The sequence below is a fragment of the Pipistrellus kuhlii genome, unplaced genomic scaffold, assembly GCF_014108245.1.
Source record: "Pipistrellus kuhlii isolate mPipKuh1 unplaced genomic scaffold, mPipKuh1.p scaffold_m20_p_85, whole genome shotgun sequence".
NCBI classification, from domain to species: Eukaryota; Metazoa; Chordata; class Mammalia; order Chiroptera; family Vespertilionidae; genus Pipistrellus; species Pipistrellus kuhlii.
This window is the reverse complement of record NW_023425590.1, coordinates 542,722-612,936: the sequence shown is the minus strand read 5'-3', so window position 1 is coordinate 612,936 and position 70,215 is coordinate 542,722. Positions and strand designations below refer to the sequence as shown.

Below are 70,215 nucleotides of genomic sequence, written 5' to 3'. Positions count from 1 at the left end.
TCCGATTACCATTTGTTTCGTTCTTTGCAAAACTTTCTTCTTGGAAAAAAATTTAATAATGAAGAATGCCTCAAAAATGCATTGACCGAATTTTTTGCATCAAAATCACAAGAATTTTACAACAGGGATTAAAATGCTTCCTGAGCGTTGGGCACAAGTAGTAGAAAACGGCAACTATATTGTTGATTAAATTTTGTTGTATTATTTAAATAAATTCGATTTAAAAAAAAGTATTAGAAAACGACATTAATTATTACTAGACCTAATATTATTTTTAGGGGTGAGGAACGGAGAAGGAAGGACCCGTCACGAACTAAAGAGTGTGGAGCTTGGCTGGTGTGACTCAGTGGTTGTCAGCCCATGAACCAAGACATCCCTGGTTCGATTCCAGGTCAGGGCACATGCCCGGGTTTTGGGCTTGATCCCCAGTAGGGGGCGTGCAGGAGGAAGTTGATCTATGATTCTCTCATCAATGTTTCTATCTCTCTCTCCCTCTCCATTCCTTTCTCTCTAAAATTAATAAACACATATTTTCTAACAGGACGTAGACACTGAGACCCAAGAAGGTTCTGTGACATTCTCAAGGTCATCCGAACAATTGTGGCCAAGCCAGACCAAAACCCAGTTCCCTGACTCTGAGCCGGGACAGGAAGCAGGAGGGCCTGGGGTCCCGAGGCAGAAGGCTGACGCCTGTGAGACTCAGGGGAGCTCCCTGGGTCACCATCGATGGCCCAGAAGTTACTTGGTCCCAGCTGGTAGCGATGGAGCCAGGATATGGACCTGAGTCTTCAGATTTCCAGTCAGAGGGCCCAGCCACTTACTATCCCTGAAGTTGGCATATAAGCTCCCCCACGCAACTGTCAGCTCATCCCGAGGGAGTATTCCCGCTAAATCAAAGTTCTGAGTAGATGGTGTAGGGGACCCTGGTCCTATAAGCCAATGTGTAAGCACACTTTTCCTGTATTTGCAGTACTAATTGCCATATTTTGAGGCTATTTGCCAAGTAGAAGCCAGAAGCCAGACGTTAATTTCCTAGCTATTATTATTATTTTAAAATAATGGCTAGCACTTGCTTTTATTTATTTATTTATTTATTTGTTTGTTTGTTTATTTTTCATCCTCACTCAAGGATATTTTTTCCATTGATTTTCAGAGAGAGTGGGAGAGAGGAAAAGACAGAGAAATATCAATGTGGTCCAGGCAGGGGAGGAGTCTGCAACCAAGGAACGTGCCCTTGACTGGAATCAAACTGGGACCCTGTGGTTCACAGGCCAACGCTCTATCAAATTGGCTAGGGCCCCGCCTATTCTTGAAGCTAAGAATGTTGCCTAGAACGGAGGCATCCATCCAAAGTTGGAAGAAGAAGCCTAGGAAACAGACCCACATGGAATCCTTTCCTGGTGAGGATGGCGAAGGGGAGGGAGGGGTAGAGGGAGCATCCGGCTCTCAGAGCCAGCAGAGCCCAAGGACACAGCAGCTGCGTCCTGCTTGCAACATCTGCCAGGCCTGCCCCAGTGGCCATGCGGCCCCAGTGCGGGGCGAGGATTTGGATCCTGTTCCTGGACATGTGGCCTCCAGACCCAGGCCCTGGCTCTCTGAGCTCCCAGCAGCTCCTCATGGTCTAGAACACATGTGTCAAACACAAGGCCCGCGGGCCAAATCCGTCCTGCCAGGCCTTGCAATGTGGCCCGCACCGCGCTGTCATCACTGCACTCCACTGCGTTTCCATCACAATGACAGTTTATGACTGTTCAGTAAACCATTCGGCCCGCGATTTAGGCTGGATTTTAGATTTTGGCCCCTTCTCTGATTGAGTTCGACACCCCTAGTCTAGAAGCTCCACTCCCACTGACTGGACAGAGTGGGCCTTCGGGTGTATAACTGAGGGTCCTAACCAGCTCAGTTATCATCATCATCATCATCATCAAATAACTTGAGAAAAAAACTGTCCTGGTATCTTTTCAAAAATATATTTATATGACATTGTTGACCCAGAAACCGCTAGCTATGCAGGCCTAGTAGGTGTTCATCAGCAATTTGCTGGCTGCTGGCTCATGGGTAGAGAGAGGGATGAAATTCCCATGACAAATCTTAGCACAAGCCACTCACCCGTTCTGGGTGGGTGTTCTCATTAACACATTTCAGGTGCCTATGACAGAGGACCCCATCCGAGTGGCTTACACAAAAAACAATGGCTGTAAACTCCTCAAATCTTGGGAAGGATGTGGACATTTAAATACTTTCAGCTCAAAGGCCCCCAAGTAAGGCCAACCCCAAGAAGATGACCTTGGGTCTATGGTCCTCAGATTGTCAAAAGGCCAAATGCACCCGGCAGAGGAGTGTGTAGAGGCAGAAGGTCATCTCACATAACCAGACGTTAGAGTGGAGCCGGACCTAGGAGTCAGCCTTGCTGAAGTGGGAGGCTCTGACACCCTCGGCTCCTTTCCCTCTTTCTCCCCCAGCGTCTGCTCCATCATCTTTGCTGGGTTGTTCTCGCGTGAAACCCCCGTCCATGGTCACAAGATGGCTGAGCACTCAGACATTGCAGAAAAGACATCAGCACCCAGTCACACAAACACCTCTGCCTCCACACACTCCCGCTGCGGAGTGCACTTGGCCTTTTGACAATCTGAGGATCATAGATCCAAGGTCATCTTCTTGGGGTTGGCCTTGCTTGGGGGCCTTTGAGCTGAAGGAACTTCAATGTCCACATCCCTCCCAAGATATGAGGAATTTACAGTCATTATTTTTTTTTTTTAAAGCTTTTTAAAAAAATCCTCACCGGAGGATATTTTTCCATTGATTTTTAGGGAGAGTAGAAGAGAGAGAGAAAGACAGAGAGAAATATCAATGTGAGAGAAACAGGGACTGGTTGCCTCCTGCACGTGTCCTGACCAGGGCCTGGACCAGGGAGGAGCCTGTAGCCTTGACCAGAATCGAACCCAGGAACTTTGGGTCCTCAGTCTGACACTCTATCCACTGAGCCAAACCAGCCAGGGCCGTTATTTCATTAAAGAAGCTCTGTTCCTTTCTCCCATCTCCTCTGGGAGTCCCAGAACGTGTATTAATTGGCTCATTTGTTGGTGTCCCACAGGTTCCATATGCTTTCTTCACTCTCTCTCATTGCCAAGAGTTCAGTTGACTCAGCATCCACTTTGTTCGGCCAAGGGCTGTGGGCCTTTAAACGGACACTGGCCCCTCGTGTGAGCACAGGTCCTAGAAAACAGCCTGCAGAACCACATGCAAATGACGTGACTTCCCAACAGCCCTGTGGTGAGCAGTCCCCCTGCTCCCCAGCATCTTCCCCCTGCATGCCCTTAGCTAACACCCTATGGCATTGACTCAAATCTGCTCTTTTTGGTTTGAATTGACTGATCTGAACTTAGCATAGGACCTCCCCATCCCCGACACCACCACCAAGAAAAAACAAACAAAAAACTCCACCCACAGACCCTAATAAAGGCTTGTGCTCTCTCTCTGGCTGAACCCTGCCTTGACCTTGACCTTTCTGTGCGGCCCTGTGAGAGGTCCCATGTATTTCCCTGGGATCTGTGAGCAATGAACTTCTTTACCTCAGTTTCCCTTGTGGTCTTTTGTTGAACTGTGGCTCCCCGTCCGGCATCATGGGTTCCTCTCAATAAATGTCACTTTAACAGAGTTATAGCCAATTACTCTAACTGGCTCTTTTCAGATGGCTTGTCTTTGAGTTCTCTGATTCTTTCTTCTGCCTGTTTAAGTCTGCTGTTGAAGCTCTCTGTTGAATGTATTATAGTTCTGTCATTGTGTTCTTCAGTATCAGGATATCTCCCCTCCCCTCCCTTTCCCTTCCCATCCCCTTCTCTCCCCTCCCCCGCCTCCTCATTTCTATTTCTTTGTTAAATTTCTCCTTTTGTTCATGCATTGTTTCCTTGATTGCATTTCATTGTCTATTTATGATCTCTTGCATCTCATTGGGCTCCTTTATTATTTTGAATTCTTTGTCAGGCTGTTTGTAGATCTCCTTTTCTTTGGGGTTGGCTGCTGTAGCTCTGTTAGTTTCCTTTGCTGTGTTGTGTTTGCCTGATTCTTCACCATCCATGTAGGCTTGTGTCATTGTTTATGCACTTGAGGATCAACTACCTCTTCCAATCTTTATAGATGGATTTTGGCAGGTAAAGCCCTCTCCTGTCAGGGCCCCCAGCTGCTGGATTGTCTCCAGGATTGCGGTGGCGAGGCTGGAGCTGGGTCACAGTGGGACCCTGATTGGTGGGTGTGTCTCCTGCTTGGCCACTGAGTGGACAGGTCTGGTGAGTTACAGGGGATGGAGCCAGGCCATGGCTGCTTTAGGGGCCACAGTGGGAACTGAGGTCAGCAGACTCGTTCCACGGGGCACAGGTGGGCGTGACTCCTGTAGGATCCTTTGTGGGATGATGTGAATTGCAGAACCAGGGCCCAAGGGTGCTGTCGCTGAGTCCGCAAGGGGATGAGTTGTTTCTAGGTCTGTAGTCAGGACCATGGTCAGCAATGCTGCTGCCCAGGCAAGCATCTACCTTTCAACAGGACTCTCCTTGATCTCTGGCCCACCTGGCTTTCACAGCCTCCCGCTGGACCCCACAGCTCCTGCAGAGGCACTGCTGTCATGGGTGGCTGCCAATGATTGTGGCTGAGAGGCACATAGGCGGGGGACCCCTTTGCACCATCTTGCTGATATCACCCCCTAAAGTATCCCTTTTGGAGGTGAGGTTATCTTTCCCTCTGTTTCCCTCATCCTATGCTCTTTCCTGAATCAGTCACAGAAGGGAATGGGATGACCAGGGTGATGGGTCCCAATCAGGAGTCGCGTCTGGGCTGGGAAGACGGGGCCTTCTCTTATCTACGGCCACCAGAGCCCCGGAGCGGGCCGCGGAGAGGAAGCGGGGACGACTTTGGGTGGCCTCCAGCGTGTTCTTGCAGTCACCAAAGCCTCTCCCCCTTTTCTTGAACTTGAAGCCCGGAGAGTGGAACAGGCCACACGGCCGGCTGCTGGGAGAGCTGGGATTTGCCTGTGATTCCAAGTCAGCAACCTCCCAGGTCCCTGTGGGGGAAAGCGCTCTGCCTCAGCTTCACGGTTTACGCAGAAGCTTTGCTAAAGCGAGAAAAATCCCTCCGTGTTGACATCGCTCATTGCAGGAGGCGGGAGGGAAGTGGGGGGAAGGAAGCCTACCCTCACGGGAGCTGACCGCATGTTACAATAACCTGTGTAAGGGAGAGAAGCAGCTTCCCGGGACCGGGGAGAGCCTGGCTCTGTGCTGCTGAAATGTTTACTCTCCCGTCTCTGCTGGCTGGGCCGCTGCTGCGAGGAGGGAGGGAGGAAGGGAGAGATTCAGTGGGACTTCCTCCGGCAGGAACGCCTGTCTGTGGTTCGCTAATGGGCTCCTTGGTGTGCTCGTAGGCGATGTATTTCTGGCAGAATTAATTCCTGTTTAGAGGAGAGACTATCAGCTGCCTCTTCTGGAGGGAGGCGGGTAGATCTTGCGAACCTTAATTCTGTGTGGCTGGGAGAGGTCCCCCAGGCCCAGGGATGAGCTGGCAAAGAGCTTTGGGCTTTCAGAAAGTTTTGTTTCTGACTCAGTAAGTTCCGTTCACTTCAGCTCCCACATACGGCGGGCGTCCTGGGCCGGCGCTCTCGGGGAGGCCTGTCTGTCCCGAGGGCTCCCCCGTCAGCCGAGGGAAGGTGCGGACAGCCCAGACACATGTGGTCCAGCACAGCATGGCGGTGGGGCCGTGGTGTCCTCAGAGGTCACCACTCCTACCCGGAGGTCTAGGGGCATGGAAGGAAGGCTTCCTAGAAGAGGAAGTGTGGGGAAGGGTGTTTCAGGATGAGGGAACAGGAACAAAAAGCACAAAAGCCTAAGCTAGGGTCTGGGGTCGGTCTCCCTGGGACTCCATGTCGCCATTGCCCTCCCTCACCTTGGCATTTCTGAGTAACTTTCAGCATCCTGGCCTGCATTCTTCCCAAGAGTTGGGGGTGGGGAAGATGAGGGTCCCTGACAGACTCTCTGTTGTGTTTCCATGGTGCCTGGCTGCCACAGAGTAGGCACTCAATGGATACTTCATTGAACAACTAACATGGAACGTGTGATGGATTTTTCTGAGCAACAGAGAACGACATACATACACATCATCTCCATCCTTCTCCTTGAGGACTGCAGGGGCTCTCACCTTCCCGCTCAGAGTCCATTCTCCTGACTCTCCTGTCTCCTTTCCCCATTGTCCACTGAGCCCCTAGTACTTGTCAGGTACCTTAAAAAAAAATCAATTACATATATATATATATATATATATATATATATATATATATATATATATATTATTGATTTTCTTTACAGAGAGGAAGGGAGAAGAATAGAGAGTTAGAAACATGAATGAGAGAGAAACATTGACCAGCTGCCTCCTGTACACCCCTCACTGGGGATGTGCCCACAACCAAGGTACATGCCTTGACCAGAATTGAACCTGGGACCCTTCAGTCTGCAGGCTGACGTTCTATCCACTGAGCCAAACCTGTTAGGGGCTCAGGCACCTTTTTAGCACCTTGTACACATGAGCTCATTACATCCCTCCAGCAATTCTCTGAAGTAGGCACTAACATGAGCATCGCCTTCATCTTACAGGGGAGCAGAGGAGGCACAGGAAGGTTAAGGGGCCAGGGCAAGGTCATCCATCCTCTGTATCAGCCAGGGTTCTGCTGGGAGGTAACAGACACAAGCTGGTAAATGAAATCACAGTTTGTCAGGTTCAAACATGTGAGATTGCCGACATTTGATCATTGTTGGCCTTCACAATGGCCATTTTACAAGATTAAACCGAATACAAATGTAAGGACAGAGAGTTCAGGGAAAGCAATTGGCGATGACGCATTGAGTGCCGCGGGGCGAGTAGCTGAGGGAGCTGTGGCCACCGCTGAGGCAGAGGAGGGAGTAGGTACCTGAGCCCGCGGGTCAGCTGGGCATCGGAGAGATGTGGCCTTTGGATGAGCCCATCGCGGTCCATCAGGGGGGGACCCGGGGTCTGGGTAAACTCCTCACCCTGCCTGTCCACTCCCTCCATCTCTCCCGGGGCTCCCCATTAGCTGAGCCCAGCTGGACATGAGAAGTCAGGGTACCTGTGGCCATGGCCCACAGTGTTCAGCCGTTTGGAGCACAGAGTCGAGTGGGGAAGGAGAGAGATCTGAGAGACAGCCAGCCATTCAGCAAGTGATGGACTGCAGGCAGCGCCCGACAGCCTGGCTCCGGGGCCCGTGCTGGGAGCCAGCCCCTCTCGCTGGGACCTGGGTGGAAGAGCATGGTCTACAGAGTGCCTGGTGCACCTAACGTTCCTCTCAGCTTCTGAGACCTTGGGCTCATCTGCGAATTACTAGCCGCTCTTATTCCTATTTGGTTTTTAATGAAAGAGCTGGTATTAAGTGTGCCCTGGGCTGCAGCCCGCTTTTGGCAGTCTGTTCTGTGGAAGTTTAATATTTCAGAGGACATACAAGGGCCCATGCCATGGGTCATAAATATTGTAGAAGCTGAGGCTGGCTGTCGGGATGATGCTACATCTATGAACGCCGATGGCATCCAACCAATTGAGGGACTTCACTCAGACCACAGGATGTTGACCCTGCAAAGAATCATGGGGCCAGGAATCGAAAAGCCCGCACTTGGAGGAAACTTTCAGATTAAAAACACCAGGTTCTGGGCCAACCCAGAGTCATTAGGCAGTGGCAGAGAGAGGGGAGTGTGTGTGACGGCGGTGTGTCTCCTGACCGCCTGTCCTCACAGATGGAGGGGACCCCCCAGCCCCCCACTGTCACAACCCTCTCTGGAGCTCTGACCTCCCACATGGCCTGGAACCCAGGAGGCACTGCGCACGTGCTGAATGAATGAATAACTGAGTCCACAGACCCTACTTTTCGGAGGAAGGGCTCACTGGAGGTCTGGAAGCTTCCACTGAACACTGCTGTGTCCGTTCTGTGGTGCAGTGAGGGGGTAGGGAGTGGGGCGCCAGCTGGAATTCTGCGGCCTGAGGATGGCAAGCAGGAATGGGAGAGGATTGTGCGCTGGGCCCCCAGGTCCCATGTGTGATTGTAGTCTCCTGAGGCCAGTCTACCCCCTTTTCCGTCCCAGGGGTCAGCTGCTGGGATTCCCTAGCAACACGACGCCAACATCCAAAGCCTTTGGTGTCGGACCATCTTGGTTCGGGTCCCAGCTTTGTCACTCACTGGGCAAACGACTGACCCTCGATGTGCCTCAGTGTCCTTGTCTCTGGGATGAAGCAACTGAACGTTTCCAGAGATACTATGTTCAGCTTGCTGGGCACGTCTTCAGTGAGGAATAGTGTCCCTCTCTCCCGCGTCAGGCTCTCTGACCTAAATCAAGCTCAAGTGCAGAACTCTGCGTGCCGTTGCCGCGCAGACGAGAGCTTGGCCTCTGTCTGTTACCACAGCTAGCATCACCTACCCTAGCCAGCAGGCCAGAGCCGGGAAGAGCCGAGTTTGAACTCTGGCTCTGCTACTGCTCAGTGATAGCAACTCTGGGCAGGCTGCAGGGCCTCTCCTTCTCCCCCTCTGTGGGCCGGGGGCAGGGGAGGGGGTGCAGGGCGACGGAGCACCCACCTCCCAGGCAGCTTGCAGTTCTGAATGAGAGCCCCTCGCGGTGCCTCCGGTGCTGAGCTGCCCGGGGTGTGCTCATGGGCTCCGCTACAGGAGAAGGGAAGTAAGGGCGAGCTCGGGCTGCTGACTGAGGGCCTCTGGTCCAGCCCATGGATGTAGACAATCCGAAGAACCGTCGCGGAGCCGCCCTGACCACTGCAGAACACCCCCCCCTCAGTCACTGTAACCTGAGCACCCTGGTCAGGCCCCGGGGTCCTGCAGCCTAAGGGAGAGTCTCCACTCGACAGTGGCATGCAGGCGTTCCTTTAAAAATGCAGCTACACAAAGGAGTGGGACCGAAGCACGAAGACAGACACCACGAGGCTGAAGAAAAGGGCACCGAGGCGGTTTCCATGGCACCTTTATTGTTCGCTCTGCCACTGGCCAGCATTTCCATACAGTTTTCAGAGCCACACAGACCGGCAGAGCGGCCCCCCCCCCCCCCGACACCACGTTCCAGCCAAGCCCAGCCTCTCCCCGCGTCCTCACGTGGGCGCTCCGCGCTGTGTCCTCTCACGGGGAGCGGAGGGGGGAGGTGTGCAGAGCTGGCCCTCAGCAAAGCCATCCTGACCCCAGGCCGTTTCCTGAAACGTCCCCCATCCCCCTCCTCGTCTCCCCAGCAGCCTCCAGCCCCACCGGCTAAGGCATCAGGCCAGCCGAGGCTTGTGTCCTGGCTCCCTGCTGGGAGCCTCGTGACCTCAGGGACCTCTTCCTGACCTCGCAGAGCCTCCCTCTTCTCCAGGGTCCCTGCAGGAACGCAGCGACTTCAGGACCATGGAGGGTCAGGCTGCCGCGTGCCCTGGGCCCCAGCTTCCTTCCTTCCTTCCTTCCTTCCTTCCTTCCTTCCTTCCTTCCTCCTTCCTTCCTTCCTCCCTCCTTCCTTCCTCTTTCCTCCCTTCCTCCTTCCTTCCTCCTTCCTTCCTCCTCCCTTCCTTCCTTCCTTCCTTCCTCCCTCCCTCCCTCCCTCCTTCCTTCCTCTTTCCTCCCTTCCTTCCTCCTTCCTTCCTCCTTCCTTCCTTCCTTCCTCCTTCCTTCCTCCTCCCTTCCTTCCTTCCTCCCTCCTTCCTTCCTCTTTCCTTCCCTCCCTCCCTCCCTTCCTTCCTTCCTTCCTTCCTTCCTTCCTTCCTTCCTTCCTTCTTCCTTCCTTTCTCCCACGGGGACACCTGGTGAGTCGCCCTCAGGGCCAGGGGCACAGGGGCCTTTGCTTATAAAGGAGTCTGTCCCCTTAAAAGAGCCCAAGCGATGACTCTCGGAGAGCGGGGCCTCAGCCCGCACACACGGCAGGGACACCCCTGGTGGCAGACCTCTGGGCACCCCTCGAACTGAGGCAGGCGGCTGCTGCTTTCGCCCACGGGAAGGCTGGTGCTGGCCAACCCTCTTGCCAGGCCACGTGGCTGCGGCCGGGCCAGGCTGCCTCGGGGAGAACAGGGAACTTTCCCGTACTCAGCCCCCCTGCCAGGGGGAAGCCCTTCACGTGGGTGTCACCTGGAACGTTCAGACGCCCAGCGCCGTGTCCAGGCGTGTCCTCACAGCTGGAAGTGAGCTCTCACGGGGAGTCGGGGGTCACTTACCCCCCACCTACTCTGAAAAGGACCCAGGCGGCTCGCTAAGGAAGGGGCCACCCACCTACCGCTGAGCACCCCTGCTCTGTCCACCTCTCACGGCACCCGGCCGCTAAAATCACAATCTCGTCCCGAAGGGTCTCGGGATCGGAACCAGGCGCTGCCAGCTGCGCCTCCCCCAGAGTCCTTCGCCAGCTGCTCGGGGTCTCTCCCTCAGCTGTGCCCCTGCGTGAATCCCGGGAAGGATATGGTGCCTCCACGGTCTGCATGCTCACGGTCACGTCTAACTCCAAGCAAACACAGCCGCTCCACGGGCAGTCTTAGACATGCACCGGCAAGGCGCGGCCGGCATTATGGGAAATGTCCGAGAGAGAGAGAGAGAGAGAGAGAGAGGGAGGGAGAGAGAGAGGAGGTGGAAGACTCAAGGTCAGAGGAACAGGACGGGAATGACTACACAACAGGACGTCCGCACCCCAGGGGTCAAAGCGGACAAAACCAAAGGAAGCGTGAGGAACCGGGAGGGCCTCTCCACGTCTGGTTCATGCTAAAAACGGCACATTTATTAAAAATAGATATTTATAAACCTCGATATGAACAGATGCGCATGGCAAGCCGACGGAAAGGAGCAGAGCCCGGTGTCTCCCCGCAGCCCGGGGACACTGACGGCGGCTGCCTGCCCACGGCCCTGGGGCTCTTCCTACTCGGCAGCCGTGGAGCGAAGACAGAACTCGGGTCCCGGGAGACCCACCGTGCACTGCGGCCCACGGCCCTGCTCCTCGCTCTGAGGACAGGGGATCGGTCAGCCATCTGGGCGTCGGGTTTTGGCGCCCATCCGCTCACCGACGGTGCCAGAGGCCGGTCTCCTGTCCCTCCGGGCGCCCTGCCGCAGACCCGGAGTTCCTTGCTGTGGGCCGGAGTGATTTGGGGTTCATTGTGCTTTAGTGGCCGCTCCTGGCAGCAGGACGGGCTCAGTTTGGTGACCTTCTACCAAGTTCGAAGGTGCATCTGGTCGAGTGGCAGGTGTGGTCCAGTGCGAGGCGTGTAGGTCAGGCCTGCTTATGTGCTCGGCGTCCGCTCACCGGTGTGTCCGCACGCCGGGGCCCCGTCTCCGGGCCATCCCGGCACGCTCACAGCGTGGTGTATATGTACACGAAGATAATCACGACCAGGTTGAGGATGGTCCCGATGATCCCCAGCATCGCCAAGACGCTCTCCTCTTTGCTCTCTTTCTCGTGGCCCCCCCTGTCCTCGTCGCCGCCGCTCGTGAGGACCATCTTGGTTGCCAGTGTCTTTATCTTCCTCCCCAGGCTAACCTGCAGCGGGAAAGAGGCAGCAGAAGGGTTACCGCCGGGCCGATCGGTGGGCGTGGGGAGTTCATGCCCAGGGTCTAGGTCACGGGTGGGAGGGACAATCAGTCACCTAGGGATCCAACCTTGGGACTCGCTGCTCTTGGCTTAGCCCTGGCGTCCGGCCTGGGTTCCGCCCACTCTATGGAGAGCTGGCTCACCCCTCTTCCTTGGAGCCGAAAGGGAGACAGCCGCGTGGCCATCCCACTGGCACATGGCAGTGGGGTTTGCCCACGCCACGCACTGGACCACCCCTGTGCGCACCCAGTGGGTAAGGGGCATCCCTGTCGCGCCCCTCTGAGCGCTGGCTGCCATGTGGGCAGGCGTGGGTGGGCCCTGCGGAAGGCAACTTACTGAGACCGGATTGGACAGTCAGGGGAGAGGAGCATACATCGGTACGACCATTCTGGAAGGTTCCTTGGCATGGCCTGGGAAAGTGAAGAGCATGTTCTACAACAGGGCTGGGCACCTGTTCTCCTGGGTGTGCCCCTGGAGACAGGCACAGGGGTGCTCTATGAGCTGTGACAGCCGAGGACAGGAAGCTCCCAACGTGTACCACGTGTGCACAGAGGGACACATGTGGCCCAGACAATGGCCATGGCCACACGGTGGCGCAGTGTGCTGCAGGGAGGGGAGGGACTATTTCCCTGCCGGGCACTGCGTTGCTTCCGGTGTGAGGCCATTGTTCTGCTGTGACCATTCCTGTCCACGTCCACTGGCAAGCATACGTGTGATCCCCCAGCCCCGTGACCCGTTTTATAGGACTTTTTTTACAGCAAAGTTGAAAATACTTTACAGGGATCACCCAGACACTCCATCTAGTTTCCGCAATTAACACGCCCACTACACTTGCTTTGCCGGCTTCCTGCCGGTGTGTCTGTCTGTCCATCTTTCGCTCGGGTGTATTTAAAGGGAAACTGCACATGTTATCGCTTCCCCTTACACACCGAGCACGCGCCTATCGGCTGGGTCCTGCATCTGTTTGCAATGTGTGTCTTTTGAAGTAGAATTTATACGGGGTGATGGCCCATGGGCTACCTGCCCGAGAGGGCCGGCCGGGGGCAGGGGCCAGGTGCGGTCACATGTGGGCCTCAGTGGGTTCTGTAAGCAGCTTTCCCACGTGGCGGCGTCTGCTTCCTTGTTTGTGAGCCTTAGATCCACTCCCTCTTTCCCTGGGGTGACGCCAGGGCCCAGGTTTGCACGAAGTCACCGGGAGGAGAAAGCACATAAGAAAGCCACTCCCTGCTCTGCTCTGGACAGATGTCTCCCCCCAGGCACACCCTCCCTCTCTCTCTTTACAATCCTCACCCGAAAAGATGTTTTCATTGACTTTTAGAGAGAGTGGACAGGAGAGGGAGAGACAGAAACGTCGATATGAGAGAAATACATCGATTGGTTGCCTCCTGCAGGCACCCTGAGCAGGACCCAGGCCGGGGAGGAGCTTGCAACCAAGGTACATGCCCTTGACCGGAATAGAACCCGGGACCCTTGGGTCGGCAGGCCAACGCTCTATCCTCTGAACCACACCAGCCAGGGCCGCTTAGCTCTTGAACGGGTGTCTTGTTTCTTGTTCTCTTTCCTTAGCTAGACTTTGAGCCCAGAGGGGGCAAGCTTTTGGTACCTCCAAGCAGGTACCCAGCATGGACCACACGCTCAGGGGAGGCGGGCGAGGAGTGGCCAGACTGTGGAGTGAAGTGGCATTGCCCAGGGCTGCGGGGCCGGGCACAGACGGCCCAGGTCGGTCTGAGAGAGGCAGTGATGCTGCCCTTAGAGCAGAAGACCGCCGCTGCGGACTCTCAGGTGGACAGAGCGCCCGCCCGCCGGAGGCTGCGGCTCCCGGACCTAATTAGCCTCCTCCCCGGGGTGACCGAGGCAGCGCCCCTCGGGAGGAAGAGGAGGAGCAGGAATAAGCAGGTCAGCTCTGGCGCTCTCCGGGGACTCTGCGGGCCCAGCAGAGGACTTCGCCTACGCACCGACGAGCTGCCTTCCAAAAGGGAGTTTCTCAGGGGCGGGAGGCGACCAGAGCTTCTCCACAGAAACCATGCGGCTGCGGAACTGCGGGGCGGCTTCCCTGTCCAGCGGGGCCAGGAGAGCCGTGGGGGCATGTGGTTGTCTTTGGGGAAAAGGGTCTGGCCAGGGTGTGGAGGACGAAGAGCAGGGAGGAGAAGGAAGGAGGCTGGGGTGCTGGCATGAAAAACAGTAATAGGAACAGGAGGGGAGCAACACCCAACACAAATCAGAGAAGCTGAGGCCGGTGGGCAATGCAGGAATGTGCCTTCCCCCACTCACTCACTCACTTACTCGCTCATCCCTTCTTGCCCAGGGTGAGGAATGACTGCTGGCAGCCACCGGGCTCTCAGGGGGTGATCAAGTTTAGGTTTCGGTGATGGCCATGCGACTCTGTGCTCTGCTGAGCACTTTAAAGCAGGTGAATTGTGTGGTATGTAGGTTGTATCTCAACAAAGATAACTTACTTCACAAGACAGCCTTCGCAATAGTCTCTGAATATAAAGTGCAGTACATCTAGCAAAAGTGTGTAAAAGCTCGAGGAAGACTATTGGAAAACTTGACTAGCAGACAGAAGGGGAGGCCTGCGTAGAGAGGGAGATGGCCCACCTTCGTGGAGTGCCCGATTCAGTAACCTAAAGGCCCAGCTCTTCCTGGTCTGGTGAGTGGCTGCGGTCCCAGTCACGGTGTCCCAGGCTGATTCTAACGTGTACACCTGGGAGTCATTTAATTTTAGGAGAAACTTGTTTCTCAAAAGAATGCCAGTCCTGGAACGAAACCTGGGCCCCTGAGTGTGCTGAGGGTACCACACGGTCACCCAGTGCCCAAAGCCAGACACAGAGGCTCCCCCATTCTCTCCACCACTCGCTGGCTCTGGAGCTGCTGAGGCTCGGGGTAATTCCAGGGCTTGGGCGAGGAAGTTCATTCTGACCGTATGTGCAAGGATGCGCTCCCACCTGGACATTCCGACACGCCAGGAGCCACACGCGTGGACAATGGCGGTCGCTCCCTGGAGAGGAGGCTCCGCGTTGGCCTGAAACACAGTGTCCCCAGGGACCGAGGGAGGCCTGGGCTCCAGTGCACACCCCACACCCCGAGGCACCCTGAGCTGAGCCCTGCTGAGCAGGAGCAGACAAGGCCTTCGGTCCTCAACCACCTCAGGACCTAGCAAAGGGAAAAGGCAAACGGGTCACTATGGTGATGTGAGCCCAGGGCATTGTGGGAGTCTGGACCTGCCTGAGGGGCCAGCCATCCCTGGAGGAGGGGGGGGACACGATGTAAGCTGAGACCTCTAGGCCAGCTGATGTGACAGCGGAAGGGCACCCTGCCTGGGTAACAGGTGCGGAGGCAGCGAGTGCGCAGAAGGCAGCCCTGGCCAGGAAGCAGCGGTGAGTGTGGGAAGCGCTGAGGCTGCAGGCGAGGAGGAGACCAGAGCAGGGGCTCATGGGAACCAGGCAAAGGGATTCTGGGATTTATTCAGAAGAGGCAACGGGGATGCAGGTGTTCGTTTTGTATTTACTTCTCCAACTGTGCACACACGCTGTGTATACTCTTCTACGCGCGAGGTACTTCCTCTGACATTTAAAAACCACGTCACTCCTAAAATCAACCCAGTGAGGGAGGGCTGGGACAGGCTGCCCCCGCTCTGCCGCGTCCCACAGGGAGGCTCAGGGAGCCCGCGGGGGCTCTCTCCCGGGGACAGGCCCCCGGCGCCCAGGAGGGCTCCAGGGGACAAACTCCTCCACGCGTCCCCGCCCCGCCCAGTGGCCACAAGGGCGATGGCAGCCAGGGCACCGCTGGGCCTGGAGCTTCCTCCCAGAGCCTCTGAGAGAGAACACCAGGGAGCAGCCTGCTCGACAGAGGTTATTATTATCAACAACAAGCAGCTGTGTCTCGTCATCGCCGCCCTGTGCTGCACGTGGCTCCGCACACGCCTGTGGGCACGTGCCCAGGAGCGACTTTCCCAGCGACACCTGCGGGCACCACCCGCAGCTCAGCAGCAGCGCAGCATGTGGCCCAGCCGGCAGCGCCCGCCAGCCCGCCGCCGAGTTCCCCATCACCGAGCGCCTCCTGTGGGAACGCCCGGCCACTGCCGGCCCCGCAGCAGCACACACACACACACACACACACACACACAGAAGTAAGTGCTATTTCCGTTCCGGGGACAAGGCATTGAGACTCAGATAATTACCGCACACCCACACGCACCAGCACCCACACCAACACCCACAGGCGCCAGGGATAGAGCGGTGGCTAGAACCGAGGACTCATCGAAAACTGGGTCAGGACGGAACCCAGCAGCCGGTTCTGCTCGCTGACGATGCTGGTCTGGCCATTGCCGTCGGATGAGGGCCTCCTTTCCACGTTTGCACGATTTACATCCACAGACACAGCCCCAGCACGCGGGCTCCCGACCGCTCCGAGGCCATCCACACCCACGCCGGGCAGAGGCCTGTGGAGGGGGCGGAAGGCGCCTCCGCGGAGAGGGCCTCGAGGCTCCCCATCTGACCTCTCAGCCAGGGAACACGCCATCCCGCCGCCGACCACAACGTGGCCAACGTGGCCGCCGCATCTCCACGGGCGCCTGCAGGAACCCCCACCTCCCACCAGGCACCGCTCTGGTCAGCGCCCACGGTGGGAAGTTCTCACTTCACTGCTAAGCCCGTGCCTCCGGAGCTAGTTCCCGGGTCGCCTCCTGCCTGGCTCCTCATGTTAAACGTAAAGGACAGAACCCATCAACCGTCTCTGGGGATCAAGAGCAAAGGAAACGATGACTGAAGACGCTGGCGGAGAAGGCCCCGAGAAGGAATGCCAGGCGTCTCTACCGGCTCCCGCCCGGGAGCGTGCTCATCCCAGCCGCCGAGCATGCACGCAGCACAGCCCACAGGGCCGCAGGTCCTGCCTGCTTTCCTAACGGTGCGCCTACTGCGCGCCTGGCCTCTGCCGGCGGCGCCTGGGCCGTCCAGCCCTCTCCTGGGAGCACTCAGCAGCTCGGGGATCAGGGCCACATGCAGGGCTGAGGACGAACGGGACCCTCAGCGCTGTAAGGAGTTAGCCCAGGATGGCCTTCCCTGCTGGCCCTGGGCCACTCCCAATTCTTCTTTGCAGGAATCTTTCCTTAAAGGGCCAGAGAACTTAATATTTTCCGACGTGCCAGCCCCCACGCCACCCATTTTGCGCCAGGCTCTGTCTCCTAAGATCCTGACTCCCATTCCTCCCAGGATGCCTTCTGTGCTAGAACAGGACAGACTGCCCTGTCCACGCCCTCGCCGCCTCCTGCCCTCCCTCTGTCCCCGGACCTCGGGTCTCCCCCAGCCCTTGGCAGAAGGCCGTGACAGAACTCCCTAGAGGGCCCCTGCGCCCCTCCCTGGCCCCCCCGCAGGGGCCACCGTCCGCAGACTTCCCGCTGACCCCGAACGCCTCTTCCTGCGGTCACGTTCGTGCAGCACGTTTCCCCGGGGGCCCCTTCCTGGCCCACCCCTGCCGCCTTTCCGAGGAGCCGCTCCCCCCGCGGCCCGAGAGCCAGGCTCCGTCTGTCACGATGGTCCGTTCTGGAGCCAAGCCCACCGCCTCCTCCGGAGCCGTCTCCCAGACTGCAAGAGAAATACCCGGGCATTTCTCGAGTGCCCGGGGTAACTCATCCACACGACCTCCCCTCCCTCGCGGCCCTGCGGGATGCTCAGAAAGCGAGGACACTCGCCCGGGCATCGCGGAGTCGCCACGCACCGGCCATGTGGCAGCAGCCGCGTCTCCATGCACTGGAGACCCCGCTGCCTGGAGGCAGGACAGAGGCGGCCAGAGGCCCCTGCCCGGAGGTGCCCGCGATGTGGACGGGACAAGAACAAGGTGAGCTCACGTGTCTGAGCTCTGTGCCGCCTCACTGAGCACAGCTGCCCTGGGGGTCCTGACTGAGCGATGCACCAGGTGCTGCCCGGAGCCCCGAGAAAGGACGTCAGGGCCGCCAGGGGCAGCCTGCTCCCCAGAACACGTGGTGTGCCCAAGCCGCTGCCCACTCGCTGCATCTGGGCATTGGCAGGAGCCCAGACAGATGCCACGGCGAGCGGCACAGCCTGTCCCCACAGCTCCGAGCCGCAGCCGCCGACGTCCTGGCAGAGGAGCGGAGGACACGGGGGTTACGGGGGCAGGTGTGGGGGACAGGTGAGACCCTGGCCGACAGCACCGAGGACCCACAGAGCCTCTGACAGGGAGTGGCCACCATGGAGCAGCCCCTGCCCCGGCAATCTCTCGTGTGGTGAGGTGAACTGTGTCCCCCCAAAAGATAGGTTCTCGTCCTCACCACGGGTACCTGTAACTTTAAAAATATATATATTTCATTGATTTTTTTTTTTTTTTTTTTTTTTTTTTTTTTTTTTTACAGAGAGGAAGGGAGAGGGATAGCGGGTTAGAAACACTGGATGAGAGAGAAACATCAATTAGCTGCCTCCTGCACACCCCCTATTGGGGATGTGCCTGCAACCAAGGTACATGCCCTCGACCGGAATCAAACCCGGGACCTTTCAGTCCGAAGGCAGGCGCTCTATCCATTGAGCCAAACCGGCTAAGCATAGGGCACCTACAACTTTCTCTGAGTCTGTATAGATGTCATCGAGTTACGATGAAGTCATACTGGGTTAGGGGGCCCCAAATCCTTATAAGAGAACAGAGCGGGAGTTCGGGGACAGAGACAGAGAACAGGCATGCAGGGAGAGGCACGGAACGACAGAGGCAGAGACGCAAGTGATGCAGCCTCGAGCCAAGGAGCCCGAGGGTTGCCAGCCACCCCCAGAAATGGGAGGGGCGAGGCAAGGTCCTACAGGGAACCTCCCGAGGGAGCAGGGCCCTGCTGACCTGACTCTGGATTTGTGGCCTGATGGAGCAAAGCAAGGACACGTGACCACAGAGCCAAGACCAGAACCCCCCTCAGCTGCACAGGCTGTGCCTCATGGGCTGGGCACTTGGCAGCAGTGGGACCCCCATTCCCACCCCCAGGACCCAGGCGGGGCTCCCAGGTAGCCAAGCCTCTTCCTCGCCTGTCATTCCGCCACGAAGCCCCGCCCACCCCCACAGGGCGCCCCTGGCTGGGCAGCCGAAGGGCTTTCTACAGGAAGCGCCACGTGTGCCTCCGTCTGTGGACCAGGGCGCGTTGGTCTAAAGGCCTGGGGTTTTCTCCGAGACCGGAATCAGCACTCCAAGGCACGGCCACTCTGGCGGCCGCCCCGGGGGGTGGGCCTCGGGGTAGCGGGCTCCCTGCAGAGCCGGGTGCTCAGGAAGCAGCCGGTGTGGGCGCCTCTGCACACGCCAGACACCCGCTCCCTGAGAGCGTCTGCCGGCACAGATGTCTCATTTGCAAATGTTGGTCCACACCGCAGGCTGGCAGGAGGGCTGTCTTCCTCAGTCACAGGCTGAGCCCCAACCTTGCCCAGCTCCCACACGCTCCCAGACTCCGCCTGGGCCCCTGGCCGGTGCCCGCTGCCCTGGGCTTCCAGGCCTGGCTGAGCCGACCCCTCCCCCGCACCGGCAGAACACCTGTTTGTCCCGCAGTTGGTGTGCCCATACCACAGGCTTCCTCTGCCAGGGATGGAACCCCACCTCCCTCACCACAAAGCACCCTTTTCTAGGGCTCAGCAACCTGGAATGAACCCCACCTTCCCCTGGCTCTCTGTGCCAGTGGACAGGGCCATCACTTCCTGAGGCAAGCTGTGATGGGGCCCCTAGGAGATGGGGGGCTGGGCTGTAGCCAGCCTGTGGTTACTGACCCCCCACAGCCCCCCGTACCCCCAGAGTGGGCCCCCCCCCCCCCGTGCCCCCAGTGTGGGCCCACACATGAGGTCAGGGCACAGACCAAAGTCCTAGTCATCTTTGGCAAAATGAAAAGTCCAAGAACAATACATGATTTTATATAACGTCAATTAATTAAGATTATTGAATGGAATTTAGAAATAATTTATTTTCTAAATCCTGGTGTTAAGGGCTTCCTGTTTTTCTGAGTGCGCATCCTATGATGATGCTAACGGAGGGCAGGTTACAATCTGACTCTCACACCAATTCCCCGACCACAAGCTTCCTCGCCGTGTGCAGCCAAAGCCCGGCCCCTGCAGCCGGGCCGTGGGCCGGGCCAGGCATGGTGTGTGGCGGCCACTGCTCTCCCAGCGCCCCATGCCCTGCCCAGGGGCCCGCCCATCACAGCTGGGGAGAGGCAGCTGGCCCTTCCGAGGGACCCGGCCCGCCCGGCCGCAGGCCAGAGGGCCCACCCCAGCCAGACCAGCTGCTGGTCTCCGGGGAACCGAGACCCCAGGGAGATGCACTGACAGGTGAAGTAACACGGGGTCCCAGCCCACTCCTTGGCTGTGGGCTCTGAGGGGTTGAGAAAGCCCAGGCTGCCTGTGTGTGTGTGTGTGTGTGTGTGGTGAGGGGGATTCCCCAGGGGGGGACCTGGGGCTCCAGAGAGAGAGGAAGGGAGATGCCTTGGCTGCCGAGGACTTCCCAGTGTGCGCCTCTCCCTCAGGAGGCCACGGCTTTGCTCTGGTTTCCGGGTCGGACCCTCCCCTCTATTCCTGTGGAGTCTTCTGTCTCCGCCCCCGAGGCCCACGCTGGCACAGGGCGATGGCGGAACACAACGTTTCCAGACGGATGAGAGTTTGATCGTAAGCTGGGTTGGAGGGTGTGAGTCTGGGTCTTGCCAATCAGGGTGCCTCTGGCCTCGGGCAGCGACCGGGAGAGGGGAGAAGCCGGCCTCGGAGCCCCGCCTCTGAAGGCTCCTGGAAATGACCGAGCACCTTCCAGGGCTCTGTGCTCTGAGATGAGCCGAAACCAGACGGGCAAGTCTCTGCTCAGGTCCCGCAGCCAAGCCCGGCCCTTCCCTGCAGGCCCGGGGAGACAGGAGGCCCAGGACATGGGGACATTCTGTTCCAGTTCCCGGACTGGCCCCGGGGACAGAGACAAGAGCCGGTTCCGTGCAGGGGAGGAGGGTGGCCTGCAAAGGATGAAGAGTGGAGCAGTGTGGGCAGGGAGAGAGGGAGGGGGGAAGAAGGGGAGGAGGCAGGGAGGGGGGAGGGGGGAAGAAGGGGAGGAGGCAGGGAGGGGGGAGGGAAGGAGGGGGAGGAAGGAGGGGGAGGACAGGGAAGGATAGGCAGGGAGGGATAGGCAGGGAGGGGGATGGAGGGGCAGGGAAGGGAGGAAGGTAGGCGCATGTCTCCATTAGCTGGCAGCAGGCACAGTGCCAGGGCCCATGAAAATGTTTCCATTTCTTATAAAATCGGAAGGACAAAGTAAGACCTTTCACTTAGAAGAGACTTTTGATGTGTTTCCAGGGAGGAAGTGGTCCCTGGAGGCAAAGTGCCCAAGGCCCCAGAAAGTGAGGCCTGGCCCGGTGAAGGCCTGGGAGGCCGGGGGAGGCCAGGGGAGGCCAGGGGGTACGGAGTGGGGCGGCCTGCATCAAAGTCCCCTTGAATGGAACACATGGACCCGGGCTCACACAGCTTCTTGGAGAGGACCCCAAACTGGTGAGGGGGTCCCCTGCACGGTGAGGGGAGCCCTGCACGGTGAGGGGGGGACCCTGCACGGTGAGGGGGGGCTCTGCACGGTGAGGGGGGCCCTGCACGGTGAGGGGGGACCCTGCACGTTGAGGGGGGCCCTGCACGGTGAGGGGGGCCCCTGCACGGTGAGGGGGGAACCTGCACGGTGAGGGGGTCCGTGCACGGTGAGGGGGGCCGTGCATGGTGAGGGGGGGCCCTGCACGGTGAGGGGGTCCGTGCACGGTGAGGGGGGCCCCTGCACGGTGAGGGGGGCCCTGCACGGTGAGGGGGTTGAGGGGGGTCCTGCACGGTGAGGGGGGCCCTGCACGGTGAGGGGGACCCCTCCTGGCGGGGGGAAGGGGTGCAGGAGTTGACAGAGCTCCGGTTCCTGCAGCCAAGGTGCTCAGGACCCCACCCCGAGTCACATCCCCCCGCCCCCGCTAATGCCCCCTCATGCGAGGCCCTAGCCCTGCGGTGCTTAAAGCGTGTGACACGGTTCACCTCCTTCTGCCACACGGGCTCCCGGGGAACAGACATGCCGGAGCCTCCTGATTTCTGAGGCTCGGCCACAAGGAGCCACGGACACCTGCTCCCGCTCGCCTTTTCTTAGGACAGACACGGGGCCTCGTCGGAAGGAGCCCCGCTGGGCCGGCTCCCCGTGCTCCCGGCCGTGTGCACGCTCCCAGCCCGGGGCCGGGCGGGGTGTGCGTGAGGAACCTTCCGGATGCCTCCAGTCCCAGCCGCTCTGAGCTCACGGGAGGCTCAACTATAATAGAACAACCCCGCTGAGCCCAGCCCCCGGACCCGGGATAAAAATGAAGACGAATAGGGTGGGAAGCCACCGCGTGGAGACTTTCATACGCACAACCAACAGCCTCTGAGCCTTAGTTTCCTCATCTGTGGAATGGGAATAACAGTGACTTCTTTATCACGCTGTTGTCAGATTAAGTGAAAAAGTCAATGGCAAGGCCTTCCGCCCAGGGTAAGCACCGAATGTGAGAATGGTGGCTGCCATCCATTGTTCTTATGGCCAAAGCAGGGCTTGGAAAACGAGCACAAACTGTCCAAGAATCACACAGTGAATTAGAAGCTCCAAGGTTTGACCCGGAAAACAGCTTCAAATAAAACAGCAGGCCCCCGGGAGCGGCGGTGAGAGCCACCAGCCTCACGGAGTGACGGGCTCTCCACCTGGGGGCGCTGCGTCCCCCCCAGGGAAACCAGAGGGACTGGGGTCACCGTGAACTCACAGAAATCACCACTGCACCCACACATCTCCCAAACGGTTAGCACCCCAGCCCAGGAGGGTCGTTTCATCGTCTGCTCTCCTCTTTCCTTCAGACACGAGCAAACCCGGGGTGGACCTGTGACGTGTGCGGGCGGGGAGATCACGTCTGCTCCGAGCTGCAGTACGCAGGAGCCGCTCCAGACTGCGTACCGAGCACACGGGCTCTCCAGGAGGGAGCCTAACCCAGGGAAGTCCGTCCAACCCCCACGCCGCGCAGGGCCGAGGACGGGCCAGTACTTGTCCAGAACGGATACAGCCTTGACGGTTTTACTGCTCTGAGGCGAGCCAAGCCAGCAGGGCTGCTGCGGCTCCTCGCCGTTAGGGAGAACCTGCTGAAGGGGGCAGACGTGCAGCCAGGAGAGGCTGGCGGGTTCCCATGGCCCCAGCCCCTTTCCTGGCCCCTGAGCCTGGGCAGAGGGCTCGGTGAGCTCTGTCCGTGGTGCTGAGGTCCAGGGGCCAGGCAATGCACAGGTGAGACACAGAAGCAGATGCCCCAGGGCAGTTTAGGCTAAACTCCGGGCACTACCTGGAGCTTGGAAAGCCAGGGTGACAGGCTTTCCGGGACAATTTAGGGGCTTTATGCCACCCAGGCCTCTGAGCAGGGCCTCGGCCTCTCCTCTCTCCATGCCGGATCCTGAGAACACGTCGGCTCCCTCCTGGCATTAAGCAGCCACAGGAGCTTCAGCAATCAAACGGATGGCCAAGGGCCAGAGCACACACCGCAGGGTGTCACGCCCAGCGCCCTCCGGCCCCGGGGTCCCGGGACCCCAGCTCCGGGCTGGTGTCCGGGAGGAAAGGCAGCGGGACCAGAAGAGAGTCCCCCGTGCCCGCCCGTGGCCAGGCGGCGCGTATGCACGGTCGGTCTCCAGGGCGATGTCTGCCAGCACGGCCTCGGCCGGCTCCGGGGCTACAACTGCCTCCAGCATGTGTGTGCCCAGCCCCCAGCCCCCCCCCCTCCCCCGTGTGACCCTGGGCCAGGCGCTCCCCTCGCCGGGCCTCCCCCTTTGCTGACCCAGAAAAGGGGCCGGGGAGAGGGGAGCCGCCTGCCTCTCTCTGGCCCACATCCGGGCCGGGAACTCTCCTGCAGGCGCCTTCTTCCAACCGCCCGGCTGCCGCGCTCCGGGCACGACTTGGCTGCCAGCCTGGCCCGGAGAAGGCTCGTCGCCAGGACAGACACCCCAGAAGTGGCTCAGAACTTGCCCGCTGGCCCGCGGAACAGGTCTCTCTCTCTCTCCCTTTTCCCCTTCGCAATGGGCAGGTGGAGGTCAAGGACGGAGGTGGGATCCCAGGGACACTCTTCCCCGTGGACCACGTGCCCCACGTGCCCCGCCAGCTCTGCAGGAGCCGCCCGCCGCAGCGTTTGTTCATTTCCAAGCAAACGGGCACACGCTCCGGCTGCCGACACTGACCCCCTTTCCCGCCCATTAAGCCGGCGCCCTGGATTCTCGGCTGCGGATGTAGGTCTGGGGCACCGTGTGGAGGCCAGGAGCAGCCCGAGTGCGCCCGCAGAGGTCCAGCTGGGGCACTGCCCGCTCCATTTCCTACTGGCCCGAGTCCACGGCGGCCGGGCAACAGGTGCCAGAGCCGCACTGCCTCGTTCCCGCCGGCCCCGGGGGGGGGGGGGCGGAGCGGGGTCTGGGCAGCAAAGCACCCAGTCGGTACAGACCAGTGAAGCCGGTGCGGCCAGCGGAACAGGGCAGAAATCGCACCCACAGGCAAGCTCATCCCTCACAGCGCGCCGTCTGCGGCCTTTTACACACCATCCCTGCCACGTGGAAGCTGCAGGGACCACCAACAGGACCGTCTTTCTAAAACCCACACTCACCGCAACAGCTCCCTCGGCTCCCCACAGCCTGCAAGACGCTCACCTGGCACTCAGACCCCTCCGGTGGGGGCAAAACGGCCACCCCTGAGCTTCCCCAGCCGGAGGCCACAGCCAGCGCCACTCGCTCCTCCGGCCCCAGATGCCGCATTTCTGCCTGACAAGCTCCTTCCTCATCGCTCAAGGCTCATGTCAGTGCCTCCAGCCTCCCCTGTCCACGCCCATCGTCCCCTCCTCTGCTTCCCAGCTTCCACCCTAATTAGCCACAGGTCGTTACATAACACGCTCCCCCGGCCGCCTCATCTGCGGAGACAGGGAACATCTTGTTTACCTCCCGCCCCCCCACGCCACCGGCCGGCCTCTCGCCGGAGGCTGGGTCACGTCCCGGCCGCACCGGCAGAAGGCGGATGCTCAGAGTGGAACGGTCCTCCCTGAGGTTCGGGGAGGGCACCCCCCGGGGGACCCGGAGGAGGTGAAGTCCTCACGGCCTCTCTCAGGCCGATGCCCCGCAGGGCGGGCTGGCTCTGTACTGCGCCATGTCCTGACCTCGTATCCCGTCTGCCACCTCCTTGTCATAGACCTGCACCCCGTATGCCCTCGGCTGGCCCTGCAGGGGAGCCCACCAGACGGCCCCTCTCCCGCCTCCTCACCAGGAGGCCCCCGGTCCTAAGCCCCGTCTGCCTAGCCCACACAGCAGCAGGGTCACTCCCGAGAAACTGGCCACCGCCCTTCCCCTCGGGGCTGGAGAGGCCAGAGGAGCACGGCCAGGCGCCGCCGGCCCCTCTGCATGGGAGAGAGAGCAGGAGTCGGAGACGAGGCCCGATTCCCCGGGGGGCACGTCTCCCGCGTCCTAAGGGGCCTGGACGGGGCCTGGCCAGGGCTGGCGCTCTCGGGCATTGGTGGAGGAAGAGAGAGGGGGGAGGGACGGTGGGACCCTTGGGTGAGCAGCGGCTGAAGGAACTGTGCAGCGAAAGCAGTGGGGGTAGAGTTGTGGGGGGCGGGGGGCTCAGTCTACTTCTAGAAACTTCCTCTAAAAGCAGTTTCTAGAATGATGTGGACAACCTGCTCCAGAGGGGAGCCGCCCTATAAAATGGTGCCTGGAGTGAACAGGGCTGCCCCGAAACCTCTTGTGCTGCAGTGCAGGGGCTGAGATCGCCCCGTGAGCTGGAGAGCATCGTCTGTCTGTCTGTCTGTCTGTCTGTGAAGGGGGCCCAGGCGGCGTGGGGCAGGACGGCGGCTCCCTGGGGCCACCCCAGCCCCCAGCCCCCGCCTGGTCAGTCCCCGGTCCCACGGGAGCTCACGGGGGGACGCCTGGCGGCCAGGTGGCTTTAGGCCAGCCCGAGGCCGTGTGGCTCGCAGGGGAGACGCGAGGGGCAGGGAGCAGACAGGCGGTCAGCGCTGGGCCGGACGGTGCGGGCGCCGGGGCTTCTGAAAGGCCCTGCCACTGCTCTTGGGGTTCGGGGAGCACGGGGAGCTCTGAGCAGGAGGGGTGGTCTTTGGAAGGGCCCCTCAATCCTACCTGAAAGCAAACCACCAAGGGCAGAGGGGGGCGGGTGGGGGGAGAGATGCAGACGCCTGGCTGGGGGTGGGGTGCACAGTGCCCGCTGGAGGGGCCGCCTTCTCAGTATTTGGGGGCGGGAAGGAGCAGGAAGTCCCCTCCTGTGGGGACTGTGGCTCTCGGGGCTCAGAGGTGAGAATGACCCCGGAGGGTGTTAGAAACCGAGGTTCTGGGTCCAGGAACCAGAGCCGGTGTTAGTAAGCTCCCGCGCTTTCCCAGGCTCAGCCTGAGGCCACCCTTGTCAAAACGCTGCGGGGACCCCGTCCCTGCACCTGACGGCCAGGAAACCAGCAAGGGCGGCGGAGGGAGGGGGCACAGCTTGTCCCCTGGCACCCCGGTGAGATGAGGGAGAAGGCCCGGAGCCCAGCAGGGCACCTCGCTCTCCTTGCTCCAGTGCAGCGGCCACGGCTAAAGGGCAGGGGGGCCGGGCCTGTGGGAACAGGAGCCGCGGCACCTTCTGTCCCCCAGGGAGCCCGGGGCCTGGGGCCCAGAGCAGAGGGGCAGCCTGAGCCTTTTTGAGAATCTGCTGACAGCCAGCACCTGCTGAGGGGTGGCCGGTGGGAGTGGATCCCAGGGATGAGGCCGGACCGGGAGGCACAGCTGAGGGCGGAGAGGGCTCCAGGCCGGCACAGGTGGACAGAGCCGCTCTCAGGAGCAGGCTGGAGGGCAGCAGCCCCAGTGTAGGCGCGGCATCGGCATCCGCAGGGGATTTCCCCAAGGCAACGCGGACCTCTACGGTCCCCTTTGGTAACCACGCGCGTCTTTCTGCTCCTGCGTTCCGCACGGAGAGCACGGTGCAGGCTTCCACGCCCCCCTGAGGCATGGCCTTGCAAAGCTGGGCTTCCTTCTCCAGCAGAAGTCCATACGCCGCTCCCAGCGGGCCAGTGAGAACGACTCGCATCCATTGGTCACAGTGCAGTCTGCTCCTCAGGCACTTCTACTTTATTTAAACATATAAAACTTGCTGTGTTCATTAAAAGGTGCTTCTCAGCCTGGCCAGTTTGCTCAGTGGTTAGAGCGCCGGCCGCTAACCAAAAGATTGGGGTTTCACTTCCTAGTCCGGGGCACATACCTCCACTGCAGGCTTGATCCCCGGTCCAGCGCATGTGGGAGACAACCCATCAACGTGTCTCTCTCTCATTGATGTTTCTCTCTCCCACCACCTCCCTTCCACCTATCTAAAAGCGACAGAACCCAAAACCGGTTTGGCTCAGTGCTAAAGCGTCGGTCTGCGGACTGAAAGGTCCCAGGTTTGATTCCGGTCAGGGGCATGTACGTTGGTTGCGGGCACATCCCTGGTAGGGGGTGTGCAAGAGGCAGCTGGTTGGTGTTCCTCTCTCATTGATGTTTCTAGCTCTCTCTCTCTCTCTCTCTTCCTTCTTCTCTGTAAAAAATCAATAAAAAATATATTTTAAAAAACAAACAAATAAATAAATAAATAAAAACGACAGAAAAATATCCTCGGGCGAGGATTTAAAAAAAAAAAGGTGCATGTCAATATTATCCCATTTCCTGTATCAAAAGGCATAAAACAATCTCCAGGGGGAGTCACGTTCAAGGCCAACATGGACGTGAGCGGTTAACTGTGGCCGAACGAGAGGGCTGAGGTCAGGATAGCACTGAGACCGAACACCAGGGGTGACGGCACGGGAGGCCTGGGGCGCCTCTGCTTCCCGCCTCGGGTGCTACGTGAGGCACCTTCACAGGCCGGGCGGACTGCCCTGGGCCCCGCGGCTGGGCGCACCGGCCCGCTGGCCCCGCACCGGGCCGTGCTCAGGCTCTCGTCAAGCCCTCAGGCAAGTCCGCGGCCGCCACTTGGTGCACCGGAGGCTCCACGGGGTCGGCGCTCATTCACACCTGTCAGAAGCGCACAGGAGGACAGCGCAGAGGCAGTCCTCGGTGCGGGAAACGGACGCCACATCCAGTAACTGCCCACCGCCATCGCCGGTCAGAGGCGGGGCCTCCTGCCTCCCTGCCCCCAGAGGCCCGTCCAGGTGGGCAGGCCCCTCGGGGAAGGTCAGTGGGTGCTATCTGATGGGGTGGCCCCCCGGGTCAGACAGACAGAAAGGCGTCTCTAGTCGTGGCTGGAAACCTCCCCCCTGCATCCCGGGAATTCCTCGGCGCTGCAGGAGGGCCTTCGCCTCCTTCCGCGGGCTCTTCCTCTCCCTCCTCCAGCCGGAGCCCGGGCGGCATCCTGGAGGAGGAGCTCCGCTCTCACAGAAGCTCCTGCTCTGTGACGCTGCCTCAGTGTCCCCCTTTGGGACGTGCAGGCGAGCAACGCCTTCTAGAACATTCCGAGGGCCAGCGGGTCACGGCTTCCCTCAGAAGTGACCAGGCCTGAAGGAGCCAGTTCAGCTCCACCCCCACCCCAGCACCCACCCTTTTGGGGTACCAGTTGGCTTATATCTGAATATCTTTAAACTATAACACAGTGGACACAAATTTTAAAACAATCAAATGGCCTCGCTGGTGTGGCTCAGTGCCTAGAGGGCCGGCCCTCACAGGAAACCAGCCCTCAGGTTCGATTCCCGGTCAAGGGCATGTATCTGGGTTGCAGGTTGGATCCCTGACCCCCGTTAGGGTGCGTGTGGGCGGCAATCAATAGATGTATCGCTCTCACATTGATGTTTCTCTCTCCCTCTGTCTCCTCCTCCCTTTCACTCCCTCTAAAAAAAAAATCAATGGAAAAAATATCCTGGGGTGAGAATTAACAAAACACACACACGCAAACACACACACACACACACACACACACACCCCACAATTCAATGTCCTCACGGAAATCCCGGGGGATTTGAAAGTCTCTCGATAGCCAGATCACCCCCATCTGTTACGCCCGCTTCCTCTGGGTGCCGAGGTGTTACCGAGAAGCTCTCTGGATGCCAGCAGTGGTGGGAACAAGGTGCCAGGGTGCCGGGAAGCCCAGCAGAGTGCACCCGAGATGGGGCGAGGTCCTGCCACTGGGAGATCGTAGGGGTCTGGGCAGCCCACTCCCGCCCTCGGAGCTGGCTCCTCCCGAGAGCAGGAGTTGGTGGTGAGGACAGAGTTTAAGGACCCGGCTCCCTTCTCCCACCCTGTCCTCTCCTCCCACCCCATCTGACAGCGGCTGCAGCTGCGAGAAGAAGCCTCACCCCAGACCCAGACCCCGGGCCTCAGGCTGCGGGCAGCCTGCACAGAACCCCGCACAGCCACCAGTGCCGCCCCGAGGACTGCTCCCAGGCCCGGCCCCTGCTCAGTGCAGGCGCTCACGCAGGGCTTTCCACTTCCAAACAACCGCAGATAGTCACCGCAGACTTCCCTCCTCACCTCCAGGAACAGCCCGAGACGGGCGGAGACTCCGGGTCCCCTGGACCGCCAGCGCGCCAGCCCATCGACCTGCATTACATAACGGCGGCCTCTCGGGCCCTCGCGGGCCCCGGCTCACCCCGGCCCTCCAGACGTGGGCCCGAGACTGACTCCCCGGGCGAGGGCTTCCTGACGGGGACGCCGGGACGATCGCCTCTACGATGCAAGTTTGACTGCCAGCCGCCCCCCCCCCCCCCGCCCCCCGAGTCCCCACTCAGGGTGCGGCGAGGCACCCCCTGGTGGCCCGCTCCTCGCTGTTTGTGTGGCTGTCTAATTGAAGCCGTTACGTAACCGTACAGTATGGAGCACCCCGGCGCTATTAATAACCAGCTGCACCCACACGCCAAGGCCTCGGCCAGCTCCCAGCTGGAGGGGATCGCCTGGGGCTGACTTACACGCATGCACAGAGACACAGCGACACACGCAAACCTACACGCACACTGCCTGTGTGTGCACGGAGACAGCGACACATGCAAGCATACACGCACACTGCCTGTGTGTGCACCAAGACCTACAGCGGGGCGTACCGTGTCCCCGGCCGCCAAGCCAGTGAACAACAGTCAGAAACATCTGCAGGGCTTTCCGGCCCTGGAGGCTGCGGTTTTCCTCGGCACCCCTCACGGCACCCAGGCCGAGGGCTGGCACCGAACACAGGTTCCAGCACCAACCCGGACACTCCTGGGCCGGGCACGCCAGCTCCTGCACAGGAGTCGGAATGAGGCTGCTGCCGAGGGCGGCGCCTTGCCGTTCCTCTCCGTGTGCGACCCAGACCCGCCCATCCTCCCCCAGCAACCGAAGGCACCCGCGGCGGACTCCGCAGAAGGCCCTCTGTGCGCGGAGGGGAGAGCCACGGCGTGGAGGTCTCCCGGGGAAAACGTGGGCTTCCCACAAAGCAGCACCGAGGAGGAGGATGGATCCCGGTGGCGCATGTTTACGCCGGAGCGGAGCGGAGGATAGATGGCAGCGCGCGGGTTCATTATGAATGGGAGAGCCGGGCAGGAGGGAGGCTCTCCTGAGCAATCCGGTTTGGATACGTGACATAAAAACCACCCTTCCGTACGTACCCCCTCCTCCCCAAAAGAACCCTAAGGGAGACCGGTTCTCCGCAGTGATTTCCATTCGAAACCTCACGGGCTCGTCAGGAGGAGCTGAGAGGTTGACGTGCCCACAGGAGGCAGCACTTGTCCTCAGCCCCCACGCACTGGCCAAAGGGGAGCTTTGCTCTGGTTCGGTGAATTCCAGTCACAAAGTGCACCGAGAGCTTAGTTTCTGGGAAGAAGGTGAGACGTGTTCATGTCACGTGGGACTCAGTAACCCTGTGAGAGCTTCGTCACCCCACGCTGTTAACACACCTAGGACAGCCCCACCAAGGGCCCTGGGTCAGGAGGATGTCTTTAACTGTCACCAACAGGCAAAGACGGAGCACCCCGTGGCCACCGCCTCAGACAGTCCCTCTCACCGATCACCAATATCGCCAGCAAACCACAGGGGGAGGGGGACGCTCTTCCCTGGCCTGACTGCCGAACCGAGGCTTCACCAGTGCCGCTGTGCGGGGCTCTCTCCGGGAGGGACAGGCAGGCGCCCCGCCGGCAGCTTCCCAGCCGCTGGACGTCCAGCTGGTGCTTTGTGTGGCCTCCGTTCCCGGGAGTGTCCTCTTTCCAGGTGAACCGCCTAACCTCCTCCTCGGCCGGATCCGGCACCTCGGGCCTGCCACAGCCGTGGCGCTGGAGCCCAGTAAACGCCCACCGAGCACCGTCCGGCGGCACCTCCTCTGGTGCAACCTGAACCTCGCGGCTCCCTCCCCGCCACGGCCTCCCCGGGGAAATCAGCAGCCCATGCGGAGCGGAGCCATCAGTGCAGGGATGTGCTGACCGGCGCCCGCCCCAGCCCAGGCTGGCAGCCCACGCGGGGCCCACCCTCACAACGGCTCCCGGGGGGCGTCTGAGAGGCCATCGGGTCCAACTCTGCTCCTCGTACCTACCAGACAGGCGAGGCCCCGGGTGCTGAGCGGCTTTCCCTGCGACACGGACCCTGCACACGCGTGCAGACGGCCCAGCCCGGTACGTGGTGACCCAACCGAGGAGGCGGCCGCTCAGCCTGGGCCAGGGGGTTCTGCATGGCCTTCCGTCAGGGCCCATCCCACCTCCCCGAACAGCCCTGCCCTTTCCCTCCGGCCTGGGCGGTCCAGGAGGCTTGTCAGTGGGGACCGAGATGAAATGCCGTCAGAGCAGAGTCCTGCCCGTGGCCATCGGGCCCGCCCCGCTCCTGTTAGGTAACCATCTCCATGCTCACACGGCCGGGAAGGGAGCCTCCGTCAGCCCTCGCCCCGCAGAGTGGCCAGCACACGGGTCTGAGGCAGGCATGTGCGGGGCACGCACGCATGCCAGGGGCACACCGGAGGCAGCAGACACTGCCCTTTCCACCCTCCAGGTGGCCGGGAGGAGCAGGGTCCCGGGAGGCAGCAGGCAGGGAACATGCTATCCTCCATCGCAGGGAAGCAGCTGCCCACTCAGTCCCAGGGGGAGGGTCAGCAGGATGGGAGGGAGGGGTGGACGGAGACCGCGGGCCCAGCCATTCGCTTCCTCTCCTCACACAAGTGTTTGCACACACGGGGAGCCTTGGGGACCAAGGGGCGGAGGAGAGGAGGGGCGGCGGGTCTGTGACAGAGGGGTCAGGCGGGGGAGAGGAGACAGCACCCCGGATCCCAGCCTGGTCTCCCACCTCATGGCCTTGTGACCTTGATTAAGCCATCCAACCAATCTCCCTGGGCCTCAGTTTCCAAATCTGAGCCATGGAAGGAGGGAGCCTACCTCCTGGGGTGGTTTCCATGTGCAGGGCCCAGCACAGCCTGGACCCCCATGACGGGGTCACCAGGCCTGAGCGCCCCCCACCCGCCCCGGTGCACAGGCACAGGAGCCTGAACCCAGGAGCCTGAGCCCAGAGGCGTGCAGACCGCCTCCTCCGGACCAAACAGGTCTCCCTGCGGGGCCAGCCTGCCGCTGGCTGCCCTGATGGCGGAGGGAGCGCAGGCGGGTTTGGAGGAGGAGATCCAGGGGCTCCATCGGAAGCCGGGGCTCCGGGGGGAGCAGGGCAGGGGCTGGGGGCGGCCCCGGCAGGGCAGGGGCTTTGTTCCCGGGCGGCGCAGGGCCTGGCTTACCGAGCAGCGCATCCGGAGGCGGGCGGGGGGTGCGCGGGGCACGCAGGAGCCACAGCCCGGCCCCGGCCCGGGGCGCGGGAGCCGGAGGACGGCGAGGACGGCGAGGCGGAGCGCGAGGAGGCGGCGGCCGGCTCCCGCCTCATGCTCCCGGGCGGCGCGGGCTCGCGGGCCGGCGGCGGGGGCTGGCCGCGGGGCGCGGGGCGCGGAGGGCGCTGCTCATGCCGCCGCCGCGCAGACGGCGAGCCGGGCGCGGGGCCGGGGGCTGCGGGAGGCGCCCGGCTGCTCAGCCCCGCGCGGGGGCCCGGCGGGCGGACCTCGTGGCGGCAGCGCCGGGGCGGAGAGAGCGTGCGGGCGCCGCGCTGCCACCCGCGGGCCGGAGCCGGGCGCCCAGGGACCGCGCCGGGCGCCCGCAGGCGCGGAGCCCAGAAACTTTAGCGCGGGGCCGGCCCCGCTCCGCCACAGCCCGGCCCGAGCGCCCGGCCGCAGGAGCAGCGCGCACCGGGGAGGCACCGGCCGGCGCGGCGGGCGGCGGTGAGGACCAGGGGGCTGCGCAGGAGGCCGCAGTCTGCGGGGAGGGGTCCCGCGCCTCCCGCCGCTGACGCCGCGGGCTTCCCCGGCGCCGGCTGCGGAGCCAGCCGTTACCTAGCGACCCGCCCGGAGCCCCGCTGACGCGCGAGGAAAGGCTGCGGCAGCCGCGGGGAGGGGAGCTCGCGGGGGAGGGAGGCGGCGGCGCCGAGCTCCTCCCTCCGCCGCCTCCGCGCCCGTGAGCGCGCGCCCTCCCCCCGAAGTCTGGCCCCGGAGGATGGGGTCCCGGCTGGGCGGGGCGGTGCGGGGAGGCACCGGAGGCTTCGCCCCGACCCGCTGCGGCAGCAGGTGGCGGCGGCCTGGCCCACAGGCAGGGGAGTGGCCCTGCCGGCGGGGGCGCAGGGAAGGTGCTGTGTGTGTGTGTGTGTGTGTGTGTGTGTGTGTGTGTGAGAGAGAGAGAGAGAGAGAGAGAGAGAGAGAGAGAGAGAGAGGGAGGGAGAGAGGGAGACGCTCCCACCCACGTGCGCACAGGGGGACCGGGGACGCAGGTGAGGAAGGGCAGCCTCCTTCTCTGGTCTCCCCCCCTCCTCCCCTCCCACCTCCTCTCCCCCCTCCTCTCCCCCTCAGGGGCATTTTGCTCCCACGCTGGGTTTCTCTTCATGGAGCACAGGTGGCTCAGCCCCCTGCTCCCAGCTCCGCCTTCCTCCCTGGCGATCACCTCCCCCACCCCAGCCCCATGGCGGCTCCTGCCACCCGTGCAGGGTCCCCTATAACCCGCTCCCAGGAGCCATCCTGCTTCTGGATTTAGGGCTTCTTAGACCGGAATTCAAACCCGCTCCCTTCCAGTGGCCTGCAGTGCTGGAATGTTCTCCAAGCTACCTAATATCTCCAGTAAAATGGACTCTTTGTCCCCAGAGCTCATAGCTGAGTGCTGGCACCCCGATGCTCCAAGGACTGCAGGTGCCCGCTGCAAGGTGGGAAGCTGTCTCTCCACCACCCGGGACCTCACCAAGCACATACCTCACAGGCCAGGGGCCAGGGGCGCCCCTTCCTCACAGCTCCTACCCAAGAGCAAGGCCTGGGGCCCCTGGGGCCTCAAGAAGAACTGGGTGCAGAACCGGGCCTCCTGGTTCTCAGGCTCCCCACTATGGCAGCAGGGGGGTGGTCTCTCTTCCCCACTCCTCAGAGACCCCCACTCCCGCTGTCTCCTCTCCCTCAGAACTAAGCCCGCACCCTCCGCACCCGCTCCTCTCACTCCGCCTCTGGGAGGACTGTGGGGAGAGGGAGGCGGGAAACGGACAGAGAGAAGGGCACCATGCCTTCCCCAGATCACGTGATCTTGGTGGGTCAACAGGGCCGGGCCTTGGCCCCTCCCCGGGGGCTTTGGGAGACCCCAGGCCTGAGGCTGCGGTGTCCTGGTGAGAGGACACATTCTCCAACTATCATCACGTTTGTGAGATGCCAGTGACTCCTACTGACAAATCCTGCGAACTCATTCACACAGGCTTGTGTCCTTAGAAACCAAGGCCCAACGACAGCACTCTCTTGGGAAGTTACTCTGCACCCAGCCCAGGTGCAGGATATCAGACCCAGCATCTCCTGGTGAAACTGGGAGCGGAACCTCTGACTTGCCTGTCCCGGGGCTATGGGTCCTGGCAGCCAGGCAGCGGGTCCACAGCAACTCCGGGGGCCTGCTTCCCAGGCCACACGGCAGAGCTCCAGACTCCCATCTGCCGTGTCACCTCATGTAGTCCGTAGCCCCGGGCAGACGCTAAACACCTGAGTCACCAGGGCTGCGCTTTTTCTTCTTCTTTTTTTAAATATATTTTTTAATTAAAATTTTCCAGAGTGGAACGGAGAGGGATAGAGAGCTAGAAATGTCGATGAGAGAAACATCGATCAGCCGCCTCCTGCACAACCGCTACAGGGGATGTGCCCGCAATCAAGGTACATGTCCTTGACCAGAATCGAACCTGGGACCCTTGAGTCTGCAGGCTGATGCTCTATCCACTGAGCCAAACCGGTTTCGGCAAGGGCTGCCCATTTTCAAGGTGTCCACCTGCAGAGCAGGGGAGGAACACCTCCTCAAATTTGTAAGGTGTAAAGTATTTCTAGAGAGTGGACCAGAGTCCTGAGTAGGGGCAATGGGGAGTTGAGAAAATGGAAGAAATAGATGCAGAGAAAGCTGGGGTTGGGTGGGACAGCCGTCCTCTGATGGAGAGACAGTGACCCAGCACGTTTATTATACACAGTATAATTCTAGGAAGTTTTACTAGAGTTTCAAACAAAGGAAATTATGAGAAATCGTGGTTAAAGATCAAGCTGTAATTTTTCATTCTTGTGGCTTCTTTGTAATAGTCACTCCTGGCTAAGCCCAGATAATTGCACCTGTTCTTTAAGCCTGGCTGAACTTAGATAATGAAACCCACCCCCTGGCACCTGCGCTAATGGTCAGGCTGACAACGTACCTGCCTCTGGCACGGTGCGTTTCCAGGACGTGGCTCTGCCAACCCCACTAGACTCAGCTAACAATAATTAAAGAAATGCTCATGTGCCTTCCCAGGCGCACTGTAGAGTCTACAGTATGGAGCATCCACAGAAGGCAAGCGCAGTTGGGGCTTCAGGGGTATAGAGAGGAATTGGGTAAGCTCCCCATCCTCCAAATGCTCGTAGGGGCAGGGATGCAGGGCGTGCCTTTGCTGGCTATGCCAGGCCTAAGGGTTTTACTCAAGAGCTCATCATGGCCTCCCCAAGCCTGTGCAGTAGGGCCGTCACCCTTTCCTCGAGGCAAGCTCGCCGTGGTACCCACCTTCCCCCCAGTCACACAGCTGGCAAACGACGGACTGGGGAGTTGCAGACCGGTCTCCCTGGCACCAAAGCCCACGTTCTCAACCATTACTCTCTTCTGTCTGCCAGGAAAAAGGAAAGTGGAGACAGTAATGGTATGGAGGTGCCTACCTGACATTTAGGATGATGGTGAGACATGTGTGCAAAGTCCCCGGGCTAGTTCCTGAGCAGAGGACGCTCTCCACAGAAGCTGGCTGTGATTTTCATTCCTATCAAGCCACAGTTTCATTCTGAATGGATAAGATCTATCTTATGGGACGGCGACTTACAACCATTTTTATCTCATGGCCCACAAACTAATTACTAAAATTCTGCAGCACACCAAAAATATATATTTTTGCCAATCTAACAAAAGGTAGGTATAATTTTTATTGCTTTACTAAAGAACAATAGTAGTAATTACCTACTCTTTTTGCTCCAACATGACTTTTTTAAAAATCAGGTGTCTGTAGTTGTATATAAGGGTTTCTGCTACCAAGAATTAACCAATCAGGTGCAGCCTTATCATGCAGCGTGACCAATAAGATGCAACTCTATTATAGGACCTATATATTTATGGTTCAAGACGGGCCATTCACACTGGGCAGCTATTTTTGTGTTGGCTGCTGTCACTCTTTAATCTGACAGTCTAGGGGAAAAGAGGTCAGTGGCCTGGCAAATGGGTGGTCAGGTAGCTTGTGGTTTAAGGCTGTTCACAGGGCCCCGGTGGGAAGTCACAGTCCCAGGGAGGACTAAGCACTGCTCAGGGCACAAGCAAAAGTGACGAGTTCTGCCTGCAGGGCTGTGGCCGGCTCGGCAGGGGAGGCGCCACTGGAGCTGGGTCTCCTGAGTGGGCGCTGGGTGGGTGGAGGGTGCAGGAGGAGGAGCAGGAGGGTCAGGAAAAATGTTTAGGTAAATCCATAGCTGTGACTCACCCTCCTATTTGGGGAGGAAAAGCTGGGGAGAACTCCCATGGACAGAGCCAGACAAAGGCAGGCGCTCCCATGGGTGAAATCTGCTGGAAACCTTTTTACACCCAAGCCTCTCCCACCGGGAAGGACCCCCTCGGTGTAAACTCATTGGTGAGTAGCTGGGAGGACCCTCTGAGTGACCGATATGCCCACAAGGCTCACAAGTTACAGTGTAACAACAGCGCCGCTCTGAGCCGGTCAGCTTCGTTAAGCTCCCCTTGGGCTTTCAGCTGGACAGAGCACAGCCTGGGGGAGCTGTCTCCTGGGCCCCAGCGAACCAGGCCAGAATGTGATGGCCCCGAATTTCCCCAGGCAGTGAGACACGCAACCAGGCGCCCCTACACAGCAAAGGGACCTTGCTGCGATGCGCCTTCTCCGAATGGGATCGCACAGCAAAGCAAATGACCTTTAGGAAGGAAACATGCATCTGTGGCCCATCACTGTCTCTTCCTCAGCCAGATGGCATGCACACAGCTTCCGTTTCCTGTCAGCACCGTTTCACAGACACCTGGAGGGGAACACAAGAAGAAGTTCCGGTCTCCACAGCCGGGGTGCGGGAACAGCCTCTGACCCCAGGAGACCAGGAACAGCACCTGCAGGGCCGCTTCTGTCAACTACCTTCCCAGGGTCTGCATGAAGCAGGGCTGTTTCTGGGCCCCGGCGGCCCCCAGCTCCCACCCACCCCCATTCCCACCGCGGAGAACCCCAGGTGGGAGTTTCCTGAAGCCACTGTTGCTCTGAGTGTTTATTCCTTTCCCCAATCCAAGTAAAAAGGCGTCACATTCCCTGGTCCTGCGGCTCTCGCTCTCAGGTGACAGTTAGAAATCAAGGTGTTTGGCGGCAGGTTGCCACCACGACAGGGCTTCCCCATGGAGAGCCAGCCACCCCTGATGGCTCTTCTCCTGGGAGGCGTTCAGATCTGACTGGGCCCTGCCACATCCACGCCCAGACACTTCCTCCTGCTCTGAGCCAGAGCCATGCTCGCTGCCCTCTAGGGGAGGCCTCGGTGCCTGTGTGTTTACAGAGAAGAATTTTAGAAGACCACCACGAACCATCTCATCTCAAGGTGTAAATAGGGAAGAACCCCCTTCCGGGTTAGTATGGGTGTTGGCAGAACTCAGGTCCCTGTAGCCCATAGGACTCCGGGTCTTCGTTTGCTGGCTGCTGTTGGCCTGACCCACCTTCTCTTTCCATCTGGCTATTGGCTGGAGGCTGTCCTTGCTTTCTTGCCACCTGAGCCTCCCAGCATGTTCACTGGCTTCATCCAAGCCAATGAGAGGAAATATGCCAGCGAGAAAGACGCCACAGCCTTCTATAATGTAATCCCGAATGTGCAGCCCACACCTTGGTCATATTCCTTGGGTGAGAAGCAAGTCGCAGGTCCTTCCCACGCTCAGGGGAGGAGACTACACAGCTTGTGCATGTTCGGAGGTTCAGGTAGTTGAAGTTCATCTCCAACTCTGACCAGCACCCACCTTCTGAGTCGAAGAACTAATTTCGGAACAAAGCAAACAGAATAAAGGCAGGAGACCTGAGGCTTTTGTGGGCCCACATTCCAATCCTACATCAGTCTCAAAAGCTCTATTCCTACAAGTTATTCCCTTTTCTCACAAAAGGAAACAGCTTTGTGTCTGTTTCACCCCCAAAGATCCTAACTTAGAGATCATTGTATTTTTAGTGCCTGGCACAGCCTCTGAAATAGAAGACGTGGACCTTAATAATAGTTTGTTGAATCATACCACAAACCCTGCACCTCGCTCACGTGTTTTGGCAATTTTAAGTCACAAATCATAGGAGACTGGAGCGTAGAGACATCTTGCTCAACTTGTTCATTTTACACTCTGAAGAAATTGAGATGGAGAGAGACCTGGTGAGTAATCTGTCCCTGATCACACAACCAGTCACACAATAGAGCCAGAACACGATTCTAAACGACCACTGTGACCTTGGCCCTCCCAGTGAAGAGGAACCAGACCCCAGAATGAGAGGTTCAGACCATGGACAGCGGCCCACGGACGCTGACTGTGCATTTCAGCCTTGCCTGTCCAATGGTTTCCTGGGTCCATGAATTAAGGATTAAAATAAAAACATTTGGTACACAGACTAAGAAATTAGCTAGGAAAATCATTCGTTTTAATGTAATTTACTGTGTGTGTGTGTGTGTGTGTGTGTATGTGTATAAATCATGTACCATATCCCTCTTTGGTTATGGGTACACAATTTTTCTTAATTTCTGTCAAATAAGGAGTTAGATTGGTTGCTATTTTAACAGGGTTTCAGTGATTCTTGACAATCATTTTGTTTTAGGGGGGGAAATCAACATTCTTGCAGTTCAACAATCTAAAAATATGCTCGAGGAAAATTATCTTGTAGCCTCACGCAGGATGGCTGTCTTTTTTCGCTGAACAATGTTCTTTGTTTCTGCAGACTCATGCACGTCCCTGGCCGGTCAGAGGGGTGGAAATGTTTGGCTTGCTCTTTTGAATACTTGAAGGGTGTCAGCATGCATTTTGGCACAGACGGGAATGGCCTGCCAGGGATTCTCTTTACAGTCCTTGAAAGAGTAATCCTTCCAATTCGTTTGCTGTAAAATATTGAACATAAATGCGTTCAGCTGAAAAATATTGCCTGGATTGCACATCTCTGGTTTTTAGGCACATTCGGGGGGAAGTGTTTTGTAAACCTCAAGGCACTGCACAGATGCTCATTACCCTGGTTAGAAGTCTTTATTGAAATTTGTTTTTATGAGATGACAGGGGAAGAGAGACCTTTCCTATTTGTCAAACACACCAAAGGGAGCTGCAAAGAGGGTTAAAAATTGGATTTCAGTACAAGAAGCTGGGGGAAGATTGCTCTAGAACTTGCCTGGTGGGGCTCACATTGAGGTTAGCAGGGGGCGTGTCCCTCTCGCCCAGCAGATGTCAAACGTCTGGAGGTCAAAATTGTGCAATCCATCTTTCTGTCAGCCCTTTCCTCACGCCAAGTGCCAGAGTTCCAACACACGGCCCTCACTTTGAAATGAACGCCTTGCTAAGCCATGTCCCTCAACCTACGCCATGATGTGTGCCGACCCCACTCCCTAAGCCGTGATGCTGAGAGTGTCTGCTCCCTCTGCAATCCCAGGGTAAGCCCTCAACCTCGCTGTCCCTCGGTTTGCCCATCTGCAACATAGGGTCTCCGTAGCCACAGCACCAACATGGGCACTCTGCTGAGATGCTGAAAGGAAGGAGTGCCACTGAGTCCCTGACACCTTGCCCAGTGCCCGTGGTGTTCCTGTTCTGGGGAGGCTCCAGGGTCCCTGGTGTTCTGCTTGTCTGCGGTGTTTCAGGCTGAACATCTTTGCGTGGTTCCTTATGCCTCACCACTGCGGGTCCCTCCAGAGCCCTGAGCCACCCCACAGCCAGCGGTGGGATTCTTGTCTCCAGAAAGACTCTTGTCCATCTCATGCATTTTGCAGGATCCTCTCCCCTGGAAAGCCGCTTTCAAAAATAAACACGATTTAGAATGACACGTTTCCCCGCCTCACGGCATTCCCACGGGCCGCACACGGCTGGGCGCGCAATCTGCCAGGGGTTCCCCTTGGGCTATAAATAGCCTGTGTGTGTGTGTGTGTGTGTGTGTGTGTGTGTGTGTGTGTGTTGGATTCATTTTCTCTGATCCTAAAGCCCATGGCTTCTATTTATAGCCGCAATGCCACTCACTACTGCTGAGGGATTCTAAAGCTAAGCTTCTGGAACTCAGATGTGCTTGGCCAGCTCTCTGAGGATGCAGGCAGCAGAAGGGTCTTCGCATTAATTCCGCGCTAGCTCCCAGTTGCCCCCAGGTCTCCTGCCTTCAACACGCGTTACATTTGCTCCCGCAGAGGTTCATTAATTCATTCATTCCCTGAGAACTTGCTCGGGGCCAGCCGCCCCGCTGTGCTTTCAGGAAATGGATAGAATGTTCCTGGCATCCCGGCCCAGCGGTGGAGATGCCCGATGAATCCATGATGAGACTGACGATACCATAGCACAGGTGTGAGTACAGGCCCTGGGACCCGGGAAGTGCAGTTAGTTCCGTGAGGGCAGCAGGAGAGCCACGGGGCTGGCTCGGGGCTGAGCATGTGGTGTTCGTTGGTGTGGAAAGAGCTGCTTTCTGGTCCTGAACTAGAAAGCATGCAGCCAGAGAGAGCCAGGGCGATTTTGGAGCCTCTAGGAAGAATTATCCTAGAAGGATGCAGACTCCTGCGCTGTGCCAGCACAGCCAAGGGTTCGGTGAGCCTGAGGGAGGGCCTGTGAAGGATGAAGAAAAGACAGACAAAGAGAATAAGCTGGGTCTAGATGGATCTCCTGTGCCTGGATGAGGCCACAGAGAAAGATCCAGACGGTAACAGGAGCCCCATCTTCGATCAGAGGAGGCATCTGTGGAGCTGGGTGTTTCCCGGGAGACTTTAGGGCACACACTCAGGTCTGTGGTGAGGCTTCCCTTTGACCAGCCCTGTGTCCTCGGCAGAACCAGCACGGGGGCCGGCGGCTCCGCAGTGCAGCCTCCAGGCATGGGCGCTCGAGCGGCCGGGCTCTGAGGGGGTGCCCGCGGCTGCTCGGCCCTCTTAGTGCCCACTGAGCTTTGCAACGGCTCTTTGCTTCCAGCACCGCCCACGTGCTGGAGGAGGAACCTGAGGCGGAACCTGAGGAGGATGTAATGCGTAATGTAACCCTTGGAGGTGGTGGACAGACTCAAGGCCAAGGCCTGGGCCGTGCCTGAGCTGAGAACCCTGCGTGTGTTTGCAGCTGCAGAGGAGTGGAGGCCAGCTCTGCCGGGTGTGCACCTCAATAGCACACAGCAGCACCGTGTCCCCCAAGAGCTCCGGGCGGCACCGCGCTGTCAAACCAAAGTGGGGAGGGAAAGAAAGGCCCCGAATGACATGGTGGGACAGAGGGGCAGCAGCTGTGCCCTCTGAGACACGGTACTGCCAAGGCCTTCCTGCACCTCTTCCTCTCGGCCCTTGGCGTGGTGACCTCGGAATTGTTCTTCCCTGATTTCAGAGTCTCTACTCTCTGCTGCTCTCTGACCACTTCCTAATGACCCTCCATTCACCATCTTGCATCCCCAAGGGTCATCCGTAGGACCCTCTTCGTTTCCTGCCCGCTCTTCCCTACTTAGGATGCTCTCTAAGTCGATTTAGCAGGATTCTTGCTCATACTCCTCACAACGATGGACCCCAGAGGTCAGTCAAGGCCCCGTGGAGAAGAGGGCTCAGAGGACCCGCGCTAACATTTGGTCGGGAGAGGGTCCTTGTCATTGCTCAGCACCCAGATGCAGGGCAGCCTTGCTCGGTACAATGAACACCAGTCACCCAGCCCCAGGGAAGGCCCCAGGACCTGGCCGTGTGTTTGCAGCTGTGGAGGGCATGGCGGCCAGCAAGGTTCCATGTGCCCAGAACCTTCCATATCCACAGGACAGAGCCACCAGGACTGTGGCACCAGGCCTTTCTCTCTGGGCCCCACAGCCCTGGAGCTGATGGGACATAGAGCCCATCCATTGAATCTTGCTGATCAGGGCGCTGAGGTTCGCAGGGGAAGATGCTTGCTTGAGCATCGGGCAGGGCCTTGCCGCTGACTGAGATTGGGTTTCCCTGATCACAAGTCCCCTAAGATCTAACGAAGCATTCAGCCACCCAGTGGGTCTCTTGTCCATCTCCCTGCTCGGCACCCATTCTTTCCTCTTTGGTGTCAGCATCTTTAAAAATCCTTGGAAAACTAACCTTCTCCATTCTCAACCCATGGCTGAGTTATCTGGATCCAACTCCATTCACCATCTTGCATCCTAAGAGGTGGGAGTAGCACCATGCCTGGCAGGCCAATCAGAGCACCGCATGTTCCTCTGGCCATCGTGATTGGTTTAGGAAGGAGCACATGGCCCAAACCAGACCAATCAGAGCCAAGGAACTGAGCCAGGGGCCGGCCAGTACAAACACCCTCTCTAGGTGCTGGTGGAAGAATGGGGTGTAAGCTGCGGCTACCACCACCAGGGGGAGCCGGCCTGAGGAGGGAGCCTGCATAGGACAGGCTGAGGGGGTCCACGTGGAGTCAGCCCTTCTCCCACCCCCAGCTTGGGAAACCAAAGAAGCCCTCGCTGGCCTCCCAGCTCTTGGTGGCTCTGGAGTCTGTCTGTGGGGATGGTTACTGCTTTGTTCCAGAAGGTTCCTCAGCGGGCAGTCCTTTACCCGGTGTCCTGGGAAAGCCCTGAGCAATCCCAGCGCAGCCACTGCACAGGAGATGGTGTGTGTTCTGGGTACTGACGCCCAAGGCTGTTTCAACCATGGGCAGGGGATCGTGTGCTGGGCGAGGCAGCACCCCTCACGGAAGGCTTTTTGCCCAAAATGTGGGGCATGCTTTCCAGATTCCTCCATGAGAGCAGTTTGTGCTGTCAGCTCTGCTGCAGAGCTCCCGGCTGGAGGCCTGGCTGCTCTGTGGCCTGCACCCCAGCCTCCTCCCTCTGCTCCCCCTTCCTTCCCCAGGAGCAGATACAGGGGCACCTTACTAACACCCTGCATGCTCACCTCTGAGACGGCTCCCGGGAATCCAATTGCTGCCACGATTGAATGTTTCCTCTCGTGGCATCTAGTGGGGGACAGGAGAGCTTGGGGCGAGGGGTGGGGGGTAAGCGCCCACCTAGTTGGGGCTCTGGGAGGGCGCTGTCAGGAGGTACAGGACCTCCCTCCTGTCCTCCAGGGGGGAGAAGGCCGGGCCGCAGGCAGCAGCAGAATTGGAAACCGGCTTGCGTGGCCCTCTTAGTAATTCCCATGTGCACCCTCAAACCTCAGAAAGCCTCTGCCGTTACAGCTGCCGCTGACGGTGCTTCTCGTCCCTGTTTGGCCAGAAACTGGAGGCCAGCTCCCCAGGGGGTGGTCAGAGCTGGCCAGAGGCGACGACCCAGGTCCGAGCAGCAGCTGCAGTGAGAAGTGGGGGCTCACGGCGGGCAGCCGGCATGCCAGCCCCACTGCCCTCTAGCTTCCGCCTGAGCCTGGAGGGTCTGCGGCTAAGGAAGGGCCTTCGGGAGGAGGAGTTTCCCTGGCAGCGGGGCATGGGGGCATTTGAGTGACGCTGACTTAGGCACTTTGCTGGCCTGCACAGGAGATGGCCAAGGCCCAGGAAGACAATGAGCTGCCTGGCAGGTGTGGGGAAGGGGGCTGCTATGTGAAGGGCACTGAGAGAGGGCAGGGAGGCCATCGCCATATCTCCTCTGTGTGCCCGGTCTGGGCAGGGCAGGGCAGGGCAGGGCAGGGCAGGGCAGGGCAGGGCAGGGCAGGGCTGGGCAGGGCTGGGCTGGGCAGGGCAGGGCAGGGCTGGGCAGGGAAGGGCAGGGCTGGGCTGGGCAGGGCAGGGCAGGGCTGGGCAGGGCAGGGCTGGGGACCATTCTGCCCTGGGGTATCTGCACTGGGGGGTGAAGGACTAGGCTCCCCCAAAAGGAAAGGGGGGGGAATGAACCATCCCAGAAGCTCAATGTTCATTAAAGGCTGCAGGCTTGGGTGTGTGTGTGTGTGTGTGTGTGTGAGCGAGAGAGAGAGGGGGGGGGGGGGGGAGGGCAAACCAGGCTTCCTGGCTCCCCGGTCTTTCTGGGACCCTGGCCGGGGGCAGCCTGTCCCTGTAGGACAGAGGACTTGCTGGAGGCTGAGGGTCTCCATGGGTAAACTGAGGATCATCAGGCATGTGGTGAGACCTCACGTCAGTCCAGCGGAGGGGGCGTGAGTGCTGCTTCCCAGCGGGAGGCTGAGCTGCAGAGACGTAAGTAAGCGGCCAAGGTCACACACGCAGCCAAGCTCGCCCTCTGCCCGGCCTGTCTGCCCCGGGCCCTGCCCGCCCAGCTTCCCGCCCTTCTCCCGCCGTCCCCACTGAGGCAGCTCGCTGGCCCAAGCCCATTTGCCAAATCCAGCCGCTGCCAATGAGTGATGGGCGCTCCGGCCCGGCCTAATGCACATTTCTTCTTCTGGAATGTTCCCTCTCCAGGGAGCTCGCGGCCATTAGGGCTTTCATCGCAGCCTTCGCCGGATACAGGGCCCCTGGAGCCTGGCGCAGAGGGAGCAGGGGTGGGCCTGGGGCACCGCCAGAGGTGGAGGGGTCCAGGCGGAGGAGAGTGGGGGCGGCAAGTCCATGGCCTCGGCTTCTCTCGGGGAGAGGGCGGGGGGAAGAGAGGGGGAGGGAGAGGGGGAGAGAGAGGGAGGGGAGAGGGGGGATTGCTGTTGGTGGGAGGCTCAGGGAACCCCTTGCAGCGTGTCTCCTGTTTTGTCTCCGCAGCCGCGCAGGGAGGCCCACTCACCATCGTGCTTCGGTGAGGAGGAGGCTGAGGCTCGGAGGCTAAGGATCTGTCCCAGGCCAGGCTGCCTGGAGGAAGAGCCGCTGCTTTCCTGGCCTCTGTCCTCCTGCTAGCCACCAGCAGCTGGCCTAGGGCCCGCTGGGGCCCACCGTCTTCCCACAACAGGGAAGATTTGTGCTCTGACCTGGGGCCGGAACCTGAAAAAGCCCCGCGCCTGATCGAGTTTGACTCATATGACCCCGTGCCCTGCTTCACACTCCCCTGGCAGGACTGTCGGCAGGGAAAGAGCTGAGTGAGAGTCCAGGCGATCCACCCCCCACCTCCACCCCCACTCCCACCCCCACCCCACCCCCACCTCCACCCCCACCTCCACCTCCACTCCCACCCCCACCCCACCCCCACCTTCACCCCCACTCCCACCCCCTCCCCACCCCCACCCCAGTGCAGACACTGTCACTGTCCTGATTGTACCCATGTGAGCTCGAGGGCTCTCACAGCAGAACTAAGCTCTAACCCAACGTGTGACGCCAGAGCCAGCGCTAACCACTGCCCTGCGTGGCCTCCACTGGCTCAGTCCTTTGCACAGAGGAGACACACTAGGCGTGTTTGATGAGTGACTGAATGAGAGCCTGGCTGACACCCTCCTGACTCAGGCAGCCGACGTCAGTAAGAACAGGGATGACTCCCATGGCTGCGAAGGTGGGCAGCCCACTTTCCTGGGGGTCTGGCCCCGCGGGAGTTACCTGCTGTCGCTTCCTCTCTCCGTCTTCTGTCGTCGTCACAGGAGAATATGCCGGGGTTGGCCTGCTGGTCCCAGGAGGGAGGAGAGACACCGGGAGCAGAGCCCAGCCCAGCTGGCCACGGGCACATGGGTACCAACAGCAGAACCCGCTGCTGAGCCCCGCCTCGCTCAGAGCCGGCACCAGCCAACGCCTGGCTGCGCTAAGCCCCCGGCTTTGGCAATGACGCGTCGTAGAGCGGTCGCTGTCTCGGGTGACCTGAGGCAGGTTACGGACCACACCTGCGCCTCCCCTTTCCATCTGTAAAGCGAGAATGAATGCCTGCCTTCTGATGTTCTGAGGACCAGAGGAGACCACATCGGCAAAGCACTTAGGGAGAGGCCTGGCTCGTAGCAAGCCTCCACGTCCGTTTGTCCAGACCAGTGGTCGGCAAACTCAATCAACAAACTGAGCCAAATATCAACAGGACAACAACTGAAATTTCTTTTGGGAGCCCAGTTTTTAAAACTTAAACTCTATAGGTAGGTACCTTGTTATTAACTTAATTAGGGGACTCCTAAGCTGGCCTTTGCTAAAAACTCAAGGGGCCAAAGAGCTGCATGTGGCTCACCAGCCGCAGTTTGCCGACCACGGTCTAGTAAAACACATGCCTTCCCATGTATTTGAATGATGCCTGTCTCCCCCACGTGCCTGGGAGCTCCTTGAGGTCAGAAGCCACACCCGTGTGCCCACAGTGTCCCCAGGACTAGCGAGCACAGCGCTTGGCCCTAGGAGGCAGTGCAGTGTTGAATTGATAAAGAGTTTTTTCTGTCCATAGTAATTGTAAGACCAGAGATTGAACTTCCTTTTGCATTAAAAACCCCCACACACCGCCATTTAATGAGCACTTACTAAATGCCAGGCTCCATATGAAACGACTTTAGACACGTCCCTCGGCGGGGACTCTCTGTAACACACCACCACGGCGTTTACACAACTGAGGACCAAACAACTGAGCCGCACGCTCCCACAGTTCTGGAGGCCGAGGCCCAAGATCAAGTGGCAGCACGAGCTGGTTCTGGTGAAGGCTCTTTTCTTGGCTTGATGATGGCGGGGGGGAGAGAGAGAGAGACAGAGACAGAGTCAGAGACAGAGCGAGCTGTCTGGTGCCTCTTATTCAGACAGTAATCTCCAGGAGACCCCGGGCTCATGACCTCATCTAAACCTAGTTACCCCCACGGCCCTCCTCCCAGTCCATCCCGCCAGCGGTTTGAACACATCAATGTGGGCGGCGGGTTGTGACGGGGGACACAGTTCAGACCACAGAACACCCCACGTAGGCAGAGCACTGCCCTCGCAGTGGAGACAGGGAACAGGCTCAGGAGGTTAAGCCATTTGCCCAAAGCCTTGGGGCCGGGAAGCAGCCGGTTACCCCAAGCCCGAGACGGAACCCTACTTCCTTTCTCCACCGTCACGCCTCATCTCGGTGTGCAGTGTTTGCGGACGGCAGCTCTGAGCGAGGAGAGGGAGGGCCCGGCGCCGGTATCCAGAGGGGTCGGTGTGAGGGGGCAGACTCAGCCCCAGCGGAGCAGGCCCAGGGGGAACGTGTAATGAGAGAGAGGAGCGCCCCTGCAGGAGAGTCTGCTGGCGTCTGGCTGCCGAGGAAGCCCCGCGTCAGCATGTCCTCCCGGCAGCTGCCTCCCGGTCCCCAGCAGGCACTTTCCGCCGGCGCTTTGCTGGCCACAGCTCCCCCAGGGCCACTTCCGGAGCAGAACACAGAACAGGAGGCGGCGGCCAGATGAGATGCGTCTGAGGCGTTCCTCCCCGCAGGCGGGCGGGGCGGCTGGGACTCGGTGGCTGAGAGGCTCCAAGCTGCTAAGCCAGGGGGTTGGGGGTGTGTGTCTACCTCGAGGGACCCCCAGGGGATCCCGACAGGACATGGCATCGTGGCGGCTTCTTTGCCCCCCCCCCCGCCCCCTTCGCTGGCATCACACTCCCCTCCGGGGCCCTTGGCAGAAGGCGGGGCTGGAGGAGGCAGCCCTGTCACCAGGAGGCAGGAGTCTGGGAGTTGGGTGTCCACGGCCAGCCGTGCAGCCACGCACAGTCCTGGCGCTCTGAGCCCTCGTTTCCCCATGTGGAGCCGGGGGGCTCTGAGTGCTCCGGGAGCTGTCACTCAGGGTCCTGAATAAACAACCACGGAAAGGCCTGCGCCTTCATGGACCACCTTCCACACCGAGGTCCAGGCACAGACTTCCCTTTTCGCACACAGTCTCACGTGGTCTTTACGAACCCCCGGGAGAGGTCGTCCAGTCGATTCGCTCTTTGTTTTACAAACTAGAAAACGGGATCTCAGGGGAAAGGAATCAAACTTTCTCTCCGTGACAGTTGCTTACACAGTGGGGCATCCACGCAGCATCCGTTTCCGCCACCTCCTTCCTAGAAGGACGCTCATCTCGCCCAGGTTAACCCTCTGGGACGTGGCCACATCCCGGATCCAGATCTCAGATCCATCGTCTCTAAGCAAAGCAGCGCCCTGGGGTTCGAGGGCGATGCCAGGGGGATCCCGTTGGTTTGCAGTGGTCACCCAGTTTGTGGGGGTCTCCTGAGCTGATGCTGGTGCCTGGCCTGTGGCCCCGGGCCTGCAGGCAGCCCTCCGGTGGGCCTGAGGGCGCCCCCCAGGGTGGGCCCGCGTTTGGCAGAGGGATGGAAGAGGCTGAGTGGCTGATGACCTTGGTGCTATTGAACCACCCTCCCCATGGCCTGTCCTCCCTCTAGACTTCCTGTCTGGTCAGATAATCAATTTTCTTTCTTTCTTTCTTTCTTTTTTTCTTCTTCAATTCAGTGGAAACCTGATGGATACAGTCATAAATGCAGATACGATATAAGTCACTCCAACTCCAGACTCATGCTCTTTCTAATCAGTACCTAAAGGATAAAGATGCCTTGCCTGTCTCATTAAATGACTTAACAAGCATTTACTGAATGACCACAAAGTGTGCAAATTTTTCACAGGAAACTGTTTAATTTGCATCACAGCCTGGGAAGGAAGGTTAACTTGTGCTTACGGACACGCAGGGACTTTCAGTGACAGGTAAAGGTGGCATAGCCAGAGGAGGCTGAACGTGGCTTCCAACCGAGATATCTGGGTCCCAAGCGGGTTTCCTCCCCGGGCCTGCTCCATCCCAGGGAGATCGCCAGGAAGCCACGGAATGGAATGGGCTTTGCTCCCAGCTCTAACTTCCCCCTGTGCTCTCCAGAAAGCTGCCCTGGGAACAAACAGAGGGCTTATCACAGGCCCTCTCCCATCCTCAGGCCAGGTGAGAAGGGCCTCTGAAAGTAAGGAGGAGGCGGGGCCCGAACTACTGCTTCTTTCCCATCATCCCTCCCTCGGGGAGCTGCTGCGGGAACTCTGCCGAATCTCTAGTCCCCGATGCACTTCCTCCCGGGGCAATGGCTTCTTCAGCAGCACGAGTTCATTGAGCACCTACTACATGCCACAGTCGGCTCTGAGCGCCCAGGGGAGGCCCGCTCGAACACGAAGGTCTAGCTGCCGGGAGCCTCCCTCCCAGGGGGTGCCGGCTGGGGGTTAATCTTTGCTGGGCAGCGTTTTCCAGTTGCGCAGGGCTGTGTTTGGGGGCACCTCTCATGCTTCCCTCCCTCTTGCTTCTCATTGTCTCCTGATGTCACTTTCTAGCAAGGCACGCCCTGCCCCCCTCTCTGGCCTCCTCCCCCAGCCCTCCCTGCCACCGGCCTTCCAGCCCAGCCACAACCATGCCTTACCCCCTTCCGTCCCCAGGAAACTCCTATGCATTCTTCAAAACCCAACCCAATGTTATCTCCTCAGGAGAGACTTCCAAAATCTGGACTGAGAGAGCACCCCGAAATACCCCTGTGACCACGGGGACCACAAGAACACGCGCTCCCGGAGGCGGACACTGCTGCTCGCTGCTGGGCCCATGGAGCCTGGCCGTCGGGCACGCACTGAGTATGTGCTCAGTCAGTGCAGGCGTCAGTGCAGGCGTGAGCGAGCACACGCAGCACCTCCCCGACCGCTCCTGGGGTGGGGCTGACGCACCTGCTCCTCAGTCTGTGGACGACAGGGAGGAGCGGGCCTCTTTCCGGCATCTGTGACCGGGAGTGAGGAGGCGTGAGGGGCGCTGGGCTCACGGTGATAAACCCAGCCGGCGTGCTCACCGACACGGTGACACGCATCCCATGCCCCGTCCGCCCTGACTCTTCCAGAGAGCACGTGAAGCACAGGAGGCCCCATACCAGCAATTCTGCAGGAGCCGTGTGACCTGGGACCAGAAACAGCGGATATTATATGTCACCGGGAATACAGGCCTGAGAGCAGGAAGCTGCCTGGCCCTGCCTCCGTCACAGCTGAGGGCACAGCCCGGACAGGAGGTGGCCGCAGAGCTTCCTGCCATCACTGGCCTGCTGTTCCGACCAAAATGTTAATTGTTTGTTTGTTTGTTTTCATCCTCAGTCACTCACTCAGTCACTCATCCATTCACTCACTCATCCATCCACTCACCTATTCACTCACTCCCTCCCTCCCTCACCGAGTGTGGGCTGAGCATCGTCTCTGTGCTGAGCCCCGTGCTGGTGCTGGAGTTGCACAGCCTATGGGAAGGCCACCGAGTCGGCATCGGCCTGCGGGCAAATTCTAGCCCTGCTTCTCCTCTCTGGGGTCCTTGGGCAAGCCACGTCCTTCGCGGAGTCCCAGTGCCGGTGCCAGGCCAGGGCACACTGCAGGACACCTCACTCTGTCGCCACCCACCTGAGCTCCAATGGGGACCCCAGGCTTCGGGGGCTTAATCGCTTCTCTGATAACCATCCTGGGCCATAAGCGCTGACAGCGGCCCCGGGTGGGCGGTCTGACACTTGGACGGGTTGCATCTCCTCTGGGGAGCATTGCTGCTGCTCGGGGAGACAGGAGCCCAGCCCTCGCCTGGACAGCGAGAAGGGAGCTGTGACAGCAGCTGGGATGCAGCAGCTGATAAGGTGTCCCCTCTTATCACCTTAAGCGGAGCTCGAGTGTCAGAGCGCCTGGTGGCAAACGCCAGTGTCCTCCTGCAGAAGCCGTCAAAGACCCCGCGGCTTGGGGAATAAGCAGAGATGCCGAGAGCAACCGCGGATGTGTCCGTGCACGGATGAGACTGAGCCGCCGGCAAACCGCACTGGCCTTTCCCCACCCTCCCCTGCTGTGCGGAGCCCTGCGGGCCCAGCTGGGTGAGGACCATGGCAGACGAGATGATGTTGGGAAGGACCTTAAACCCCTGGGAACAAGAGGTTTCGTGTGAGGGTTACCTGAGGAAGTGAGTTTTCAGTGTCTGTGTCGGGAGAACCCTTGGAGCCAGGCTTCTTAATCCCGCCTATAGATTTGACTCACCTGGGAGCTGTTAGGAACTACTGGCGCCACTCAGTAGTTGAGTGTCCACCTACGAACCAGGAGGTCACGGTTTGATTCCCAGTCAGGCTCCATCCCCAGAAGGAGGCATATGGGACATGATTCGCTCTCACCGTCGATGTTTTTTTCTTTTCTTTCTTTCTCTCTCCCTTTCTCTTCCTGTCTGAAATCAATAAAATATACTTTTTAAAATCAATAAAATATATTTGCTAGGTTCCCACCTCTGGGTAGGTTTATTTAATTGGTCTGAACTGAGGCCTGGGCATTGGGTGTGTTGTTGTTTTTAATGTTTTTATTGTTTTTCAGAGAGAGAGGAAAGGAGAGGGATAGAGAGATAGAGACATCGTTGAGAGAGAAACATCAATGGGCTGCCTCCTGCCTGCTCCCTACTGAGGATCGAGCCCACAACTGGGCATGTGCTCTGACCAGGAATCAAATCGTGACCTCCTGGTTCATGGGTTGATGCTCAACCGCTGAGCGACACCCGCAGGCCAGGCTGGGCGTTGGGTTTTTAGGAGCTTCCCAGGTGGCTGAAATTTGTAGACAGGGCCGGGAAACCTGACCCTGAGTCTGCCTGCCCACGGGAGGGTTTAAGCCTATTTGCCCCCCTGTGGAGGGAGGATGTGGGAAGGCGGAGACTGCACCCAGGGAGCCTGGCAGGAGCCTCTCCCCGTGGCCCGTGCCCAGCAGCATTTTCTGATGATCCTGGGACGGCGGATCGCAGGCTCCGTCCCGCACTCCTGCTGAGCCCGAGCTGCACTTGAACGAGGTGCCAGGTGGCCCATGCGTGCGGAAATCTCCAGAAGGCTGGCTTGGCGCCTGCATTGCAAGGGCCCACGCTGGAGAGGAGGGCCACTGCCCCCAGGCAGGAGAGCGAGGAGGCAGAACAGGAGGCGGCAGACAGGTGTGGGATGGTTGGGGGGTGGGGGGGCGGGGCTTGGTGTGAGCGCCCAGGGGGAGTTGAGATCAAGCACATTTCTTATCTGGGCCCCAGCGGGAGCACGTGCCTCTGGCTGCCTCTGGCTGCAGATCTGTGGGGGAAGGCTGATGAGTTTTGGTCTTTAATTCAACTACATTTTGCACATCCTCACACGGATTGTGATCTTGTAACTTCCGTGCTCTGCTTGGTAAGGAGCAGCGCCTGAAAGCCCTGGCTAGATGCAGTCAGCAAAGGAATGTCTATCACGAGTTCTCGCATTTGAAAGCAGGCGCCGGGGAGCTGCTTGCACCCCCTGTTCACACCCCAGGGATTGCTGAGTAAAAGCCAACAAGCGTGTCTCTGGCTCCTGGCCCCGGGCTCTGCTCCACGCCGCGGGTGGCGCTGTGCTTTGTGCCTCCTGGTCTTGGCGGTGGGTGTCCACGTGCTGCATTGCGCCAGCTCAGCCGGGGACCGTGCTCCCCGGGGGCCTGCCGTGGTTTGGATGAGATCAATACTTGTTAAGAGCGCTTTTTCATAATAATGCAATTATGTAAAAACAGTACAAATGGTTAGGCTGAGGCATCAATTCCATGTTCTGCAAGCCCGGGGGGATGGGGGTAAGGGTGGCCCTGGAGACTCCTAATGCAGCTTCTGCCCCTGCCGCTCGCTGTGTGACATGCCAGGCGTTCCTCCCTGGTTTCAGGTTCCTCCCCTGTCCCAGGCAGCACCCCATGTGACATTGGTTCTTTCTTTTCTTTTTTATCCTCACCAGAGGATATTGTTTCATTGATTTTTAGAGACAGAGTGGAAGGGAGAGGTAGAGACTGAGAGAAACGTTGATGTGAGAGAGGCACATGGATTGGTTACTTCCCACATGAGCTCTGACCAGGGCTGGGGATCGAGCCTGCAACACAAGTACGTGCCTTTGACTGGAATCAAACCTGGGACCGTCAGTCCGCAGGCTGATGCTCTACCCACTGAGCCAAACCAGCTAGGACTCAACCACTGTGTTTCTATTTGAAGTTGGTTGTGAGTGACTTTCTTCCTTTTTACATACATTTATAAGGAACACTGTATGGAAGAGGTGTGTGCATAAAATAAGTGGGTGTGTGGTGAGCCAACATTCAATAGCAGGTGCTGATGAGGAGACTGATTCATTTGGAGAAAGCCATGAAGAATGAGTTGGGCTCCAGTGGGCAAAGGTGGGACAAGGCCAGGGGATGGTGCAACTTCGCTCATTCATTCATTGACTGGTGCTAAATACCCACCCTGTGTTGAGGACAAAATGATATATATCACCTCTGACCTTCAAAGAACCCCCAGTCTGTTGCAAGAGACAGAACTACTAAGAAGGTAAGTGGTGTCATGGAAATAGGGTCAAGTCTGAGGTATGTAGCAGATGGGGGGAGGGGAGGTAAGAGGTAAATCTTTGGGGAGGGCTGAAGAAAATGGGCCATGGAAAAGGTTAGGTTTGAATGGACCCTTGGGAATTAGTTAGAGTTGCCACATGGAGAAGGACGGAAGAGGGTTCTGAGCAGAGGAAGCAGCCTGGGCAAAGCAGGAAGCTGTTGAAGGGCAGAATCTGGGAAACATGGTGACACATGAGCACAGAGGGCATGATGTGAATTGGGGGAGATGAAGATGGAGCGGTAGGGAGGTGCTCTATTTTGAAGAGTCCTGTGCGCCCTGGAAGGAACCTGGACCTCGCCAAGGGCATGCGTCGACTAGATCCGAGCCCTAGGTCACTCCAGCAAAATGAAAGAGGGAGGATTACATCAGAGTAAAAAAAAGCACAAGGACATTTGGCTGAGAGGCTGACGAATGCGTCCCGGGGAGAAATGAAGGCAGTTGAACCAGTGCCCCTGGCATGAGGAGGCAAGAATGATGGTGATCAACCTTCAGAACCATGGACAGTTCCTGCTGTGCCAATACCCTTTTGCCAAAATACTTTATAAATCTTTTTTCCAATTATTTTAAAAATAGCTACCATTTATCGAGTGCCAGGAAACTTCCATACATTATGTCTTTTGATCCCACATAAAAATTCTGAAAGGCGACGGTCTTTGGCTCCATCTTGATGTTGAAAAAAATAAAAAGAGTCTTGCTAAGCAATCCCTGTGCAGAATTCCACAGCTGACAATCAGCACAGCCAGAATTCCCCTCCTGGGGCTGATCAACGTCACATGAGGCTACCACCAACACCTAGACGCCAACTCTAAAGTGGTAATTAGTTGCTTTTCCCATTTTCGTTAATTAGAAGTACACGGTTCCAGCCAGGCGTTCTAATTGGTGGTCCAGAACTGCCACTCTCTATTCACTGCTTATACGTCCCACCTCTGCCGAAGACACGTGGCCTTCCTGTTGTTGGTGTTGCTTTGTTGTAACACTGAGTAACCGCAGGGATATTTATGGTGTTTAAAAAATATTGAGTTGCAGAAACCGGTTTGGCTTAGTGGATAGAGTGTCAGCCTGCAGACTGAAGGGTCCCGGGTTTGATTTTGGTCAAGGGCATGTACCTTGGTTGCGGGCACATCCCCAGTAGGGGGTGTGCAAGAGGCAGCTGATCGATGATTCTCTCTCATTGATGTTTCTAACTCTCTATCCTTCTCCTTTCCTCTCTGTGAAAAATCAATAAAATATATTTAAAAAATAAAAAATACTGGGTGGCTCTGGCCACCCTTCAATCCTCTTTCAAGGGTCCCCCGGGAGCTGGGGGCCGTCAGTGAGAACCAGGGTGCTGGCAGGGTAAGAGGCGGAGCAAGAGGACCCTGGCACTCTTGGTACAGTTTATAAATGGGCCTCCGCTGGAAAGCGGAGAGAATAATCGGCCCTCCCGCCTGCTTTCTCCATCGTGCGTACATTTCCTTCCATTTCCACAAAGTCAAGCCCGTGATTATTCTCAGCTCCAATATGAGCTTGTCACTGAGTGTGGCATAGAAATAGGTTATGACACATAAATGCCTGATAGAGCTGTTGCCTAGTACCCGGGTGGGGGTGGGGGTGGGGGCGGTGGGATCTCAAGGAACGTGACACACAAGTGAGGGTTCTTTCATGATGTGTTTGGGGGTGCCGCTTGTTTCTTGCCGCGTCTCCCTAAGACTTTGCAGCTGTCCCCTCCCCCTTCACTCTGTCCTGCACACAGAACTGGATAGGTGTTCAGCGGAACAGCTCTAATAAAGTGACTGCCCGGCTTCCAGACCTCAACGGCTCCCCATTACCTCCCAATATAGCTCACAGTGCCTAGGTGGGTACTGCAGGCCCTTCACAATTAGCCACAGCCTGCCATTCTAGCTTCATAACCTGCTGTATTTCTCAGTAAACATTGTGGGTTGGCCACAGGAGCCTACCTTCCGTTCTGCACATCCCTTGCGTGGGAAGCACAAATGGCCTCAGCCTCACCTCCTCATCAAGACAATCCTGTAGGCAAGCGATGGGCGAGGCAGGAGCTTCCCAGGCCATGGCTCAGGCTGCCTCCTTGCTCTCGTGTCCTTTGCCCACACAGACACGTGCACGTATCAATGTTCGCTGCACTAAAAATTACCACAGAGTCAGTATCTTTTTAAAAAAAAATTTCATTGATTTTTTTTACAGAGAGGAAGAGAGAGGAATAGAGAGGAATAGAGAGTTAGAAACATCGATGCGAGAAAAGCATCGACCAGCTGCCTCCTGCACACCCCCTACTGGAGATGTGCCCACAACCAATGTACATGCCCTTGACCGGAATCGAACCTGGTACCTTTCAGTCCGCAGACCCAAGCTCTATCCACTGAGCCAAACCGGTTTCGGCCAGAGTCAGTATCTTAATGCAACACACACGTATCATCTCAGTCTCTGCAGGTCGGTCAGCAGCACATTTCAGCGGGGACCTCTGGTCAGGGTCTCTCACAAGATATCAACCGAGGCATTAGCCCTGGCTGCGGTCTGCTCCGAAAGCCTGACCGTGGAAGAGTCCACTTCCAAGCTCATTTCCATGTTTGTTGAAAGCGTTCAGTAGCTTTCGGGCTCTTGGACTGAGGACCACAGTTAGGAGCGATTGATTGGTCAGAGGCTGCCCCCAATCGCTTGCCTTATGGGCTTCCCCAATGTGACCACATGTTTCATCAAAGCCACCGATGAATGGAGTCAGAAAAATGTACTTGAGTCATAGAAGTGACTCCTATTCGTTAGAAGTAAGTTAGTCAAGGAGAGGGAATTGCAGAAGGCCACAAACCCCGGAAGGTGGGGATCGCTGGGGACTATCGTAGAGGCTGCCTACTCTATAGCTTATTGAAAAGTCACCATTCCCCTAAAACATGAATCAAATCCTACCTCTGAGATCTTTCCATGTGTAGCAGGCAGTGTTTCCGGTAATGCCCTCAGTAAGACTGGGCAGGGTAGAGAGCAAGGGAGTCTGTGGGAAGGGGGTTTGGTTCTTCACATGCAAGCTCCCCAGGCAGGCATGCGGGCAGCCATTTCTGCACATAAAAGAATATATGATTTATTTATTTATTTGTTTGTTTGTTTGTTTGTTTTTTGTGGGGGAGAAGGCTAGAGAGATATAAACATCGATTAGAGAGAATCATTGATTGGCTGCCTCCTGCAGGCACCTTCCTGGGGATGGAGCCCACAACCTGGGCATGTACCCTGACTGTGAATCAAGCCGGTGACCTCTTGGTTCATGGTTTGAAGCTCAACCACTGAGCCACTGCGGCCGGGCCATTTCTGCATTTTGCAGATACACGTGCGACCTCACTCAAAGACATAACTTCATCACCCACACCATTGACTGAAAAGCTCCCTCGGAGTGTCAGCCGGCAAATGGGCAGGGGGATAGTGGACTCAGTGGCCAAGCCCTATCCTCCGGGGGCTCGGAGCTGAGCGTGGAGGACAGACCTGAAACGGACACGCCCCTGCTGGTCTGTGCGGGGCTGTGCACGTCATCCTGAAGCAGGGACTTTCGGCAGGGAGCAGGGCCAGGAAACTCCCAGGAGTGGTGGCCTCCATGCTGAGCCTGGCAGGCCTGGTGGGCAGGCGCAGAGATGGGGTTCCTGCAGGGCCAGCGAGAGCGAGCACAGGGCAGCTCGGAGGTGAGTCTGTAAGTGCAGGTCTGTGAGGAGGCCCAGGTAATGCGGTCTTGTCTGCCAGCACAAGGAAGAGGGCAGGGAGGCTGCTGAAGGGTGAAGCAGGGTGTCCAGGCCAGCTTTGTGGTCATTAATCTGGGAGGGGGAGGGAGGTGGCCAAGCCTGGCACCAGGGACCTCTCCCCTGGAGGGTGAGCCTTCTCACCTGGAATGCCCGAGGCCGGGGGACTCTGCAGTCCTACTTGTCGACAGAGGTAGATGCACGAAGTCCTTCAGCGTGAGCAGAGGTTATCAGAAATACCCTGCACACGGGGAAAATAACCAGCTTCCTCCGCGGGGCTAAAAATACCGCGACTTCCGGCTGCAGGCCGCTCCTTCAGTGAGTCTGACAGCGCGTCAGGAGCCCCTGTCAGCCCGGTGTTGGCTCCGCCAGGAAGAGCCCGGAGGAGGGAGCGGGAAGGGATGTCACTCACCTGCCCTGACAGGTGTCCTGCTGGGACAGCTCTCTCCGGCTGCAGGTCCCCAGGCAGGAGAGGCCGAGGCAGAGGCAGACGCTGCACTGGCTGGCCTGCTCTTTCTGGGCCAGGCCCGCCACCTCCAAACACGAAAACTGGGGCCTTTCCGGAGCCGCCCTCATCGTGCCCGGGGCTCAGAGAGCGCCCTTCCCCACCCGCAGGCCTCTGCCAGGCGTCTCCATGCTGCTCCCGGGCAGGTGGAGGGCAGAGTGGAGGGCAGGGGCCTGTGGGAAGGGGATCTGGCTCCTCACAGGCCCCTCACCAGGGGGAGCAGGCAGGCCGGTCTGGGGAGAGGAGAGTTATAGGTGACGCGTCCCCCCCCACCCCCGGTCGGAGCTGCAGTAACCTAGTGCAGTTGGACTGGAACCGGGTTCGAGTGTCGCTTTTTCAGCAGCTGGGGGCTCCTCTGATGTCGAGGAGACGCAGTGCACAATGGTGAGGCGGGCAGGTCCCACGTACATCGGAAGTCCCCAGGCCTCACATCTATTGACTATTGGCAGCATTCCCCTACAAAACCACTGGGGCTGGCAGTGGTTTCGCTCGTGCGTGTGTGTGCGTGTGTGTGTGTGTGTGTGCGTGTGTGTGTGTGTGCGTGTGTGTGTTAATTGCTAAAACTTGCTGAAGGGTATGTGCCCTACGGCACTGTGTTGCACATTTTTCAAAACGTACAAGAGACTACGACTCATTGTCCACGTTCCTTGGGCCCTGATTGCTCCCAACGGCGCACGAGGACAGGACGCCTGTCTTTTTGTCTTCCCGCTGGGACACGTGCCGGCCGGGATCTCAGGGGCCTGAGCGCCTGCGTGTGCAAGGCAGGGAGCTGCGGCTCCGCTGCTGCAGCCATGAAGGGAGGGGTGGCCCCGGCTCCAGGCCAGCTGGCCCTCTGCCCAGCCGGCGCTGTGTGCAGAGCACCTTCAAGCTGCTTGGGGGTCTCGGGGTCTCCCTGCCACGTCTGCAAGAGGCTGAGGGCATCCGATCTTGCAGAGGCAGGACGTCTGTGATTAGATTCTCTCCATAATTTAGGGTGACACACACCTCAGGGACATGCCCCAAGGAGGAGGCGGCCACCGTGGCAGCATCTGGATTCTGGGCTTGACTTGGCTCCTCCCTGGCTGCCGGCACTGCAGTGAGTGGCCAACCCTGTGGCAATGACCCTCACCCCGTAACCCTACCCCTGGGGGCGATAGCAGGAGACTCCAGGGCTTCCTAGTGGGGACGCATTTGGCAAATGGTGACGTGTCAGATGCACAGAGGGGGTGCTCATCGCTCAGGACCCGAAGGTCTCCCTGGAAGCGGATGTTTATTTCCACGAACGTCCCGGATGCAGACCCTCCTGCTGGGGCCGCAGTGTCTGCGTGAGGCGGGGTCCTCTCTGCGCACAGCAAGGCTGCTCACGTGGTGAGAACTCGGCGTCTCTGCCGGCAGCCACAGGCCTCGGGGACGAGATGGCTCCTTCTGTCTGACCCTGTCTAGCTTAATTGGGAGTCTTACCCTCTAGCACCGTGGATGGCAAACAGGCTCGTGAGCCACGTGTGGCTCTTTGGCGCCTTGAGTGCGGCTCTTCCACAAAATACCACGGCCCGGGCCAGTCTATGTTGAAGAAGTGGCGTTGGGAGAAGTTTAAGTTTAAAAAATGTGGCTCTCCAAAGAAATGTCAGTCGTTGTGCTGTCGATATTTGGCATACAGCTGTCTCCATTCAATCACGACCCACCCCGGACTGGAGCAGCCGGTTGGTGGGGCTGCCGGCAGATTACTTCCCCGGTGTCCAAACGGACCTCGCGGGAGGGGGCTCAGACGGGAACCACGCCATGCGTTCCACTTTGTTTTATCTGTAAAACCTGGGTTTTCTCTTCCCTGGAGCCTTCTGGAGGTCCCGCTGTGATTCTCACACCGTGAGCCCCCGGGGGGCCGGGAGCAGGGCTGCCTCTGGCAGACTGAGGGGGGAGCCGGCACGTGGCCCCTCTGGGAGCCTCACCCCAGGGTGCAGAGAGGCAGCCGGGCAGTGGCGGATAGACCAGCGGTGTCCCACGGGGCAAGGCCTCCCTCGTGGGAAAGGAACCCTTTCGTTTCTCCGAGTCATTTCTTGGCTGTCTTACCGAGGGCGGAGTAAGCCTCGGCGAAAGAAGGCCACTCGCCCGAGGACACCACGTGGTCTCGGCCAGGACCGCTGCCTGGGTCCTCACTGCTCACCGTGGGGCCCGGGAGCCTGGGAGAGCCTGGTGTCCACCGAACCTGCTCTATGGTGCCTGCCGTCACTCAGACCCTCCGGTGGCCGGTGCTCCTGCATGCTGGGCAGCCCGGCGACTCCAACAGCATCCAGCAGGGGGCACCGGGCAGGGCTCGTTTGGGAGTGGCTGCCTGTGGAGGGATAGCCGGGGCCAGGAGCTTGACAGCTTTGCAAGATGCTCATATGCTCATCTCACGTAATACACACACAGCCCCGAAGGCAAAGCAGGCAATTCACCCCATTTTGCCGATGGAGAAATCGAGGCTCCAAGAGGTTAAGTGTGCTTGCCCAGAACCGCACAGCCAATAGGTGAGATCTCGGACACCAACGGCGCTTTTACCATCATTAGGGCGAGTGAGGTCCTCGGCGTCTTTCTGTGTGTGTCATCTGAAACCAGGGGGCCGGAAAATGTCTTCTTCTCGAAATGACGAGCTTCCTAACCAACAGTTATTGTCTTAGCACGCCCAGCCCGGCAGCCTGGGAAGCTGGGTCTGTCCTCGCACCGGACAGACCCGTGTGCTGCAGCTAAAGGCCTGTCAGGACAGTCTCAGGCTTCCAGAACAATCGTGATGCTAGGACACGGCGTTCCCGAATCCTCTGTCATTAACACCTCCCGACAGCCGGGTACATCTGCGCAGTTAATGAGCAAACCTTTGTCCTGGCTTCCTCAGCACTGAGGCTGACGGCTCCTCTGTCCCAGAACCCACCCCGGGGCCCGCGCTGCACGGAGTGGCCCATCTCCTTGGCTCCTCTCGGCTGTGATGGTGTCTCCAGACTCTCCCCTGGCGTCTGCGAGGGCCTCGCCAGCCGGGAGGAGTCAGGACGTACTGCAGAGCGTCCCTCAGCTGGAGTTTGTCTAATGCTTTGCCATGGCAGCCCCTCTGTCACAGGGTGGGGGAGACATCGGAGTTTCTATTCTTTCACTACTTGAATATTGTTAGTATTTATAACAGCTGCCATGCATGGAGACCTTCTACGCAGGGTGCTTTGTGATGTTATCTGGTCTCATCTCCCAGACACCTCTGGACACGGACTGCCATCCCTCCCTGAGGCTCCCCTTACCACCCCCACCCCCCCAGAGCAGGGCTGTCTGCAGAGGGCGTGAGGGTGGAAGCAGCATGTGTGTCACCAGCTGTCTGCTCCAAAGCCGGTGCCCCCTACATGGAGGTGTCCTATGACAGACTGTGCCTGTTCCTCAGGGTTCTGGATTCGAGGGATCCAGAGATTCCCGGGGAGGAACGACAGAGGAAGAGCACAGAGTCACTGACGGGGAAGAAGCTGGTGAGACCCCTGTGACCACCCAGCACACAGCTCCTTCCTCAGCCCACCCATACAGCCCAGCGACCCCTGGAAACTCCTCCCCTGGCCCCTGGCCCCTGGCCCCTGGCCCCAGGTCCGGGACTCCAGCTCTGAAGACCCTCGGCATCAGCTCCTCAGCGCCCCTTCGTACAGACAAGACGACAGAGGTCAGAGAAGGCACGAGGCTTGCTCAGGGCAAACAGCCATGTAACGCCGGACGCGGTGCTGGGATACAGGTGCCTGGTTCCTAAGTCATTGCCCCAAATGACCTTAAAAATAAGCATGGCAACCTGGTTACCCAGGGGCCAGGACGCGGGCGTTGCCATGGGGATGGCCTCATTCACCATTCACTCCTACTCCGTTCAGGTGCGGCCTGCAAAGGGCCCTGCGGATGGACGGGAGGTGAACTCTCACCCTGACTCACCCAAGGACTCGCCCTCATCCCCACAGCGAAGCTTCTAAGAGCCTGTTCTCCCGGATCCTGCTCCTGCGTCGTCAGTCTGTCACAGCTCCCACCCTCACCCCCAAACCCCAGCCAGCGCCGCAGGGTCTTGGCTCCGGAGCCCTGAGTTCCAAATTAGTGTTGGCTCAGGCTCCGCGCTCATCAGCGCTGACACCCAGCGCTCGCCGGGGACAGGAGGGGGAGGATGATGGATTGCCACCAATTACTGCCCAGCCCGTGGCGGGGAGCCATCCCCCTGCCCCTCGGGGGGCCGCGCTGGGCAGGAGCTGGGTGGGAAGCAGGAGGAATCTTGACATTCTGATCCAGTGCCGAGTGCATGCATCGCAGGGCCCCTTTCGCTCCGGGGCACGAAGGAAGAGATTAAATAAACTAACGGACGCGATAGCACTTTCTAAACCGTGAAAGGGTTGTGAAAGCACCAACTGTAAAATGTTATGTAAATGCAGCTGAGCAGAGCGGAGTGCGGGCCAGGCTGCCAGGAGGGGGCGGTGGGTGCGGGGCGCGCTTCAGAGCTGAGGACAGCAGCTGCGGGCCAGTATTCCCAGCTCCTTTGTGAACCGGGTTTATACATTTTGCTGTCAAGTGACGGGTTTTTTTTTTCCCCCTCTCTCCCTCCCCTTTTGAAGAACTTTCCTCTGCAGCCGCCTGTGCTGCTCAGACTCTGCGGCTTCCATTTGAAAGAACATGCTGACTCCGAGGAAAATTTCTCCCCGCTCCCTTCCCTAATCAAAATATAGTTCTATAGGAAATCGGTTCAATTGTAGCCAGCAAGCCCCAGAGCACAGAGATGATCCCGTGAACTGCTACGTAAAGAATTAGGCAGCATTCTAACGAGTATTATTACCAGGGATTACATGGCTTCTTCCCTTTGTCAAAACCCATGAGAATCATACACTTAAAACGGGTACATTGCCGAAACTAGTTTGGCTCAGTGGATAGAGCGTCGGCGTGCGGACTGGGTGGTCCCGGGTTCAATTCCGGTCAAGGGCATGTACCTTGGTTGTGGGCACATCCCCAGTGGAGCGTGTGCAAGAGGCAGCTGGTCTATGATTCTCTCTCATCGATGTTTCTAACTCTCTATCCTTCTCTCTTTCTCTCTGTAAAAAATCAATTATATATATATATATATATATATATATATATATATATGTATTTAAAGGTACATTTGGCAGTAAGTAAAGTAGATCTCAACAAAGCTGAGTTTTTTTTAAAGCCATACGTACCTAGGGACAGTTTTGGTGTTCCCCCCACCCCCCACCCCTAATTACTGTTGGTTACAGTGAACCTAACGCAGTCCTCGGTGCAGGCTGTTCCTTTCCACACGATGTTCTTGTCTCAGGCCACAATCTCAGGCTGGAATTCTGAGGAATTCTGACATTGCAGACAAGCTTTTCATGCAAAACCCCTCTCTGAGAATCTCCCCCTGTTTTGTAGCTCTGTTTGTCAAATTAAAAGCCATTCTTTTCTGTAATTACTTCCTGCTGAGCTTTGTTAACACGTTTCATCAGGTACCGGAGAATTTTGCCTGACTCTCTGCCACATTCTTCCCGGGGCAGATGCTCAGAGAGGAAACTTCAAGACGGGTTTCAGGGGTGCTGGAGGGAAAGTGTGCCCACTACCCACCTACACACACACACACACACACACACACACACACCCGTATTCCTAGGAGTGTGTCCTTTCAAGTCAAGCATGATAGGCTTTTCCTCTGACACTGCCTGGTGTTGCGAGTCCAGCATTCTCACTGATCTCACTGTCTGGTGGGAACCCTTGTTCCTTACTCTTGTTATTCCCACCATTGAGGGGGGGAAATGATCCATGTAACTTCCCATTTCCTTCCACTTTGTCAGTGGCCTCTCCCTGCCTCCTTTCCTCAGCATCACTAGGGGCTGAAGCGACTCTCCTCATCGGCACATGGGGAAGACTAAACAAGCAGGCTCAGGGACGCTGCTCCAATCCCCACCCTGGGATTACCCTGCCACAGAGCGTGTCCCCCGTGTCCTGACTGACCCCTCTCCACTGGGACCCAGTGCCCTGTCCACTTTAGCTACTCGGACTAAGTGGTCAGTTTAATGCTAAGCCACTTACCCAAGGACATAAGTCACATCCTCTAACCAGTGCCTGCAACATCTTGATTGATGGTCAATCCACCTTGTCTTTTGGACAGGGAAGGGGATGTCCTTAGTGAGCTACCCTCAAAGACCGAACTACTTACAATACACGGCAGTGGGCAGGCAGGGAAGTCGCAGTGCTGCCAGACAAGCGGAGTGTGACCATGAAGACTTGCCTCTTGGTCTTTCTGAGCTCCATCTGTCAAACGTGGAGAACAATGCCAGCATCACAGGACAGGTACGAGCACCGAGATAACGGACGGGGAAGAGCTTGGGAAACTGTGGTGACTTCTATACATAGGAGCCACGCCTACACCTATCTGCTGCCCACTGAGGCTATCTGTCCCACAAAATGCATTTGTGGAAACTGAATCCCAATGTGATGATGTGGAAGGTGGAGCCTCTGGCAGGTGATGAGGTCATGAGGGTGAAGCCTTCACAAACGGGATTAGTGCCCTTAGAAAGGGACCCCAGTCCTGACCAGTTTAGCTCAGTCGATAGAGCGTCAGCTTGCAGACTGAAGGATCCCAGGTTCGATTCCAGTCAAGGGCTTGTACCTTGGTTTTGGGCACATTCCCAGTAGGGGATGTACAAGAGGCAGCTGATTAATGATGCTCTCTCATCGATGTTTCTTACTCTCTATCCCTCTCTCCATAGCACTGCACCTTCTGGTTTGTGTCACGCCATTCCATTCTTTCCCAGGATTCTCCATGAGCCCCAACTCCTCTTTCCATCCATTCAGTGTTATTCCTCACACTTGTTCTTGGCCCATGGCTCTTTGAACTTCACCCTCACCCATGCCTGGGGGTCCTTGCTCAGTGCCATTGTTCAAATCACCAACTAAATATGGACAATTCCAAAGATTGTGTCATCAGTCCGAACTCCTTCCACGAGCCAGACTCAAATCTATGTGCACACCAGCTCCTTTCCCTGTGACATGTCATTGGCTCCTCAGACTCAGCATGTCACAAAGCTCTCTCGCTTAGCTGGTGACATCTGTGTGGTTTAATCTGGGAGTCATCCTTGACTTTCTCCTCTTACCCATCTCATCCAATAGTTCTCATTATTCTGCCTCTTAGATATCTCTGAAACCATTCCCTTCCTCATTCTCTCCAGCGTCTTATGCATCTTTAATGTCTCTCCCCCAAATTCCTGTGCCCCTATTCTCACTAGTTGCCCACATGCAGCTTCGTTTCCTTCTCATCACCCTCCACATGGATAAAGATACACCCCAAGAGTCACTCTCCTTCATTATCCTTTCAAAGGCTCTGGCTTGCCCATAAATAGTGTCTGCCAGAGTTCTAAATACAGACTTTTCAGGATATTAAAAATGGTTAGCAAGCCAATAAACTGAACAGTTTTCTTCACTGTAGGACTTTCCAGCCCCTAGCGCCCTACTTTTTGTAGGGAATCTCTAAGACATTACCCACACACACGTGGCCTTAGGACATGTTCCTAAAGAGCTTGTCACGGGATTAGTTTTCTAAGAAACGTGTTTGAGAACCTGAGTCTATAGAATACAGTCAGAGCTCCAGAGCCAGGCATCCAAAGTCCCATTGTGTCCACCGAATGGGTCATCCTAGTCTTACTCCTGCCACACTGTGCCTCGGCTCCCACGCTGTGGAAATGGCAGGCGCATCCCTGCATCCCTCCCTTGTCACCCTGTCTCCCCACTCCTGGTGATGCTCAGGCTGTGCTCCCTGTCCTTTTAGTCTGTCTTCACTCCACCAATTCCTAATATAATACTTCCTTGTTGCTGAGCATGGCTGTCACCAAATGCAGGAAGCTCGGATCCTGGACTAGACACCCAGAGGAGACAAACAGCTAGAGGGGAATCACAGAGGACCTAAGAAATGCCCAGTGAGTTTCCAGGACTGGCCGGGCCCCATCCTTCCTTTCCAACCTTCTGCTCCACGGGATGGTGACAGCTCAGACAGAATGCACAGCCACGCTTTTCCTTAAACACAACGGAGGCACAACCAGATGCCTTGTCAGAAACGTAGTGTCTGGTGATTCGCTCCTTACGGAGAGCAGGAGAGAGAGGAGCAGTGGCCTCACGTCCACACTCTCCCTCGGGAACTCTCGAGATCACAGTTCTCAACCGAGTAGATCCAGGAACTCCCCAGGGGGCATTGCCAACATCTGGACACAGATTAAGTTGTCAGAGCTGGGGGAGGGGTGCTACTGGGACTTAGTGGGTAGAGACCTGTACACTGCCCGCTGCCCACCATCTGCCTCACCTGCCATCCCATAGGTGACTCTGCGGAGACTTGGTTTGGTGGTCAGGACAGGAGGCTTCCAAGCGATGAAGATCCTCTGTGTCCTGAGGTTCTTTCTTTGCCAAGTTAGCACTCTTCAAAGCCATGGCTAAGCATTGCATTTGCAAATCACCGAGTTAGTTCAAAATTATATCAATTCAAATAAGATCTAACCCAAGCCCTAGTTTAGGCATTCACCAATCTGCCAACGGAACCATGCTGAGCACCTTCTGCCCCAAGGCTTCCTGCTCCAGCTCGAGTTCCAAATGAGGAGCCCTCTGGTGGGACACAGGCCCGAGGAAACAGAATGTGCGGGTGTGGAGCACGTGGAAAAGACTGGCCAGGTCCGTGCCTGGCTCCTTTCCTCCTGTGCACAGCTGGACCCCCTTTCCCAGCATCCTCGGTGGCGGGGTCCTGGTGCTCCAGACAAGAGGCCCACGGTGATACAGAGTGATGGGAGTCACTCCCAGGCTGGCCCCTGAGAACCTCTTCCCTTTCTCCTAGAAGAGGACTCCGAGACCCCAGGGGATGGCACGGCCACAATATGGAAGGGACACTGGTCGTCAAATGGATGGGGAGTTTCCCACGGGAGAATGGATGGGGGTTTCCACGGGTGACATGTCAGCATGTGTTGTGCTAAACAATAGAAATGCGGGGATTTGTGTGCTCCAGCAGCTTGTGTCACCTGTCCCAACACCACATATGTGCCCACCATCCTCTCAAGAGAAACTATTCTCTCCTGCAGCTCCATCACCCTTATCGAGACCTTTTTATTTTTGTTAATCCTCACCAGAGGATACTTTTCCATTGATTTTTTTAGAGAGAATAGAAGAGAGTGGGAAGGAGAGTGAGACAGAGAGGGAAACATCAGTGTAACTCTGTCACATCCATTGTATCTCTCTCACATCTATCGGTTACCTCCTGCATGTGCTCTGACCAGGCCAGGGGTCGGATCTATAAGCAATAGGACCCCTGAGGCTCTAACCACTGAGAAAACTGGCCAGGGCTGCTTACAGAGGCCTTTATCACTACACCTGAGCTAGTGGTGTTCCAATGTGTTTCAACACGAATGTATTTGTATCTGTGCCTGCGGTGGTTGCCGCTGGCTTTCTTGATAGGAGAGCTTTACAGGTGGCGATCTGACCAGGAGGGGAGCTGGGAGACTTGTCTAGGAGCTGACTGCCCAGCAAATGCCCTGGTCACTGCCAACCTACAAAAGGACGAGTTCCAGACACATTGTACAAGAGTGAGAACTGCCAGCGGCTCCACCTAAAGGGAGGGCAAGGGCCTCCCTCGCAGATGGCTGTGATGGTTTAAAGCACATGTGTCAAACACAAGGCCCGCGGGCCAAATCCGTCCCGCCAGGCCTTGCAATGTGGCCTGCACCGCGCTGTCATCACTGCACTCCACTGCGTTTCCATCACAATGACAGTTTATGACTGTTCAGTAAACCATTCGGCCCGAGATTTAGGCTGGATTTTAGATTTTGGCCCCTTCTCTGATTGAGTTCGACACCCCTAGTTTAAAGTAAAGATTCTGGGGTAAAAACGGAGTTTAAATCTAGCCTCTGCCACTTACTCTTTGTGACATTAAATAATCCCCATAATCACATTTCGCTTGCTTCTTCCTCTAAAAAATGGGGACCTTTCGAGCACCTGCTCCGTGGAGGAGGGGTTGAGAGAGAACGAACAGCTGCATTAAAAAAAGAATCGCCTGAGTCAGAGGCACAGAGGAGGGAGATATGCCCGCTCATTGTTGACTCAGCGGCCACAATTAATTTCAGAGATGCACTGCACTGGCTGTTTTTCCCGGGAAGGGCTCTCCTCCAGACTTAATTAGGAAGGCGAGTTCAACACCCTCCCAGGGCGCTGCTCCTCTCGCGGACTCCCCCAGAAGCTTTTACAGACCGGACGCGGCTTGGTTCAGCTCGGCGATGGCATCGCCCTGTGTCCTTGCCGCAGCGATGAGGCCTGTGCTAAGGAGCCGCCGATGCTGGGGAAAAAGACCAGGACAGCCGGGGGCCTCCGGGGTCTGGGGGGCTGTCTGGAAGACGGTGGTCGGCTCAGGGCTGCATCCAGAACTCTGGGGGTGATCTCCAAGTCGCAGTGGGGAACCTGAGGCCTAGGAGGGGTCCAGTTGCCCAAGGTCCTCAGCAGCAGGCCATGGGTGTGACTCCAAGCTTCGCTCTTACGCAGCCCGAGTCCAGGTGAGAGCGCCTGGGTCCCCCAAGGCCCCCCCAGCCCCTGGCCCGGTCCAGAGCAGCAGAGGAACACGCTCTGGCTCCCCCGCGGCAGGCCTGGGTGCCTGGGATCCGGTTCCAGTCTGAACCCTGATTGTCACAGGAGGGGGCCGTGGACCGAGGAGCGCAGTACAGCTCGTGCCAAGCGCTTCCAGAAAAGTCACCTCCAAATCCAGGGAAGAGACGTCAGATGTGTCATCTCCAACTGCCTTATCGCCACGTGCTTCCTACGGGCGAGGAAACTGGGCAGTGAGAGGTTAGGTGACTGGGTCAAGGTCACTCCGTTGGCCCAGGATTCAAACTCCCATTGAGCAGCCTTGATAGTCCACACCCTAAACCGTGACAATGGCCAGAGGACTGGGACTCGGGGCCGGGAGGTGAGGTCGCTGAGGAGATGGAAGAGACGGAATTCACAGCCAGGTCCTCGGGGGCAGGGTCAGTGGCCTTGTCCACACACACACACACACACACACACACTTTCGATAAGGACCACATGCTTGGCTACCATATTTCATGGTCTTGGGACAATGAGAATCCAGGCCCCTCCATTCATCTAGGGAAACTCTCTATTTTTACTCAAATCCATGTCTTCTCCCGCCAGGAGTGGGGTGGCTCACAGCATTGTGCCTGGCTCTCTGGGAGGGGGTCCAGGAGAGGAGACCTAGTGGGAGCGAGCATTTCCCTCCGTGTCTGGAATCAGCGGGCGTTATTGCAAGTAGCAATCCCTTTCAGAACTGAGGAATCCATTTTTTCCTGTAGTCCAAGATAAATCTCTGTGGAAGGAGGACATGACCACAGGTAAAACTGAGTCTGTTTGGTCTCACCCGGGGACAGCTCTGGAATGCCAATGAGCCAAGCGCTGCTGGCCACCTGCCCTGGAGCAGACACCCGCCCCCAGCGCAGGGGTGAGGAGGGTGCTGTCCTGCAACGGCCCCACCTCGGGCCCTTTCGGGGACAGGCGTGACCCTGTTCCCTCTACAACAGAATGAAGACAATACTGGTTCGTTCTACCCCGTGCTTTCAGACTTGACTAAGCCACAGAGGTAAGCTCCCGTGCAAAAATACAACCAACTCCTGCTGCTGTGTCCCCTCCTCCCTCAGACTCAGCACCCACTTCCTGTGACAAAGCTAAGGGAGGGACATGTTAGCTTAGCTCTGCCACTTACCGCCTTCGATGGACAATCGCCATTCCCTTCTCTGTGAAGCAAGGACACTAATGGGACTCTCTGTCTGGCATTGCTGTGAGGATGAAGTGAGCAAAGTCATGGTCAGCCTCTTAGTTCAGAGCAGCGCCCGACACAAAGCGAACAGACGCCGACTGACAGCGCAGCGCACTCAGCGCCTCGACTGTGTCTTCATTCCCTGAGACCGTGGGCCACTCCGGCACAGGGGCGTGTCTTTTCTGTTTGAATACACTCACCTCTGAACGGGGTGTGGGCTCCTCCCGCACACCGCCCATGTGGGACACACTGGCGAGGGGACGGCTCTGCTGAGCTCTGGCCAGATGTGTGCAGATGTGGAGGGAGGTGATGTTTAGCGGAGCCTGATTCGCTCAGGGATGGCTCTGGAATGCCAATGAGCCAGGCGCTGCCGGTCACCCCGCTGCTGGAGCACCACCCACTCCCAGCGCAGAGGTGGGGAAGGCTTTGGGCCACATCACTCCTGTGCCCTGTCCCAGACTTCTCTCTTGGGTGTCCCACTCCTGGGCGGTCATACTTGTGTAACCAGGAAGTTAACGCCCTTTTTGCAGCTCTAAACCAATGGGATAGAAGCTGATTTCCCTTCCCCTAAACCCCCTATTTTCTTTACCCAGAGGAACAGTCCTGAGAAGCATTTTATAAAGTGACTCAGAAAGCCATGCGACCTGTCAGTCACATGGTGGCCAACTTACTAGCTCCTCCTTGCTTTGGATTCTTGCCTTCCTGCTTCAATTCCCAAGCCCTCATTCCTGCTCTCCGGCATTCCATTCTCTTAGGGTGTATTGGGGGGGCGGGCGGCGGGGGGGCTAAGGCAGTGGATGGCAGCCCCACCCACACTGGTTTCAGGAAAGATGAAGAAAAGATTCTTCCTTCATTACTCCTCCCACTCCATCCATACACACAACCAGATAACTTTTTTTCTGTAGATTT

General features: G+C 58.1%; 1 long non-coding RNA gene across 1 annotated transcript; it reads right to left on the bottom strand.

The window, feature by feature from the left end:
• Positions 1-10,747: 10,747 nt before the first annotated feature.
• Positions 10,748-32,435, bottom strand: LOC123651821. The gene is made up of 2 exons (XR_006740777.1): positions 32,247-32,435; positions 10,748-11,525 (listed from the first exon to the last, which is right to left on the bottom strand). It is a non-coding gene; the product is annotated as an uncharacterized LOC123651821 (long non-coding RNA).
• Between the last annotated feature and the right edge of the window lie 37,780 nt (positions 32,436-70,215).